At 45.6% G+C, this 64628-nt stretch overlaps 2 protein-coding genes across 25 annotated transcripts; both read right to left on the minus strand.

The window, feature by feature from the left end:
• Positions 1 to 5058: 5058 nt before the first annotated feature.
• On the minus strand, positions 5059 to 28573 carry LOC103711385 (Transducin/WD40 repeat-like superfamily protein). 24 transcript variants are annotated; one of them, XR_015971311.2, is made up of 19 exons: positions 28387 to 28573; positions 28175 to 28271; positions 27421 to 27474; positions 27250 to 27302; positions 24241 to 24274; positions 23157 to 23247; positions 21010 to 21101; positions 17821 to 17895; positions 17352 to 17446; positions 14370 to 14499; positions 13476 to 13565; positions 11947 to 12012; positions 9330 to 9421; positions 8902 to 8964; positions 8726 to 8789; positions 6346 to 6434; positions 5944 to 6067; positions 5387 to 5511; positions 5059 to 5249 (listed from the first exon to the last, which is right to left on the minus strand). XR_015971311.2 is itself a non-coding variant. In XM_088707204.2 (18 exons), the coding sequence occupies exons 1-18, from the start codon at positions 28440 to 28442 to the stop codon at positions 5461 to 5463; spliced, it is 1416 nt and encodes a 471-aa protein (XP_088563330.2). In that variant the 5' UTR covers positions 28443 to 28573; the 3' UTR covers positions 5059 to 5460. The 24 variants fall into 24 exon arrangements, 11 of the variants coding, with proteins under 11 accessions (XP_088563330.2, XP_038973420.3, XP_038977162.2 ...); XR_015971310.2 differs by having other exon boundaries at positions 28175 to 28277; XR_015971308.2 differs by having other exon boundaries at positions 21010 to 21122; positions 28175 to 28277.
• A 3579-nt stretch (positions 28574 to 32152) lies between these two features.
• On the minus strand, positions 32153 to 39759 carry LOC103711387 (2-oxoglutarate (2OG) and Fe(II)-dependent oxygenase superfamily protein). The gene is made up of 7 exons (XM_089926288.1): positions 39291 to 39759; positions 37403 to 37576; positions 37192 to 37284; positions 37014 to 37082; positions 33220 to 33426; positions 32624 to 32749; positions 32153 to 32485 (listed from the first exon to the last, which is right to left on the minus strand). Exons 1-7 carry the CDS (start codon positions 39555 to 39557, stop codon positions 32330 to 32332), a joined length of 1092 nt encoding a protein of 363 aa, XP_089782414.1. The 5' UTR covers positions 39558 to 39759; the 3' UTR covers positions 32153 to 32329.
• Between the last annotated feature and the right edge of the window lie 24869 nt (positions 39760 to 64628).

Raw genomic sequence — 64628 nt, forward strand, 5'->3', positions numbered from 1 at the left:
GAGTTGTATCTTTCGTGCAAAAGGAATGATCGATTTTTTTTACGATGTTAATCACTGGATTGCACCATGGCTACTTTAAGAATTATGCATACCTATGAAAAAAAAAATGGCCGCTGCATGATCCAACATCACGAAAGATGATGAATTGGGGGGGCTGGTCCAAGAGGTGTTTGGGGAGCAGCTGGCAGAGATGATCCTAACTCTTTCGGTGCCCACCAGGGGGAGTCTGACAGGCTGATCTGGATGCCATCGGGACAGTCGCAGGTGCGAGCTAGGGATCTCCTGACTCTTTTCAGTAGGGAGCCAGTCAGGCAAATTGAGGGAGGGTGGATTTGGAGGATGCAGATTCATCCGTGAGTGGCACTCTTCATCTAAAAGGTAGCCTGGGGCTGCCTACCTACCAGAAGTGTGCTAGTCAGGCGGGGTGTGCGGATCCCTTAGTATTGCGAGATGTGTTCAAGCATTGTGGAGACCATCGAGCATGTCCTGTTGCAGTGTCCCAGGGCTAGAAAGATATGGAGGAGATCACTTGCCCCTCTTTCTTATTCAGTGGAGTCGGCACAGGATTTGTTACATCTGCTAAGAGTATCTGGCTTAGCACATTTGGTTGGACCGGAATGCGCTATTGTTTGAGGGCAGGAGGTTCTCGACGAGGATGGTGGTGGATAGAGCTATGCTTCAGGCCGGGGAGGTTTCCTCCGATCTCGACTTGTGTTCTCTTGGGATGGCCAGAGACATCCGGGGTACTCGTCGTGCTGTTTCAGAGCCCAGGTTTGTCGTTGCTTTTTGGGTGCCCCCACTCCTTGGTCATCTCAAGGTGAGCTTTGATGGTAGCGTGGTGTTGGAGGGGAGGTTCGGAGGGGTTGGATTTGTCATCAGAGATCACCTTGGGCGCCTGGTTGCTGTGGGTGGCCGATGTACGCTAGGGCTCACAGTAGTGGGAGCTGAGCTGCAAGCAGCTTGGGAGGGCATATTCTATGCGAGACGGGTGCTCGGTGCTAGGTGGGTGCACCTTGAGGGGGATACATCTATAGTTATCGATTAGATTCGGAGTGCGAATAGGTATGGTGATGGTCATCCTCTTATTTGTGAGACCCACAGACTGACTTTGGAGATGGACGATTTTGAGGCAGTACATGTATTCTGAGAGGCGAACAGAGCAGCAGATTGGGGCGCCTCTTACGTTGCACGGTATTCAGAGGAGATCTATTGGACTTCCACTGTAAAGCTTCCGCCCCCACCGTATTTTTTGCTTTCTTCTGATCTGGCATGATGTACTCAAGTTAGAGTTATATGAAATTGCCGTTTTCACCCAAAAAAGAAAAGAAAAGAAAAAAAAAGATGATGAATCATTCTTTTTATTCTTTTTTGTGCAAAAGATACAACGAGAACCCTTTGTGGAAGCGCTTGTTTCTGCGAGTGGTCCAAGTTTAAATTGTTGGTATTGCTTGAATAGAGAAAATTTGATTAAGTGGACTTCAAGGTCAAGTACCTTCGTCCAGGACATCTTCTAAACAAACAGGCCTCGCATCCGGAAGGTCTGAAAACTAGAAACCTAGAGACGTGAACAGCATGAACCTACCAACCGCGTCCTCGTAAAAGTAGAAATGTTTACATGGGACTGAATGAGACCACGAAAGCGGCACTCCCTTGTCACCATCACCGACTGGAAGTTTGGACGGGTGCCACTGCCACCGATCCCTCCCTTCTGAACTGCCACGGAGAAATGGTGCCGACTCGACCATCACAGGTCCGAGCCACCAATCCAGCAGGAGCCAGGAGGTACCGGCATCAAGCGGCTTCCTTTGTCAGATCTAACCCACACACTAAATTTGCACCCCATTTATTACTTCATTTTTGTCTACTGATTTTGATGGGCAATATGGGTAAACGGACAAACAGCTCTCATGTAATGTCAATTTGCGATGTCATAAAATATGTCTCATAAACGAGGAAATTACATAGACGCACCTTTTAATTTGGGCAAGTTACACTTAAAACCCAAATGTTTTAAAAGTTCTAATTATCAAAATCTTAATATATATTGCAATGTGGCCCAATTGTCTATTTAGTTCTAACACTATTAATGAAGTAAAAAAAAAAAAAAGATAAAAATACTTTTTGATTCAGAGGGATCAAATCTTGGCTTTCGTGCAAAAAAAAAAAAGAATCATTTTTTTTTCGCAAAACCATCATTAGTACAGACCTCAAAGCACTCAGGACTCCATCATTTTTCCACCAACATAGATCTCAAAGTGAAGGGTGGCACTGCTTTCAAAGCAACTACTGGGCGATCTCTTTTGCTTGCTCCCGCTCACCGGTAACCCTTGTTTGTCGGTTATGAAGGTGGCGATGGAGGGGTGGCGCATGTTGTTGTTTGACAATGACACAATGGTAGTGTTCATGAACTCGCAGGATGCCTTCGTCTCCTACACCAAGGATAGTTCCCTCCTCATCGATTGCTACGACGTCGACCTCCTCCTCAATCGAATCTCTTCTTGCTATGCTCACAGGAGGCACCTCCATCACGAAGACCCTAGCAGCAATGTCTCCCTCTCTGACCTAGACCACAAGTGGTACCTCGATCTCACTCCTTGTCATCAGCTCTACCATCCTTCTTTGCTCTTGGATCCTCCTCCGCCATGACCTCTTCATCCTCGCCCGCCTCAACTTCAAGCACGACCTCACCTGGCCAGCACTCGCCCTCAACCTCCCCTACAGCCTTTGACAGAATTTCTTTCCCCACCACTTATGAATCATCCATTGCAAAAATCTCAAAGCACGCCATCCTCTATAATTCATTCGCTTGCATAGATCTCAAAGCAACCAATGGGCAATCCAACCCACCTTCACATATCTCAAAGCAACTAGTAGATGATCCAACTGTTGGGAATAAAACTGTCCCAGAAAATTTTAAATCTATAATACTCTACTTCAATAAATAATAGGCAGAAATAGGCTTAGAGAAAATAAATAGAGAAAGTGGAAAAATGGAACCCGATATGCTGAGGCGTGGTATGTTGGTCACTTTTCTTGAAGTAGATTTCGCCGCCTTACAGTGCACTAGGCTTAGATGGCGTTCTACTCCTGAGATACAACAGCCTCTCGCACTGTTCCTTCTGCCTCAATGATTTGCACGGATCAAAGAAGCCTTCGAACCCAGAATCAGTATGCAGCAAGCCCGTTGATTGAAAGAAAAACAGCAAAACCGGGAGAATAGAAGTTCTCTGATTTCAATTTTATATATATCCTGTCTAATCCGAAGAGGTCTATTTATAGACTTCTTCGGGACAGACGCGACCCAAAACCGATCCAACGGTCAAAACCGGTAAGAAAGTTTGAAAAAACACTGGGAGTATGGCCAGCGGATGCGAGGTTGGTTGCGAAGAGGTGCTAACGAGGAAGCGACGTGGCTCCTCGTGCTATGGGTGCGAGGCACGGCCCACGCACCTCTTGGCTCATCGTACCCGTTGTCCGACCTCGGCTCCTCTGGGCTCATTACACCTGTGGTCCGACCTCGGCCTCGGCTCTTCGCGCTTCAGTTGAGGTGGGTCAGACGAGCACAGGCACACAGAACCTCGGACGAGCAGGGGCAGGGCCCAGCGAGCACTAGCACATGCGCAAAGAACCTTCGCTCGGACAAGCACAAGCACAGCTCGGCTGCAGAGAACCTCGGCTCGGACAAGCACATGCCCAGCTCGGCTGCAGAGAACCTCGGCTCGGACAAGCACAGGCCCAACGGGCACAAGAGAACCGAGCTCGGCTCGGACAAGGAGGGAACATCCCAACGAGCACAAGAAAACCAAGCTTTACGTAATAGAAATAAAAAGGAGGGAATGGGAATCGAACCTGTTATCTCATCCCCACCCAAACAACACACCAACCACCAAGACAAACTCCCTTATTAACATATATATATATAATATATATATTTTAAGTATGAAAACTTTTAATCATTATTTAATAAAAATCTAACACCAACATGGCTGCATAGATCACAAAGTAACTAATAAGTATATGACTTTCCTTTCTACAAAGTTAATGGGAAGGGCATTTTGAAATTTTGTAATAAAAAAATAGACGGTTAGGCAACATTACAACAACTAAAACTGATTATAGCCTAGATTTGGGCACAAAAAATGTCAAATTTTACATAGATCAATTTTAATTGCAACGAGTTTCAAAACTTGAAGAAGTACCTCTATAATTTTTTCTCTTATAAACTGTTTATAAGTTACTGACGCAAACACTTCTACGTGACGCAAATGCTTGACGTGCCTGATGTTAAAGAAAGTCAACAACTTAAATTCTATCGAAACATACGCGCACACAGAGAACCATTAAAGGGACTAATTTATGAAAGTTTCTTATCAGCTTAACTTCTAAAGGTGCAGCAAACATAGAAAACTCCATCATGAGTAGCGAGTGCTAAACGAGACAAGCCTGTCAACGCTGGAAAAACTACAGACAGTTGGGCAACATTACAACAGCTTTACTAAAGCTGATTATAGCCTAGACTTGGGCCCAAAAAATGTCAAATTTTACATAGATCAATTTTAATTGCAACGAATTTCAAAACTTGAAGAAGTATCTCTATAGTTTTTTCTCTTATAAACTGTTTATAAGTTACCAACGCAAACACTTCTACGTGACACAAATGCTTGACGTGCCCGATGTTAAAGAAAGTCAACAACTAAAGTTCTATCGAAACATACGCGCACACAGAGAACCATTAAAGGGACTAATTTATGAAAGTTTCTTACCAGCTTAACTTCTAAAGGTGCAGCAAACATAGAAAACTCCACCATGAGTAGCGAGTGCTAAACGAGACAAGTCTGTCAACGCTGGAAATGCCAATAAAATGTTCGTCCTATGTGTTGACTTTTTTAATCTCGCTGCAATGACGAGTCTTTTTCTCCATGGAAAAAGTGAAGCCTTTCCCCCGTTCCTACTCTTTTCCAACGATTCCGTCAGCAAAAGCCCTGTTTGGTTGGAAGCCACCGACCATACGACATTCCAACCTCAAAAGCGGGACTTTAGGCATGCATCGTCACATTATTGCTAGAAAAAAACCATCTTAATTTATTGCTATTCCCACAGCGAAATGCAATTACATGTTTGGATCCTAAAAAAAAATTGATAAAAAACATCACCGTCCATCACCGTCCATTTGTTCCTTGCTGCCAACCAGACTCGACGATGTAGCAGCTCATCCAGTCAAGACAGACAGGTTGCATATTTATTGGTACCTGCAAGAGTTTGCGTGCTCATCATCCTTCCATGTAGCAATTTTCTTGGTGCCTACAAGGGGATACGTCTTCATAATCCCCCCATGTTCGTTTACATGGGTAGTCTTTTAAACGTGAATGTGCGTGCTCTCGCTTACCCAACATGACGCTGACGCAGTGTCTCAGTTCAACTACAATGAACAATGTTGACCAGCCTTCACATAGTACAGTCCTAGTCTTCCAGAGTGTGGGACTTTTGAGAGATCACCAGTAAAGAACATTGCTGAAATCAAGCATTAGATCCATATAAAAAGCTGATTTGACAAGAAACAATCATCAAAGAAATAGCACCCTACCATTCCCACCATCCCCACCCCCAAAAGGAGAGAGACACAAGAAACAAAAAAAAAGAAGAAAGTGATGTTCACGCCAAATCCAGACTAATATGGGCTTTATGGGAAAATACTATCATTAATCTTTTATTCACTTAGAAATCTTTTGTACCAGCTCATGATAACAGTAAAGATTATGAAGGAGCACGTAAATGAGAAATCCTTGAGTACATAAATAAGCATAGTTTTGAATAACACATGTTCAGCGATTTGGTGAATCAAAAAATTTCAGCAGCTAGAAAATTATGTGAATGTCATGAATTTCATTTATTTCAATGTCTTTCCACAAAAGGAAAAAAAATAATCATGTTGTCGAACCTAACCTTAGTTCCTGCTATGATGGTACCATTGCAGGGATGAGCAGCACAAGACAAAACATTTTGTGATAGAGGAACAAATTTGTTTTGGACGGTTCCTCTACTTTCTCCAGAAATGCATTGTACGTCCCTGACAAGTAGAAGGAATAAGTATCTGGAGTCTAGACACACACAAATGATGATGATGGTGATGAAAAAAGAAAAAAAACAACAATAGCAAATTCACTTTTCATATTAAAACACACACATGCACCTAAGCTAAATCTCTTGCTAGTATAAATAAATCATTTGCAGTGGCAAATCGATAACTACTTGCAGATGTTGAGCAATTGATAGGGACGTCCTCCAGCTCAATCTGCCTCTTCGAACAAAATTTCACAGAAGGGAGTAAGATTTAATTGTACTCACTCAAAATCTACATGGCATGCGGAGCTTGTGTCTGGATAGAAATCAAGCAGATAAATCCCATGACCAGAGGAAGATCCTACCGCATAGATCTGGACATAGAAGATATATTGAGCTTTTGAGGTAGCATATTCCTACAAAATACTGTGTGCATGCATGGTGACAGCTGAGCAGACATGAGACTGTAACACATCAGATATCAGTTTACCCTATGGATTTTCCATGTTGAGTTCTCCAAAATAGTATGATCTGCACAAATCATTAGCTGCGTTTCCCATAATAGTTGTCCTCTTCAAGATATAAATGCTCTCTTCAGTCACAAAGCGCTGATTGTTGTTACTTGTCACCTTTACTAGAAGTTGGAAAATTGTTGTATTAACTATTTAATTTTTTTGAAGTTGTTTAGTACTGTTGTTAAGCATGCTGCCCAAGCACAAAAAACAAACAGCATCAACTATAGAGCAAAACTCAGTTTTTGCATGAAAGAATTTAGCAGATTTTATGAGTAGTTGTCAAGCCAACATCAACCCTATAAATATCAGCACCAGATTCCTTTGCATTAGCAATTTAGTATTTAATACTCCAACTCTGGTTTGTTGGAACTTCAGATTATATGCTCCAAATAAAATTTTGGATCATTGGAACTACAGTGCATATAATCTAAAAGATCTCTCCATGCTAATGATGAATAATTACAAGCATATCCCAGATGCTGCATCTTAAAGTTGACACCAGCTACCCAGCCCATCCGATAATAGCATGGACCGATTAGTGATCCCACGACAAGCATCACAATTGGTTTACAAAGCATGATTCTAAGCCATATACATATACCCACAAAACACCAGAGCAGCGGCCTGTAGATTATCAATTTCTTGAGTGACAGCAAATTTAGAGATTTTCTTAGGGCTTGTTTTAAACTGAATATAGAGCTCTGATTGCCTTTTGTTATATGTAGATGGTTCCTGGTATATGACGACAATATATTGCACATAGCGTGAAAAAAGTTTTGCAAGACTTCCTTTTTCAGATTAAGAAAGGATTTTAATGTTAGTGTACTCTATACACTTTCTGGCTCTGTTATGTAGTTGAATTAAACAGATCACAAATTTTAGTTTATTCTGGCTGGAAGTGCATATTCATGCAGAAGTTCTGCAAGGCGACATGAATCAGCACAAGGCTTGATAGATTTTTTGAGAAATAGGAGCAAGAGCTAGGTGCTCTTTATTACACTGCCAAACCAAAAAGAGTTGTCTCGATTCTACAAGATTCCTAGGACACCTTTCTGAAGTTACTTTTACATTTTAACAATGCTCTGCAGTTCAGGATGTCTCCTGAAACATAACATGCCAATATCTAAGCATTCACTAGCCTTAAGAATGTCAAAACAGGTTGATTCAAACACCAAGGGAAGAAATATCTTGAAGATTGTAGAGATAATCTTGTTAGCTTCAGTCACTAAGACATCAAACCAAGATACGTCATCTCGGTACTGGGCCCATCTCCGTACCAAATGTTGGTACGCCCTCGTACCATGTACTAGTACTGAACCGGTACGGTACATCCCATACCACCCGGTTCAATATGGTATGGCATACCATACACCAAACTAGTATGCCGTGTTTTTTTAATAAAAGAAAAGAAAGCTTAAAAAGATGAAATACTACTAGATTTAGGGTATGTTTGCTTAGAAAGGAAGAAAACCAATTTTCCATTGAAAATCTAGCTTTCCTTTGTATAGTTCATTAAAAAGTTTACAAATTTGGAAAGCTTATAACTGATTTTCTGAAACATTTTCACTTCTCCATCTGTGGATTTCCTTGCAACCAAACATACCCTAAATAGAAGTCCAAGACTAACTTAATAATGACTTAAAGAAGCAAGCTTGATTGATATACTTATTTCGTTCTAATATAACATACAACAAGTTAAACACAGTTACAACACAAAGTAATCCACCTTTCGAGAATCATTCTAAGAATCACTAGCCACTTTTATTATGCCAATAATTTTTTCACTGGGGAATTGGCACTTTGACATTCATATTAACTAAGCTTCTAACATACCTTCTCAATGGGTGCTTCTATTGCATGATTCATCTCTAGTTTGAAAAGAAGAGGGAGCTGGGGAAAGCTTGCTCATTCATGAGCTAGTGTATTATACTACTTAAGCAGTTTCAAAGCATGAAGTGGTGGTGGGTGAAAGAGAGAGAGAGAGAGAGAGAGAGAGAGAGAGAGAGAGAGATTCTACAAGTGACTACAACATTACATCATGGAAGACTATTATAAAACACTAGATTTATACTAGCAAGACTAAGTTGAAATCTGTTTCAGCACAATTTGGAATGGTAGTTGAACCTATACATTATATTGGCAGATCTTACCGAACATGCTGGCAGCCAAGACGGTCTTCTCAAATTTGGACTGGTGGACATGCCCACGCCATCCCTAATTCCACAACAAAAGAAAACAAAAACATAGTAATTGATAACTTGTATTATATTCATATGACCTCCAAAATATCACTTGATATGAAAGAACAGATTCAAACTTCACTTACAACCAAGCAGGAGGACAATGCACATGTGTCACACTAAGGCTCCCAATATTCAAGACCCCGGACCTGCAAAAACCATGCAATGCTAAATAAAAAAGTTCAATCAAACATAATAGTGCAGGAACACCTTGTGTCATGTATTGGCAAAAGCAGAAGCTTGTAGACCTAACTAGGATCACCAAAGCAGTTTGCTGTTTGAGAACTATCAACATGACTCCACTGGTGGAGAGAACAAAAATATCAGTTGGCTTGACGAAATGAGATTGTCTTTTTTTCTTTGGAGAAAGAGGGAGAGGGGGGGGGGAAGGTGTGGGTGTTGAAACATTGTAGTGTATGTAATAAGTAACCCACAAAAATAAGTATCATCATAAAGACTAGAATAATTCCAAAGGAAAAAGTAAATTGAAGATGAAGAACCACCAAGAACCTACCAACCATCATCTAGATGGAATGCTAACTGATAGGAGCAAGATGGATTGAAGCTGATCGAGTGAATTTCCTTTGGCGTGATGTTTGATTGTGCCTGAAAAGTGATGAGGGTATAAAATGTACATTTTGTACAAACTATAACACATCTAAATAGAGAATGCAAAAAAAAAATCATTAATTATGGAAAAGGGAAAAAAGTGCATATATGCTTTGTTTTCCATCAAAATATATGCTGATAAAGAGTAAAATGTGCATGTCTAAAGCCCACACCATGCCATTTTACCGCATAGATGAGAACAAATTATAATTGGACCTGCTCAGAGCAACATTACACCATTAAAATCAGGATCCATCCATAACATGGTTCCAAACATAATTTCAAGTAGCCACAAAGTCCAACTCGGTGTGCCAGGTGGATCTAGTAACCTGCTTCAAGAATATCAAGGCATGTACCCAAGGAGTAAATGCTAGAATAGGTTGACAAGATGTAATATCATGACCTTGGGATGATAGGCTAGTAAACACAATTTTAATAGTTTAGTGAGGCCATTATCCAAGGAATGTTCATATAGCGACCCTGATGTATGTCATGTATTCTCAACTATTTTACAGTTTGTTAGCTCAAGAATAAATTTGCTATTTGTATTGAAATGTAACTTTTAAATAATGTTTGGGCCAGCAGTTGATATGCCAATTTTAGAGCTCTCTGCAACTGGTTTACTCCGATGCTTTGCAGGCAAAATGGTTACATAGCGAGGTGATGTCGTGATTCACTTTGACAAACTTCTAGTGGGTGCCAAGCACTCTGGGAGAACGCACCATAAAATGCTTGTGTCATATATTCTGCTAACAGGATGCACAGTACCACAAAATGTTTGCATCATATATTCTGCTAACGTGATGCAGGGTGCTACTTGGTGAATACATGGTACCCAGCACCTGCCCGGGCCAATTTTTGAGGTAAAGCTATATAATGACGAATTCACCAGTCCAAGATTCCCTCTTCCCATAATCGCCCAGATTGCATGCAAGCTAATTAACGATAGCTTTCATGTTTTTTTGCAGCAGGATTCACAGAAAATCTTTACCAAATGGCCCATATGCCGAAACAAGATTTTGCATTGCCAAGGCTTGTTAATTTGGTGCAAATTCTAAAACATGATGTTTCGCAGCTGCCACTAAAACACTTCAATTAAGATTTTTAAGTGAGTCAACCTCAATGATTAGCATCATCTTCCCCAGCTACCTTTGATGTTATTCCAAGTTTCTCCATATCCTTCCTCACAACCTCCATCCATGTTACCATCGATCTTCTCAACCCTCTTTTCTTACAACCTTCAATACAAACCAACATGCCTCTCCTTTTTGGAACCTCATTAGATCTTTGTTGTACATATCCATACAATCTCAATCGATTTTCCATCACAGTCTTTAATTTATGCAACTCCTAAAGCTCCTTTAATATAGTCATTTTTTATTTTATCCTTTCTAGTTTTATCACATATCCATCTTAACATTCTCAGTCATAATCAACTTGTTTTCATGTACTTTCTTTATTGCTAGCACCCTAAACCATACAATTGGCAGGCCTTATTGTCCTAAAAATTTTCACTCAAGTCTCCAAAGTATGCACCTATCACAAAATATTCTAAATGCACCTCGCCACTTCATCCCAGCAGCTCTAATATTATTACATATATCTTCAAGACTTCAACTATCTCCTCATTATTTTTGTATAATAGAGCCCAAATAATGAAATCGAACACTTTGTTCGATCTCTTGGTCACCAGTCTTCACATTTTCATTTCCATTCACCAAAATTACATTCCATGTATTCTTAATTAATAAAATAGAGGATACTTCTCCAAAATATGCATCAATGCTTTTTATCAGCACCAACAAAAGTACAATTACACCAACTAACAAATCCAAGCTTTAGTAGCATATTCTACTACTTGTTAATACCTCTCCGATCATTTGCCACTTTTTCACTAGAGTTACATTCCAATGTTTATCATGGGTTGTTCAAACCTTTTTAAAATATATTTTACACTTTAGTATCCTTCTATTTCCTAGACCAAATGAAAATTTTACCAACTACAAAACAAATTAACTAAGGACTCTTTTAAGAGCAAATAGCAATTTTAAAAAAAAACAGAGCTACAACCTTAACTAACAAACTGCTATTATAATGTCTGTTTAAGTGTGCACAAGTTGAATTTTGATTCTTACCTTCCATTTAAGAAAAGAAAAACCCAAATTCATGCAATAAAAAATTTACACCCTACAATTTCATAAATTCACATGGTAAAATTACATAAAATATATATTTGTGTGACTTATAATTTCGTTATTGAAATCTGGAATTAGTTGGTTGGTTTTATACGTATTGCAGCAAGCAGGTGGTGCAAATGTAGACATGCACACGCATGTTTTTAAATTCTAATGACAACATGAAAACATATATTATATGCTGAGTTACCAAAATTGACAATTTTTAAAGGTCTGGATGTGTGTTGGATAGATGAAACAAAGTAACAAACACTCAGCATAGAATCAAATTACTCAACAAGCTATGAGAGAGACATACAATTACAAGTTGATATTTCTTTCACATACCTTTAAAGATGTGATTTTCCCCAACAGTGACGGTAACTTCACAGATGTCAAAAGGGGATAATACACCTAGTGGAAAATTTTGATGAAAAATTTAGAATGTTTTAAAAATTACAAAACATATAATGCTGAAGACAATCTTTACTTATCAAAATAAAGTGAATAAGAAAAGGAAAAAGCTCAAAAGAGTCGTAGTAGAGAGCCGACTAATATAATCAACACTTGCCCATGTGTAATAACATTTTACCCTACATGACATTGTTCTATTTCTAAGATGGACTTTTTATGGGTGGTACAGCATTATTCATGGGAATATTTACACTTTTAGTAGTGAAGTCCACTACTCAAGGTTTTAAATTCTAGTGGTTGAATAGAATGTTAGCTATTTTAAGGTTTTGGGTTACAAAGCATCTTACCCTTTCAAAAGTATACCACTATTGCAGAAAAGAGTTATATAATTAATGTTCACCTAAAAAAATTATCAAGTAATATAAAATCATTATTGCTTTAGTATGCAAGCACCAAACAACATATCGTTGCAATTTGAAAGTTGCATGCAAAATCACTATGTTTCATGAATGAGGTAGCCCTCCATAGGAATGCTTGGGTAACTCACAGAGCCAACTAAAACAATTGGAACAAGCATTGATCACTATAGTTTAATAATTTATAGTATTCAGTACATGGAATGCCCATGGAGAAAAAACAGTGTTTGACAACGATCTCCATGCATGTGAAACCAATCCCAAATTCAGAAGTATGGACATTTACCATAGTTTTAATCTTGAAAAGATACTTTTTGCCTACTGGGGCTCTAAATATTAAACAAAACCCAACTCTACCACTTCTGTTCCTTTTCACCTCTGATTCCTAAAAATCCGCCAAGGCTTCACTACTTTCGAGTTGGCCACAGATGGCCGCCCGACTCCAAACCTTTGATTTAAATAATGCAGATGACAATCCATATCATCCTTTTTTGATTTTGCAACACGCCAATATAGTATTGGAATGATCGAATGTGGACTATGTGGGAAATTCAATTTTTGTGACATTACATTCTTACATTTCCAGTAAAATCAGCATTTCCCATATGCAGCTAACATTTGCATTAAATGCCGACAATACTAACTTATGGCTTGGACACCTACAAGCAAGGATTCAAGTCCCGACAGGATATCCCGTGGAACACTGAGACGTGGTACCATCCCATGTGTCGACACAAGACTACCCAGCCATCATCCCAGCACCCCAATCAGCACGTCTTGGGACATCTCCCATCCCAAGTGTCGAGACGGGGCGAGACGGCGGTGCATCACGTTCTATGGAAAAACCGAGATAGCCCCGTCCCACGGAATTTAAAACCTTGCCTACAAGTACATGCAAAGGCTCAAGACCCTTTATACAAGCAGGCTGTCAACTATCATGTGTTAAAGAATGAATACAAGGGTAATATAATGAAGACCATATTGAAACATTGAAGACCATATTGAAATACTAAAGACATCGATGTTATAGTTATATGAGCTGTGTACCTCATTATGACTTTGAAAAGCAAATGATGCTCTTCCTCCACGAAGATCCCAAGCATAAATGGTCCCATGTTTGCTTGCCCCAAATACAATCTACAGTTCTCAATGACAACATATAAGGATCTTCACAAACATTAAAAATACTTGTGTATGAAGGAATTCTACAAATCCTAGGCTTGACACACATAATACAAAAGCACATGGGTATTAATTCAAGTGTCTACAAGATCAAACCACTTCAGGTCTTCAAGACATTCCAAATATTTTTCTAGTATAATATAATACTCAAGTAGATATCAAGAGCATTGTACTCCTACAAATTTAAATGATGAGGAATTTAAGTGTCTATCCATTATGTCTATCACAATGTTAAGACTATGAAGATGTTCCACCATATACAAGAAGATATGATCATTCTCATTTAAGCAAACATTTTCGAGATTGATCATAGGCATATAATCATAAGTATGGTAACAGGATTCAACTATAAAGTTTCTCTATTAGTCCATAAATAGTCATGCCCATAAAAAGCCATTGGCTTGTGTAAGATCAAAATATGAACCTTCTGTTAATATGCTAAGTGATGAATAATACTAGGTGATGTATCTTAGAGAGCCTAATTGATAAGACCTTTTCAATGACAATTTTGAATTTTAGAAATATCTTAGCATATTCAGAATGAGTGTTTAAAAAAGTCGAGAACAATTTTGGATAATATCAAGCAAATTGAAGAAATTTCTAGCTAATAATTATAATCATACAAAGGAAGTTGTCAAACAAAATATGAAAAGAAAGGATATAAGTAACCCAACAAACTCCTCATCAAACCATTTTAAGGAAAATGCATATAGTAAATCTATGACAGAGAAAACAAAGGCTGCAATCAGCACTACTAACCCGGTCTTCCAAGTCCAAAACAATACTATTAATTTGGCTTTGTGAATTAGTTGTAAGCTCAAGACATGGAAGATTACTTAGCCGCCTATCCCATATGTAGATGGCACCATCTAAGCCAGATGCAAGCAACCTATGAAACAGATAAAAGAAAATCAAAGACAATCATATAGAAATTTATTCGCATAACATTAACCAGATTATAATGATTGCTCCCCTCTTTGTAAATCTTAATATGCTGTAAGCTGTTGGAAGCTATTGTTTTGTTTCTTTCCCTGGTCCTTTTTCTCTCCTATCCCTCTGCTTTTCTTTCGTTTTGCTAGGCACTCGTCTGGCTTTTTGTCCCTTTCATTCTCTTAAAGAAAGCTAGTTGGGTAAGAGGTCAAAATATTTGTCCCAAGGGTAAGAGGTCAAAATATTTCATGTCACGTTTCCTATAAGGTTTGATTTAACACCATTTAAAATAGATAAAATTCATCCCCATAAGATGGTGAGCCTCGGTGCAAGGAAAGGTTGCTCCATTATGACCTAAAGGTCATATGTTTGAAGCATTGGAACAACCTCTTTGCACATAGGTGTAAGGTTGTATACATCCGGCCCTCCCCAAAGCCTACAATGATGGGAGCCTCGTGCTCTGGGCCACCATTTTTTATCTAGTTTGCCCAAAGCAAAAATCCACTTATAGTTAAGGAATAGGAGAAGGAGGAGGAGAAGAAACGAGTAAGGAATAGGAGAAGGAGGAGGAGAAGAAGGAGAAGGAGAAGAAGAAGCAGAAGAAGAAGAAGAAGAAGAAGAAGGAAAAGAAGAAGGAGAAGAAGAAGAAGAAGAAGAAGAAGAAGAAGAAGAAGCAGTAGAAGGAGAAGAAGAGAAGGAGAAGAAGAAGCAGCAGTAAGTTTTGGCTAGAGAGTTGCTAGAGAGTTGCATTGATAAAATTTTGAGTCATTTTCATGTGTTGGAGGTTCTAGCTAGAGAGTTGCTAGAGAGTTGCATTGAAAAGATTTCTACTCGTTTTCAAGTGTTGGAGGCCAAACCCAAGCTATCACCAGATTTGTGTCTTAAGACTAAGAAGTAAGGTGTAAAAGGAGTGCATTATCAAAGTTCATTATGTTAATATTGTTGGTACTATTATTCAACAATAATAGACATCCTAGTGTATTTAGTACTTTTTTGACACTATCTTGGTCTACAAGGATCAAAATAAACTTGGCACCTACAACTTTATCTTTATTAGGGAAAGTTGCCCTGCTGATCGAAGAAACCTATGTGCATTTAAGCATATTTTCTTAAGAATGGTATGATCAATTGACATGGGATCCTAATGCTTAAACTTTGTCCAACATACATTGCAGAATAAGAAGAGGCAAGAAAGTAGGAGGAGGAGGAGAAGAAGAAGAAGAAGAAGAAGAAGAAAAAGCAAAAGAAGAAAACGGAGAAACAAGAAGAAGAAGATGGAGGACATGCAGAAGCAGGAGGAGGAGGAGGAGGAGAAAAAGAAACAAGTTGTGGTTCTCTCTAGAGAGTTGCATTGAAACGATTTCGACCCATTTTCACGTGTTGGAGGCCAAACTTAAGCTATCACTAGATTTGCGTCTGAAGACCAAGGAGTAAGGAGTAAAAGGAGGGCATTATCAAAGTTAATTATGTTAATATTGTTGGTACCATTGTTCAACAATAATAGACATCCTAGTGTATTTAGTACTTTTTTGACACTATCTTGGTCTACAAGGATCAAAATAATCTTGGCACCTACAACTTTATCTTTATTAGGGAAAGCTACTCTGCTGGTCAAAACCTATACGCATTTAATTATATTTTCTTAAGAATGGTATAATCAATTGACATGGGCTCCTAATGCTTAAGCTTTATCTAGTATACACTGCAGAACTACTTTTTTGAATGGACATGATAATTTTGTTTTGGCTTTGGAAAATCTAGTCTATTTGCTGGAACAGTAGGCAAAAGTCTCAAAATTGGTCTTGCATAACTACCATTATTGACCAAAAAAATATTAAATTGTCCATTGTTACAAAATGTGGTAAGCTACTTGTCAGTCTGGACTCTTCTGCATTGGTTTATTAAACCTATTAATCTTCATCCATTTTCATATATTTTTATGTGATACAATACAAAATTATGGAGTTGTTAAAGGGTCTCTTCAGAAATTTACCATGCCAGCAAAAGACCCAATACCAGTATGTTGCTGAAAAAGCAAATGCTGCAGATCTAAACCCACCAATGAAAGTAATAATGATATTAGGAAAGGAAACATTGGTGAATAGTGGGGAAATGAAAATAAAATATAACCGTGTTATCAAAATTTGTATCAAATAAGGAACTTTACAGATCTTTAAAGCAGAGAAGAATATAAGCCATATTGAATTACCTGTTAATGCATGACAATCTATAATGTGCTCATATATATTCACTGAAATAAAAACGACAGTTGATACATGACCATGGAAGCCATGACTGAATCAATATTAGCAAGGAAACTTGATTTTTCAGAGCAATAGGTTCCTTAGGAAATAATAAAGAGCATAGAGACTCTTGAACTTAAGGACAATGGTCATGATTATGTGTGGACATAGATATATAGAGAAGGGAAAAAAAATCAGTTTCAAACTAACCAAACTAAGAACATGCATAGAATATGTTCAAATATTGAGTTGAACATGCATAGAATGAACAAAAATATATCCCTTTTAAAATATGTTCAAATATTGAAGAATGAAGTTCAATCCCATTAGAGATATGTTCAAATATGAAAATATATCCTTCTAAAAAATTAAAAAAATAAGAACTCTCATGATTCGGAGATGCACATAGGAGTAAATTAATTAGCAAAAAAATGCAAAAAAGGAATGTGAGAACCAGCTGCTAGTCTCATAGTTCAGAGATGATCTTTGAATGAACTTCAAAATTAAGTAGAATCAGTTATAGTAAACCTCTATACAGAAGTTTAATATGATAGAAGATGTTACCAACCTTGACTTGTCAGCAGAGGCAAAAGCTATATCAGATAAACCATTGTACAGTTCACAGCTGTGTCGAGAAAACTTAGATTTCCCTTTCTCAAACACCTATATTGGTTGCCAATACAAAGAAAACATCACATTATAGCCATGCATCAAATGCATGATAACAAAACGGATAATTATGAACCCTTTGAGATACAATTATAGGGAGTAAAAAAAAGGTAGAAATACTGTGATGAGAAAAATGAATAAAATTTGAAGGTTTATAATGCTAAATTTCTTCCATTAATTTGGTAGCCTAAGGAGTTCGGCATCATTAACAGACAAGGGAAAATGGACAGGGTTGAATATCCAGAATAAGAAGACTGAAATTTAGAATGAGACGAGATAGAACAAATTAGAAGGTAAAGCATGAACTGAACACGTCGGCCAAAGATTTTTTTTTTTAGCAATAACCAAAGGTAATTAATATCACTTACTTCAACAGGTTCAGATGAAATATAACCGATATCAAAAAGCATAATTTTATCATCTTGTCTAGATGCACAAGCAACCTGCAGAAATGTGATAAGCAAATTAGTCTCCTGATCTTACAAAGCATGTAGTACACCATGCCAGTCCATGATTGCTTACATAAACTTGCAAATATGTTAGGGTTCAACCTTGTTGCAATTGTTAATTGAGAATAGATAAACCAAAACCAAAGACAATTAACTGACGGGCAGAAACACCAATATTGATGCGTACATAGAAGTACATGTGCAACCTTTCGATGGATAGACATGCCAACTGACATCCACACATACACTACATATACGGCTGAAGGTGTGCAAGTATGTTCCCATGAAGATGTCTTTATTCATTGCAAGTTCACAAAACACAGACAAGTATCCTTAAAAACAAATGGACAGAAGAACACAGGACTAACAAATGGATAGCTGCGAATATATGTACATTGACCACTAATGAACAAATTTGTCCATGGTATATATTACATATGAACATAAACATACCAATCCTATATTATGAGAATATCAATGCAAATGTAAATTCACCTTAATCAATTCACGAAAAAATTATCATGCTAGGTATGTCCATTTTTACTATAGAATATTGTTCTGCGCTTTTGACATAATATCTAATATGAATTTAACTAAAAATAAGAAATAGAATCTATAAGATGACCATTCACTCCTTGTAGAACAAGTTTGAAAACTATGCTAATACTCCACCCCCCAAACTGAACACCCAGCATTGGGCAAAGAAGCTAAGAGAGGAAACCGCAAAATGTTAGCTCAGTATGTGCCTACTCAAAATCCTACACATAACAGGACCTTGTTCCATAACTCTTTAAACCATGGTACGCTATACCGGCCCGAACCGAGCGGTATGGAGTTTACTATACCGTACCGATATCCACTACGGGTGGCATATCGATACTCAATACGCCAAAAAAACTCCACACCTTACCGTACCGATACTGTGCTAGTGTGGCACCAGTACCGAGACGGCGAATCTTGCTTTAAACCTTATTTATGATTTCTACTTGCAGCAAAATATCATTCCTCAGATTTTAAATCAAAGGAAAAAACTTAAGTTTCCAGAACAAATGCTGCATAGAGAAGCATTGATAGAATATAAAAAGCAAACTCTATGGAGGCAACCATCAGTTGCTCAATGGACTATCTCATGGACAGCTGGATGAAAAGGGAAGCCATGCAGTGCAAACGTAGAAAGTATAAGAATATGTACGCATTCTGGCAAAGAAATAGGGATTTCATCGGTCCCTTTCTCATTCAAGTACTAAATAACATCTAATCAAATGGACGAACCACAGCCATCCATTTCTCTCATAAATGATATCTGATTAAACAAAGAAATCAAAGCTGTCATTTCTCCTCTTACATGACCTCAACAGGGAAATCGAAGAAGGGGGGAGCGTGGAACTTGCACACCTCTAGATAATTGGAAAGGAGAAGAGGGGGCATAATTGGAAATTATTTGGGAATCTCAATCTAGCCACTTCTCTATCAACACCTGAAGTACTAGATGCATTTTTGGTTATGTTATATTTGCTCTCTTTTAGGAGAGAAAAATAGCATAGGTTTAATAACCAAAACTGGAGTCTTATTATCAAGTGTCATAAACAAGAGAAGAAGAGGGTGTTTTGGTGGGGGGGGGGGGGGGACTTCGATCATGGAAGCTCAAAGCCATCCATGCTTTTCCTTGAGCATCACACATGCATGAGACTATCATAGTAAACATTCATAAAAAATGTTTAGATAAGGAGATCACAACCATCCTTCCTTATTATCATGAGCACCATATGCACCCAAGGCCATCACAACATCCAAGATTCTACTCAAAAGTATCAAGCTATATAAAAAATCTCAGCCACTAATTGTTCCCAGGAAGCAACTATGAAAAAGGAGGGAAAGAATGAAATATTTATGTAAATGCCTCGGTTTTATAATAGTCATGTTCTAAAATATGATAAGCTATTATTGTTTTACTATAGACCATGATTAGAGAAAAGCTATAAAAGTAATATGTTATTAGCTCTGTTGTCAGAACATAATGGTTTCCTTCTCAAATGCTTGAATGACTGTCATTATTAAATAATGTTCATAATGGTGATTACCATTGTGATATAACAATTAAAAACTTATTGTTTGTTGTATATGCATTTAGCATCATAAAAAGTCCTAAAATTGTAGTAATGGTTATTATTTGGACCATATACGTATAACAAACTTACATGTAATTAAAAATATTTAGAACTTTATTAACAATCAACTAAACAAAAGATTGTTGGAGTTCATTAAAGATCTAAATTTATATGATGGTATATTTCTTCTAAATCATGTAAATCATAATTGATCTAAACTACTATACCATAATACTAAGCATTTAGTTAATCTAAACAAACAAAATCACAGAAGCTCATCTCTTAGTGCCATAATGATCAAAATCAGATATATGTGTTAGAGGAACTACAATAGCTAATCTTTAACAATACAGTTTTCACAAGCCAAGAAATATTTATTATTCTAAAAAGTATGCAATTCAGATTGAATTTTAACTTCCATATGGAATTTAAATTCTAATAAACAAGAAAATCAAGGAACAAATCCAATTGATCCACCATTGATTCTTTTGCCATTATAAAAAATCTTAAGGAATGCACAAATATGTGGAGGTTTAGAGAGGGAAAGGGGCCCACCTAAGTTTTAATAGATGTGTGGTAGGGGTGCCTAACTCAAGGGGACAGGGAGCTGCGCCAAGGTGAATACTAGGATTTTGGGGAACCTTAAGGATTGTGCCCCCATAAATGGGGAGCCCCATTGCTCTGTCCCTGATAGTTGCTCTCTCGTACATTGCATGTGCCCTACACTAGTAATCATGAAATAGGTCTTTCTATCAAGATTTGTGCGACTTGCAAATATGCATATAATACATCTAAACGATTTTCCACTAGCATTCAACTGACGAATATATAAGGTCAAAAAAAAATGAAAGGTCAATTTAACCATTTGATGTCACAAAAGTTTTTTTCTCTTTTTTTTTTTTTTGGATACCAATAGCAGGCACCAAACAGATTCTTAAGTTAGATAACTGAAAGATGCAATAACATGCATCAGGGATAAGATGAACCATCTCACTCAGACCTCGTCTTGATTTGCTGGGTTCCATCGAACAACATTTAATGGCAGACATGTAGAAATATGTAGCAAAGGCTTCACTTCATCCGCTAATAAACCTGTCAAGAACCAATAGAAACCTAGCCCATAATGTTCAACCTCAAATATGTCTAATGGTTACTGAATTAACATAAAATATGCATATTTCCAGCAAACTGTTGTACCATAAGTACAGGTAAAATTTTCACATAAAATCATATATGAGAAAACATACAGCTAATATTAATTGTTGAAAAACAATTATTACACAAAGTGAAGCTAGACTGATATCAGTCCTGGTGAGAGTTTTGACTTTCACAAACCACATCATAAGTACCATTATTGAGCTGTACTACTACATATATATATCTAAGGCATGGAATATGTAGCCTATCTTTTAGCAAATTCTTTGAAAATATGATTATAAGCAGCTATCTTGTTAAGGATCAAGTGTGAGATTTAGTCCAATATGAAATAATTAGTGGGAGGGAGAATGATTTATATAGATGATCGGGCCCAAAATGTAACAGCTTTAGCCTTTAAATTGAGTTGGATTCCAACATGTATATCAGGTTCTGTTGGTTTTAGGACTCTGCCAAATGTACAATATTTACTCTTTCTGAATGTATCCCAGTATAAAATTCAAAATCATAATAGGCCTAAATATCTGAATTTGCAAGAAGATGAAAAACTCAATGAACATATACCTCATTACCCCATATCAGGAGGCCTGATTCGAAGAAAAGTTGCATCCATTCAAATTTCTTGGGCTTCACTCTATAAGGATTTCTAGTTCTATGTTGTCTGACATATGATGATTCTGACTGGCACAAAATTCTTTCTTCAGTTTAGGTTTGTATGGCACAAAGGCAGTGTCACTGTGACCAAATTCATTTTATTCCAGCCATTTTAAAGTTTCAGACATGGAGTCACTTAGTTTTCTCAGGATGTTTCAATGCTATCCTGTGTTTTCACATTTCTGCAGCATAGCTTAATCCTTGACTAATTAAGCTAAATACCTTCTGTATATATTTTCTATCACAGAAGATGACACTTAAAAGTTTTGTTATGATGCAATCTACAGGTTTGACTAAATCAGATGAACATTTCTGTGCCTTCTATAATATCTTCTTACCATGTTACCTGATCCTTAAACATAAATCATGAGTCAATGAAGAGATATAATCGATAAAAAAAAAGGTCCAAAAGTTCAAAAAGGGCTTGGAGATTGGAAGCAAGAAGGGCATAGGCTGAAATGTATTTGAGCCTGAAATGAGATTGTAAAAGGATTAATTTCTGAAAGGCTTCAACAGATAGTGGAGAACTGAATAATATCCAGAACAAGATTTCTAGAATTCAATGATTTGAATTTAGAGACCTTTTTATTTTGATGATTATTAGATATACAGCATCAAGATAATGGAAGCATAATGTTAATACCACACAAGCATGTATCTGTATTTAGGTTTGAAGTTGTATTAATTGCATATTTCCTACATGACATAAGTTATTTCACACTACTATGACAATAGAATTCAAAAAAAAACAAGGAATTGGAGATTATAATACTAGCTAATTCAAAGTGCAATCTCTGCTAATATTTGTAATTGCTGGTTTTAAGCCTCATACATCATTGACCCTTTCCCTAACAGCTTAAGATTTTGGAATCAAATAGTCAATTAATATGGTATGGAAGCTATGATTACACGAAATTTTTGGTTCAAGTCCCCTCCAAGTCAATTAATTAATCCAGTTGTCCTTTCAACCTGTCTCGTGCCTCTACTCATTTCTATCTCCAAATGTGTAGTCCAGCCTGCACATGAGAAGGGGACCTAATGTACATTGTTGACCCACTCCCTAACAGCTTAAGCATTGGGGATCAAGCGGTTAATCAACAAGTATATAGTTACTTCTTGCAGTCTTAGATAATCAAAGTACTTTAGGCAAAAAAAAAATAAAGAAGAAACCAACTTGTCAATCTGAGATTTAGTCCTGAATATTACATGATTAAGAAATATTTGAAGATAACTTTCATAAAAATATAAGCATATCGAACATCATCTCGTCATAAAACTAAATAATTAAAAAGATTGCATCAAACAGCTGATTATGTCCATCATAATATGGAAACTTACTTGATGCTGGACCATATGCTAGACAATAGAGAGTTTCAAAGTCATGCACTGTTAAACATCCTGATCTTGTTACTGATGCAAGATAGATTCCCTACAGAGTTCAAACACAATTAATCAAAAACCTCAATCTTTCTGAATACAAGGTAAAATAAGTGTGAGATCATAAGAGATTTATAAAACATTATATGCACAAAAAAATGATCAAGGTAACAAAAGTTAATGCTCTTGACAATTCTGCAACCGTGCTGGAAAATTGAATGCACGGAACATTGAACTACATTTAGTTTTCCTGATGCATTCTGTACTTCTGTCTAAGCTTGTCACTATTAACTCAACAGCTACGGAATAGTTACATTTTGCATGAGCTATCAAGCCAATAATAATCCACACCCACTATAACTATTCTCAGGTTAGTCAGAGAGAAAGCATGAATTTTAATACTCATCCAGATGATTCAATATTTAGTAAGAAAAAGAATTGCAGGCTTAAGCATTAGAATAGAATAATGGTGGTAGTGATTTATGCCTTCACTGATAAACCGCAACATGGACATGATTATCCATAGTTAATATTAGCAACTTGAATGGGCTATAACTCTAAATAATCTTTCTCGAGAGTTGAAGAGGGCTCAAAAACTCTGACGCATGCTAACGAACCAATTTAGCAACTACTGCCAGTTAGCACCAACTCAATCTTGCAGTCTAGCTCTTCTATTAAATAGCATGAATTGGCATCCGGAACTTGAAATGTCAGTTATGGAATCCTGGATTTGTTATTAGATACAGTATATATTCAGCGCCAGACTTAGATGGACAATTATAACATTCATGAATCGATAATTCAATACCCAGAAATTTTACAAAACAGGCAAAAATAAGAATTTGAGACTTTGGCTTGGAGATTGTTTCACAGCCAACACCAAAAACCAGCCCCAATTTACCCATAAATAGTAACATGCTTGATCATGTTGAGCTATATAAGACTTGGAAGCAGAACTGGCAACAGCAAAACATATACATTAGAAAAGAAAAGGCCTTCCATTTTAATATATCCAACATAAAGTTCAAAAATACCAAAGGTCAACCTTCATGTCAAATTCCAGTCCTAAAACTCCTTCCCTGCAAAAAAGTTAATAGCAAAAGGTTAATAGTATCCTGTAGAACACAGGAAAAAGTCCTTGGCAAGTGAAAATACAGCTGAAGTGCCATCAGCATGCAAATAAAATCATTGGACAAGATATAAATAACATGGTACAGAAGACAATTGGAGACAGGAGATACAATGCTATGGCAGACTAATTTTTGGTTTTATTATTTTTTTTAAAAAAAGGAAAATATATCAGCTATAACTTGGCTGGATAACATAAATGTCAGCATCAGTGAGTGCAGCTTTAAAAGATCACTGAAGATGATTTGGAATACTACATAGTGTATACATATTGTTCCGGTTGACACTCAATATTAAAGAAAAAGATAATATTTTGAAATGAATGTATACTAATAATAATTTGAAATGAATGTAAAGTGTAGTTCAAATTATTTATTGCATAACTTGCTCTTGCATGGTGTTAAGACTTATAACATAAAGTAGAAGATCATGATAATTTTTAAATCTTTAAATATTAAGATTGAACTGAGATAATTTGGAATACAACTTCAAAAAGGAGAAACATATGTACAGAGATAAGTTAATATGCTCCGGAGCAAGGTCTGCCGTACCGACTATATCGACGTACCGGTGGGTACCAGTACCGTACCGAATCGAACCAGTACCGTACCGGTTTGGCTGGTTTGGGGCATCAGTTTTTTTTTTTGGGGGGGGGGAGTTCTCTCACTTTTGGACTTTTTTTGATGTTTCTATATTTAGGTTAAAGGTTTAAACTAGATAATGCAACTTATTACTTCCAAATAATTCAAATTATGAGATGAAGAACATAAAATTTCTTTAAATTAAGATACAATCAATTACATATATTTAAAGCACTCTCGAATATCTAAAATCGGATCGAGTGGCGATGCTTCTTGTCGATATCCAGATCATCAGCATAATAAAGAGGCAAACAATCCATCCCTCTAACCAAGCGGTGTTATAGTCTTGTATGCTCAATCTCCGAGGAATGTGCGTCGAGTCATAAGAACTTTTGGATCTCTCGCTGAAACTCTGGCTCTGAAAGGTATCCTGTTGATAAAATCGTTGTGGAGGACATTAATTTATTTTTTAATTTTAAATTATTTTTTTAATTTTTTAATTATTTTAAATTTACCAAAAAATTCTGCCTCTAAAATGACTTCTAAATTATGTACAACGTACTACTATTTTATAAAAAAATTATTTTTTATTAAAAAATTAATTTTTAATTATTTTTTATTAAAATATAAACTATATATATTCTGAAAAAAATAATGTCACCATGCACATCGTCCATAAATCTATGACATATAAAAAATTCAAAATGAAATGAAAACACTGGGCATCATTTTCTATTTTTTGGCAATTTTTGACATTTTTTTAAGCACATTAAAAGATATATTAAAAAAATATAGGAAAAAGATTTTAATTAGCCTTTGCTGGATTTTTTTGGAAGGAAAACGACGCTCTCTCACCTCCTCAATATTTTTCACGCGGCCTCTGCAGAATCCCTACTCGATCCACCTTTCCTTCCTCTGTTGGATGTCTTCCTTTCCCTTCCCTTCCTTCGTCTTTTTTTGGCTAATCCATACCCTTCCCTTCCTCAATATTTTTTGGGCTAATCCTTACCCTTTTCTTTCCTTCCTCAATATTTTTTGGCTAATTCCTTCCCTTTCCTTCCCTTGCCTCACCTCTGAAATGTGTTCCTCGTTCGGCTTTTATAGCCGAGCGGGAAGAGGCCAACCTCAATTTGAATGGACAACCACGCGTTGTCGGAAAAATGCATGGCGATGTGGTTGAAAGGAAGACAGGCCACGCGCTGTCGGTCGCGGAGAAAAAAGGTCGTGCGTTGTGGTCAAAGGCCACAGCGCGCAGCAAAGTCGGTTCCACCGACGTACCGGTGCGAACCGAGTACGAGTATGGAACCGATCGGTTCCAACCCAGATAGGATCGAAACCGATTTTATATGCTGTACTGGAACGGGCTGAACGGACCGATTCCAGTCGGTTCAGCATAACTTGCTCCAGAGTGTAGTGTGAAAGCTTGTTAGTTCAAGTTTTGTTGTTTTATGGACCTCCTCTTCTGAACACATGCAACAGGTATCCATGCACTTCTTGCTCTTTTTTCTTCTATTGCAAAGTTGGTTGAAGCTGTAGTATCCTTATCTAAGTGAGAAGTAGTTTTGTCCTGGCATTAGCAATAAGGACAAAGAAAAAGATGGAGACTTGTTATTCGAGATTTTGTATACTAATATGGTTAGTGCAGAAAAAATCCATCTTTCTTATTGCATTGGAAAGCTAAATGGCACTACTTTGTATCGTAAAAGATTCCATGAACTTTCATCTTCTTTCTGGAATTAAACAAATATAAGTGTAAGACCTTGCTTTGTGGCTTAGATACATTGTTCAACCAAAAAGTTTTTTGACATTTTGCTACTTAATGTCGTGGTTTCCTTTTAAGTTTCCTGGTATGTTCCCAGTGCAACCCTCAGAATTCAAGATAACATAGACAAATAATCTTCAAAATAGCCTCAAGAGATTTATCTTACCCTAATCCTAGGATGTCTGATTTTATTCAGAAGGAACAAAACAATTGCAACAATGAAGCGCCAAATTCCTATAAGGCCTAATTTGCGGAGCAAAATACTATATCAGAGGACAGCACAATTTATCATGATTATATCCATTAACATTCATGAAATATGCCCATTACCATTCATAAAATAACTAAAGATGTCGATCAACACACCCAAGCTAAAATACAAGAAACATACGAAAACAAATATGTGCTCATAGGTTATCCACAAACATCTACAAGAAGCAGATCTTCAATAAATCCTAAAAACTGCAAAGATGGACAAGACAAAAAAATTCGAGTTCAATTTCTAATGTCATTTTCCCTTAAAAAAAAATTTAAAAAAGGACATGAAACTTTATTAATTAAAAAAAGAGAGAGAGACACTGACCTCGCATAAGATATTGACGTTTCTTGGTTGAAAGCATTAGCCATTCGAGCCATCTGAAAGGCAAAATTTTGTGACTAACTTATAAATAAAATAATTGCAGAGAAATCCTCAACTAGAAGCAAAAAAATTCAAAGAGTACTGCTAGAAAATAAGACAAGGTAGGACCCTTACATGAGTCGGACAGCTATCAGACCCATTACTGTAATTATGATCAAAAGCCCTAATCTATGTCAACATAAAGAAAACCAGTCAAATTCAAGAAACAATGAACCAACTGAATGCAAGCAAAAATTATCCTAAAAGCAAATTACAAACAGGAAAAGAACAATATCAAGATTGGGTCAAGCACCAGAGTTCAGGATCTCCATAAAGTGAGAGCAGACAGAGTCAAGAACACAGAACCAATTCAATGCAAGAAAACATCAAACTAAAACGAATTAAAAACAGAAAGGAAGCAATTCAATGCAACAAAATCAAAATCCAGTCAAATCCTAGATTTCAGAATCTCGCATAAACTGAAACCAACCAGCTCTAGAAATAAAGAACCAATTCATGGCAAACAAACGTTGTATTAGAAAGAACTACAAACAGGAAGGAAACAATATCAAGATCCTGTCAAACGTCAAACCCTAGATTTCAGAATCTCGGATTAAAAGAGACCAGTCAAATTCAAGAAAGAAAGAATCAACATTTAAGCAAATACTGTACTGCAACAACTTACAAACTGAAAAAGAATTAGCTCGAGATCCAGCGGTCAGATTCAAGAAAAAAAGAACCAATTCGATGCAACCAAACATTACACCAAAACGAATTGCAAATGGGAAAAGAACAATATCAAGATCCAGTAGAAACCCTAGATTCCAAACCTAAAGAAAATGAACGGATCAATATGGAACTCGAAGCTGAGCTGGAAATTGAAACCCACCTCGGCGTACGAATCAAGAAGAAGCTGAGAAGCTTCGTGGCGGTACCTGGAAGAGATCCTTCCATCCAGTTCTGGAGCACTTCGCTTCCATCCAGGCCTTCCACCGCAAGAAAACCAAATCGATTCGAACGAGTACGTTTCCATCAAGATTTCAGAGAGATTTCTTCACGAGAAAGCAAGGAATTGGGAAAAGAAAGAGGTGAGGGAAGTGCCTGGGAAGAGGTCTAGAGTTTTCCCGAGGGGGGACCGGGACGACGTAATTGTCCATGGACCGGGCTCTCGTCTCTCTGGACACCGGCGGAAAAGAGCCCTCCGAAAGCTTTTACTCGCCGGAGAAGGTGGTTCTCGCCCCAAACTCGGCGCCTGTTGGGGTGGGAGCGAGTCAACTCCGCTCCGAATCCAAGTTGAACGCCGAGTCGAGTGGAGCCTTGGGCCGGGCCCAAAGGAGCGCCGGGCTCGAGCTAGTGGGCCGCGTATTGTGGACGTTGACATGGCTAAGACGGGCTCCGGAGCGGGCCTTCTCAAGCGGGCCAGAAGCCCACCCTTGGACCGAGATAAGGCGATCCGGGAGGAGCCCAACCCGACTCGGGGTAGGGCCATGCTTCCTCCCCGGAGCCCGCGTCTTCTTCCTCTTGCCTCAAGTGCGATGGTCACCACCGCGCTCCGCTGGCGCTAGCAGCCACTCCCTTGCCGAAAATGCAAGGCGCCACTGTGGCGGGTGGCGAAGTGGACCCTACGATCGAGCCGGCTAGGAGGACCGGTGACTTGGAGCACAAGGGACGGCGGCGGTTGGGTACTGATGCAATGGCTGCTGGGGCGGCGACTGGTTCTGGATGTTGACGGCAACTGGTGAAGCAGTGGGGATGGAGCCGACAGGACCTGAATTGCCTGACAGGTGGAGTGGGCCATCGGACATGACTGTGTTGACCGGCAGCGCGAGGAGTTTGTGGAGGACGGGATGCAGAATCCCCGGCATTGGGGGCACTGTTGTGGCTGGGCCGTACTCGAAGATCCAGGAAGAGGCGGTTGGTGGTCATGCCCGAGCTGTCCAGTGGCTCTCAAGGCAGCCTTGGCGATCAAGGCAGAGAACCCAGGCTGTGGTGAGGGGGTAGTGGGAGAGGTGAGCAAGACGGGGGCCGGTGAGGGGACCGTGGACAACAGTCAGCTCGAGCCTCGAGGATTCCTCCTCATCAGCATGAAGCTGCTGCTCTGGAACTGCAGAGGGGCGGGAAGCCTTCCTTCCTATCCAGATTTAGTAGGTTAGTATACTTGTATGATCCAGGTGTGTGTACCCTCTTGGAGACAAGATTATTAGGTATTAGCTCGAGGATCCTTCCTCATCAGCATAAAGCTGCTGCTTTGCAATTGCAGAGGGGTCGGAAGCCTTCCTTCCTAGCCACCTTTAGAAGGTTAGTATACTTATACGTGACAATTTTGGAGATTGTCAGGTCAAAGCCTCCAGCGAGCCAGACGGCGCTTTCCTCCATTCTAAGGCTTCTATGCAATTGAGTCATTGGGCTTATCTGGGGGTGTAGTGGTGGTGTGGAAACTAGGCTTTGCCAATTTTGACATCTTTCATAGATGTAATCAACAAGCCATTATGGTGACTTCAACTGTATTGACGGCCTGCAAATGAAATGGAGGGTTAGGGCATTCTCTAGCAAGGCTGAGGTTATGGAGTTTCAAGATTTCATTGTTGCTAATGGCTTGGTGGACGTTGGTTTCATTAGGCTAAGGTTTACTTGGTGCAACAACAGCCACGATAGAACAAGGTTCTAGGAGAGGAATGATAGGGCCTCTGCCACGGCATGATGGATTTAGCAGTTTCTAGATTACCACATGTATCATCTGCCTCATATTCCGGTCCTTATCTACACGCAGTCCACCATTCCATATCGGTTTGAGAAAATCTAGCTTTCGTACCCGAGATCTTGGGACATTGTTAGGAAGGTGTACAGTATGGCGATGCGATGTGTGTGATGTACCATACGACCTGCAAGCTCCAATTACTCAAATGCCAGCTTTGGAGGTGGAACAAAGAGAAAGTGGGTAACATTTTCAGGAGACCAGAAGAGGTCGAAGACTCGGTTGTCTCTCTCCTGTGAAAGGAGGAATGGGACAGGGGTTTGTCTTCGGAGGATTTGGCTGAGTTGAGATCTAAATTGTCTATGCATCATTGTCTCCTGCATCAACATGGGACCTTCTAGCGGCAAAATCTAGAGTCTAGTGGATCATGGAGGGCGACCGAAACACTAGATTCTTTCATTGATCGATAGTGATTAGAAGATAAAGGAACAAGATCCAGAACCTTAGAGACAGAAATGGAGTGATGACGAAGGATGTGGAGGTCATTAGTTGGAAGCTCTTGTAGTTTTTTAATCAAAGGTGGTCCTAAGCATGGATGTCGGCCCTGTTCTTAAGGCGAGAGTTTCGGAGGCTGAGAAGAGGGCTCTCTCTATGCCAGTCACAGCTTTGGAGGTCCAGGCAGCATTGTGGTCATTGGCAAAGGACAAAGCTTCAGGCCCCAATCATTTTTCCCCCTTCTTCTACAGAAGGTACTGGACTATTATTCATCATGAGGAGGTAGCTTCTATCCAGCATTTCTTTGACACGGCATCGATATCGAGGGAATAGAAGGAGATTTTCATTACTATGTTTCCCAAGTGGTAGGGTGCCACTAAGCCTGGCCATTATAGGCCTATTAGTATTTGCTCTACTCTTTATAGGGCTACTGTGAAAATCTTGGTTGCAAGACTCAGAGGATCCTTTCTAGACTCATTAGCTCTGAGCAGGTGCCTTTATTGGTGGTCGTAGCATCTCTAACAACATTCTCATTGCCCAAAAATTCATACATGACCTACGGAGAGCCCCTTGTAGACCGAGCCTCATGGTCGTTAAGCTGAATATGGAGGGAGCCTACGACCAAATGAGCCGGCGCTTTCCCTCCTATTCCTTGGAGAGTTTCGAGATTGGTGAGGACTTGATCTAGTGGGTTATGGGATGTGTTCAGTTTCCATCCTTCGCCATTCTAGGGAATGACATGCCTGCTCCTTTCTTCGACCCCACCATTGGCCTTCGGCGAGGTTGTCCTCTTTCTCCCTACTTGTTCATCATTTGTGTCGATGCTTTGTCTAAAACCCTTCGGGTTGCTTCTTTGACGCGAGTCATCAAGTCCTATAGGCCTACTCCGAAGGCCAAACCGATCTCCCGCCTCCTTTTTGTGGACGACTGCATGCTCCTAGGTTGAGCCACGAGATAGGGTGTCATGAGAATTAAAGGCATATTGGAAGACTATTGTGCTGCATCAGGCCAACGAGTCAACTTTGCAAAGTCAACAGTCCACTTTAGCCCGAAGACTAAGCCATCACTCAAAGGCTGCATCAGGGAGATCTTGGGGGTTGGAGAGCAAGTTGGCTGCTACATGTATCTGGTGATACCCATCAATGGGAGACTTCTATGGAGGGCTAATTGTGGCGAGGTTGAGAGAGCATCAGTAAGAGGCTGAAGAAGTGGCAGGTGAGTGCCCTCTCTATGATAGGCAGAGTAACACTGGTGAGATCAGTCCTTAGTTCTGTTCTGATGTATCTCTTGTCCAACACCCTTTTGCCCAAGATGTTGTTGCTGAGATTGGAGCAGATGTTTAGAAACTTTCTTTGGAGAATGCAAGATAGAAGAAGAGGTGTTCATCTACTAGTAGATTTCTTCAGATTCCATAATGCTGTTTCAGTGCTTTTTTGAGGATTTAAACACACTTCACTTTTGTATGCACAATTCTGCTTCCATGGGTTCACAATGGTACGAGATAAGGCACCACTAGTAAGCCTATATAGGGGAAGTGCTTAAATTAAGATTGACTATGATCACTCTTCCAGCATAGATGTGGTGGAATTTAGTTTGTACCGAACACTGATAAAGACAGAAGAGAAAGCATAAGCTTAGCCTGCAACATCTGAAGCGCAGCCATTCAAATACACGACATATAATAAGAAGTATTTCCATGCACAGATATGCCAAAGAGTATCACAACTTCTGTAAGTGATTATTGGATAAATAACCGGTTAGGATACACAAACCAAGACCAGCCTCCTACCTGGATTACCCTTAAACAAAGCTTATAAGAAACATGAATCAAACTTTATTTCCTCCAGGCTTGGCCTACGAGTATCCTTTCTTTCCTTTGAGATTGATCACTGCAAGCTCTTGTTCGACAAAATCTCCAGCACAGATGGGAGGGTACTTGCCTGCATGGGGTGCCTCAGCAAAATGGCCTAGTGGCTGTAGTGTTGCATCAGAAGCAATATGTGCGAAGAGCTAAGCAAGGACCAATACGAGAGAACAAGGTGATTAATCAAGCAACTCAGGAGCAACAGAAGGGAAGTGGGGAAGCGAGTGAAAGTTGAATTCTCATATAAAATTAAGTCAGCTTAACAGGCAGTTTGTAGTACTTACTGTTGATGAGACCCTCCACAGGCTGCGGTTTTGCTGGCGAGCCAGTTCAATAGCTTCGAGAGTCCTCTTAGTCACAACAACCTCATGCATTCCAGCTAAACACTCACCCCCAGTCAGCCACTCTAGCTGTATACAAGCACAACCATCAACTGAGCTATTACCATGATATTGTTCTATTTATGTTCTTTTGACAGGAAATTTTTATGCTATCAAGGACAATTAGCCAGCCTCATTGACTATAGTGAGTATTATGCTGTCATGCAGCAAGCAGATCCAGCATTACTGTTGTCATAGTCCAGCCATATACTAGCATATTTTGAAACTTAAAGAATGACAAAATGAAAAGGATAAATAATAAAGTAATCAGAGATGAAATAATCAGAGATCACAAAATACTGATAGAATACTGTCACTTTGTTGGCTCATGCTGGCATATATGGTTGTCTCTGTTTGTACATCTCATGGTATTACAGATATTTCAGTGTATTACTAATATGAAATTTGCTTCCTAACAATCAGTTGAAATTTGAACTCGAGATACTATAGTTGCGATGCTTTTGAATGTGGCATTATCAAAGAGCAAAACCATAGTTTACCTGTTTTCCTGTTTGAATGAGAAGGCACCCGACAGGGACCTTCACTTCCACTTTCTGTCCACTTCGCAACCAGATATTAAGGCCAGGAAACCTGCTCCTGCCATGTATAGTCAAGAAATTGAGGTCATAATGATATCCTGCAAATACTGTGCCCTTGGTTCCATGATGCTGAAGGTCGCTTCCTGTTGGAGCAAGGAGGTGAGGTCCCTAGTTTCAAAGAAAAGGTAGAACTTTGTAAGAGACGGAACATAGATATGATAGTGAGAGGAATACTTTTGGTAAAAAAAATGATATGGTTGGTAAGATGCAATCGAAAACTTTAAGAACAATTATCAGCAATTAAGTGCAATACTTTACTAATAATGCATGAAAAGATTCAGTCTAAATACTCCATCAAAAGTGTTCGCTTTATTTAAACCACTTCCATATGGAACAAATATTCATAACTAAACACACTGATTAAACTCATTACCATCAACTTTCAGCTTTTTTGACAGTTAAAAGTCAAAAACTGTAGTTTTTCTTGAAATAAGAAATGGTGATGTCATCATAAAAAGTTTGATTGTACCACTAAACACTCAATAAAGCAAAGAGTTGGCTTCTTCAATCTTGAACAAGATTTACGCATGAAACATAAACAAAAATGGTGAGTGTTAAAAGGCTGCCAGAAAAGATAGTATGAGCAAAGCTGTAATTTCAGATTATCATATTCCACCTCAAAATGATAATCAAGCTGGAAAAGTAAATAAATCCCAATCCTGAATATTTTAAAAACAAGCAGAGTGGAATATGCAATCATAACATATTCTCATAACCATTAGATTAACTGAATTTAGTAAAATATCACCAAGAAGCACATGATGTTACCAAGATCATATTGGTAAACACCTTGATTCCACAAGATAATGCCTATGAAAATTTTAACATAAATACATAAGAAATCCATGGTCTTCAGTCTGTGAAGTTTGTCTTACAAGCTGAGAGGAAAAACCAATCTGTCCCTCTTCCCTTTCAACTACCAACCAGCAACCACCAACTTCAGAAAGACACAAGAAAGGGAGCGCCCTTTATTTCTCTTTCTTTGCCATATGTACTTCATGACTCTATTTTGTGATGCAACACAAACTACTGCAAATAAAGTTGAAGTGGGAATAAAAGATATACCAAAGTAGGCAACAATGAAGTGAAAAAATGTTAGATTATCAAGATTCAGTGGAGAAATGTTTATAAAACATGAAGTTAGAAATGCCATATGGGCTGGTATCTTAGCCAATAAAGAGAGTAAGCTTAAAAAAGGTGAGACCGTCTTTTTTTCAAAAAAAATGAGGTAAGTGGTGAATTTGCATGAAGGATGGATACTTCAGAGAAAAAAGAACAAAAACCATTAGACAGACCAAAAAAAAAAAAGAATTAAGAATTCCTTGGAGCGAGTTTATTTCATTATAATGTGACTATAACATAACCGAACAGGGGACAGACGCAGATTTTATATGTAGGTGGTAACATATTGGCTAAGACATACACTAAAGCAGCTTTTTACATTTTTACGTAGATAAATGGAGAGAGAGATGAAGGATCTCCAAGATATAATAAGCTATTGACACAAAATTATGAAAGGCACATCTGAAGCTGATATGATAGACCTAAAGGAGTCAAAGGAAATTTTGCCCAAAAGAAAGGAGAACAAAAGATGTAGCCAAGAATATTGTGTGGATTAGTTCGTTAAAATGAAAGAAAATACACATAAGAAGAGTATGAAATAGATCAATACATTGAGATGGGTTATGGAGGAATTAAGACCTTAGGAAAGATTCGAACCATGCGAAAACAAAGAAGTCAAGCGAATAGGTTAATAAGCACCATGAATTCCTAATTCCTATGCGTCATGACTCAATCAATGAATTAAATTTGTACACATTGTCTTGGATGTTCTGCACTTTGTATCACTATGGGATGCATCAGCATGTAATAACAGGTTCATTGATGCTTCGCATACGCTTATCAAATTCCAAGTTCTCAAGGCCTAAGAATTAATATGTTCTACATTCACTTGGACATCCAGAATTATGAAAGTCAAGATTTTCTATATTTGCTACTTGTAATATACCAGATTGCAAGACTACTTTAAAGCATATTGTAATAGATAATTTGTGTTAAAAATAAAAAGTCGAGGATTTTCTGCGTAACATCATTACATAGCTAAGTACTATTGTTGCCTCTTAAAATTCACAAGGAGAAGAAATGAGCATAAACATGGGAAGTTGAACAATTTCATCTTCATTTTTATACCACAAAAGGTGGAGAAAATCTTTTTTGCTGAGGAATTACAAAGGCTCCTGGCATAATCCCTAGGCTAGATCAGATCTGGAGCTAGGATGTTTAAGGTCTTATAGGACAGTGGGTTGATGAAAATGTTGATGTCTTAGAATTCTTCTCGTGTCTCAAAAACAGTATTTAGGAGCACAAGTGGAATATCAACTTGATATGAAGAAGCATGGAGAGGGTTAAGGGAGGAGGCACTAAATTGGAGAAGGTAGGACTTGTTTTTAAAAGATCTACAAGAGATTGGATGTTTAATGCTTGATTAGTGTCAAATTCCTGTATATATTTGAACTGCCGGGGCGAGACTTGGCACAACACTAAGGTTGTTCCATTATAACCTAGAGGTCATGAGTTTGAAACAAGGAAGCAGCCTCTCCGCATGCGTGGGTAAGCTACATATATCTAACCCTCCCCAGACCTCACAATTGGATGAGCCTCATGCACTTTTTTTCCTGTATATATGAATTGCGAAGTTCCATGATACAAGGACTTTGGATTCTCTAGAGACTTCGACCCATTTCACAAAGAACTAATGGAACCAAAGTTAAGGCACTAACTAAGCATTCTACAAAGGTGGCAATGTTTAAAATCATGATGCATGTTTAACCTATCTGAGTTCTCTTCAATAGCTGCTGTATTTAGTCTAACAATTAATACTTAAAGTCCTAAATGGTGCACTGGTTTCCATTAATACGAAGTAGGAACATTGTCACATGATTAATTGCTATTTTGATCAATTCTAACATTTAGCTTCCAAGAACTATCTAGGCCTGTAGCATGTCACCATGCCATGTCAGTTTGAATGCCATCAAAGTAAATGATTGCCTGAGATCTTGTCTTGGGGATACAGAAAATCTGTCAAAATCAAGGCTCCACCACCATGTGCCCATATGGGGCTAAAAACAAATTCTCTACACATTGATAAGGTAAGTAGTCAACCAAGAAAAGAGTAAAAATCAGCAAATTGAGCTGAGAAGATTCTCTTGCTCTATAGCAAAATATACTGAGCTCAACTAGCCCCATCCTGCCTACAATGAATATTATAATTCTCACACATTCATACATATCAAGTGCTACACATCCTTAAGTTGATTTTCCTGCTATTATATCTACCATTTAAATACTTATAGGCCCTTAATCCATTCAACACATTTCTTTGTTCCTCTCCTTACTAGTTCCTCCCATGATATTTGGATGTGGCTGTACCATGCAGATTCGTCAAGCCACCTAAGCAATGAAGCTCTAGACAGCCTATACTGCCTAGCAAGTGCAACTGAAGTTGAAAATCTGAACAACTTATCAGGATATTCAACAAATGTAAGACTACTTGGCACTACATATAGTATTATTAATTAGTTTGCACTAGTAAACTAAATAAGCTTGTAACATGATGAGAAATTTGCATTGCAAGCTCGGTTTTGGTTGATTAGAAAGCATAAGTGACAATATCTGCAACAATATGTCACCGGTACCTGTTTCATCAAAGAAGTGAATGCATCCTGCGACAAGCCAAAACCAATTGCAGCCATCTCAGCAACAGCCTGCACCAGAATATGCATCATATAAATTTATAATCTGGAGTTTATAACCTGTCACCTCAGAGGGCAACAAAAAAAATTGCCTTCGTAGAAAAGGACACTAGTGTTGTACCTCAATTGCGGCTATCATCTTGAATCCCCATAGGTCCATGGTTTCTTTCCACTCAGGAAACCCTTCTGGTATGACAGGTTCAGAATTCAGTTCCTGCATGAAAGAAAACAATAGTTCCACAGTGCCCTAACCATGTAGAGAAGAATATTTTGTTTTAAAATAAATGTACACAGAAAGATCTTGCTAGAAAGAAATTCACAATGCTTGATACCTGAAAGCAGGTATTTGCTGGTCGAGGACCTATCCTCCACATGTATCGCCATTTAGGATCTGGTCCTGTAGGAGTGAATGGCCGAAACTCCTCTGGCATCATTTTTATTTTTTCTTGCATGTCCTTATCCACTAGACTGCGTGGTATCTCCACCCCTTCAGGTGTTACACCAACCTGTTTCCACTCAACAAAAACTTTCCAGGTAAATATGCTAATGAACAGTGAAGAATAAGAATGGTCCTTATCTCTAACAACAGTTCAGAGCTAATATTTTTCTTTATTTTTTCTGGCTGAAAATGAGTCATAATAAAACTAAAACGATACACCAAAATATCATGGTCTGTACATATATACTATGATTATGGATTAAATTGCTCATTTCTTAGGCTATATCAGTTTTTCCATTTGAGATAGTCTTGCAGATCTCCATACGCTTGTAGTGACCACAAGAAAGTTGTCATAAATTATTTCATTCTGAGGGCTCATTTTCGCAATGATGATCAACAAAAGGCAAGGACAAAGAGAAATTGCAAAAATATTGTGAGATGGGAGTAAAAACTTTTAGCTTTGACAAAGAAGGTGATCGTGGTAGGAATGGATGGTGGAGAAGATTCACAAGGCCAAGCCTAAACATTAGGGATAAGGAGATGAGATATGATAAGAAATCTAAGCTTCAGACAGAGACTGAACAAAATGAGGCGGAGAAGGAACCTAACTCAATAATATTGTGATGACTATAGTCTCAGAATTCTGAAGAGTTTTTCCTTGTACCACAAATATATTAAAGGAGCATTCCTACATCAGCAACACTAATCCTAGTATCTGCTTCATAGATAAGAGGGTCAGAAGTTTGCTCGTGATGCGTAACAAGAAATGTCACAACCTCAGTTTGTACCGGGAGTAAACATGAATTAATTGTTTTAATATAATTTGTGTTTGCACTAAGATGGCACTTATCTGATCTTTGTTTTTCTGCAAATCACTAATCTTTTTTGATGTAAAGGGGAGGCAAAAAAAGCCACCCAGTCTGCAAATCATTAATCATTAGCATGTCCCTTGTATGTTCTGTATTCAGAACATATGAAAATTCTCAGAGTGCTTTAGCAGTCACCTTATAATTTCTTTTACTACCAAAAACCAAACTTGGTAGTTACTTACCCAGGATCATTTAATTTATAAAGAAAAGTCAATACCTTAAATCATGTAACTAGGTGGGGAAAGTGCGAGGGATATAACCCAATCTCAACCAACCATTAAATAGAAAGCCTAATGCTATCCATATCAAGTCTATATCACTAATCAAAGTTTGGGAAAGCTCTTCATGGCCAATTTTCAATCTGACTTCAACCCTCAAATTAGTCTCCAGAGATCAGAGTACGGCCTCGGCAACTTCAGGACAGAGAATGACATGCTATAAGATCTAGAGGGCTAGTCGGCGCGTAGGAAGATGACATGTTTTTGCTTACGCAATGTAACAAGTACCCTCCGGAACTTCCTGAGACTTGAAGAGCTTCAAAATTTAATTTAGAAAATTACATTCGACTCCGAGGCCCAAGTTACAGGCTAACGAGCCAGAAATAACACATGATGCACAGGATGGCACGACCACTAGATCAAGTTTATATACATACTGGAGAAAATGATCCTTTTTTCAACAATTGCACATAAAATCTTTCCAATGCCCCCCTCCCCAAAGAAAAAAAAAATAAACCCAACCCCATCAAATTTCAACCAATCCTAAACTTCGATTCCATCTTTAAATTACAATGTCAAACATCAAAATAAATAAATAAATAAAACTCAAAAACAATGAATCGGCGACTTTTCCCTTAAGATGCTACCAAAAATTTCTTTTAGAAAAGGGGGAAAAGAAGAAGAAAAATGGGACCTGGTAATGGAGGTGGGGGCGCTCTTGGAGCCGCTTGAATTCCTCGGATCGCTCGAAGTACCTCTCCATCATATCCAGGAACCGATCGTTGTCCTCGGCGGAACACCGGGGGTCCTTCACCAAGAGCGCCCCAGTGTCCCTCAGGCTTCTACTCACCACCGCGCATAGCTCCCTCAGCTCCTCATCCGCCGCCGCCGCCGCCGCCGCCGGATAGGGGGATCCGGCGATTGCCAGGTACGGGGCAAGGTCCACGACGGGCAGGTCCATCGCCCTAGGTTGCGGGTCCTCGGAGGCGGCGATCACTGCGCTGCTGAATTGGCGATGTCCTCGAGTGGCGGGAGAATAAATTTACGAAGAAGGAAAGCGTGGGGAGTCCAACTGGAATGACGAGGGTGAGACGTATCCGACTCATGATGTGAAACCAGGGGCGCACAAAATCCGGGATCGGGTGGGGAAGTTGGAGTAGGGCACTGCAACACCTGCACGTTTCCAGGGCTGGAAGTAGCTCATGGGCCATGGCCAGCCCGACGTTCGACGGGCAGGGTCGGCCTGCGGTTGGGCCCTGGGTTCGGTCTACGATAATTTGTCACGAGCTTGAACGTACATATAAAATCCGATGCTAGGCCCAGTCCGGGCCTCACCTGAAGCCCAAGCCAGGACCAGGCCTGAAAACCCAGCCTGGAATCAAGTCCCAATCTAGCGCTGAACTAGGCCCAGAAATCTACTCCCCAATTCTCCAAAACCGTAGGCTTATCAGAGAAACCGAAATGGGTCCGGGGCGCCGGGGCTCATCTTTTTTTTTTTTTTTTTTTTTTTTTTTTTTTTTTTTTTTTTTTTTTTTTTTTTTTTTTTTTTTTTTTTTTTTTTTTTTTTGTCAAAACGGCAAATTATATAGCTCTAAAGTGAGTACATCCTGCCAGATCACGATAAAGTAAAGAGTACAAATCTGAAGAAATCTCTCCTACAGATGTCCAAAGGAACTCCCCAGAGTGTCGTGCGACGAAGGAGGCGACCCAGTCTGCTGCCCTGTTCGCCTCCCGATATACGTGGGCTACCTGGAAGCCACCGAACTCCTGAGCCAGTCTCCGAATCTCTCTAATGAGGGGATGACCATCCCCATATCTATCCACACCTCGGATCCAATCAACCACCACAGAGGAATCCCCCTCCAGTAGCACCCACTCGGCACCAAGGACTCTCTTCGCAAAAGACAAACCCTCCCATGCAGCTCGAAGCTCAGCCCCAACAACTGAGAGACCCATCGTGCGCTGACCCCCTGCTGCCACCATCCTACCCCAGGAGTCCCTGATCACAAATCCAACCCCTCCAAATACACCATCCATCATCATGCTCCCATCGAAATTCACTTTGAGATGACCAAGGGGTGGGGGCACCCAAGAGACGAGGGCGAACCTGGGCGCTGTAAAAGCGGGTGAAGTGCCCCAGATGTCCCTAGCCATCTCACTAGTGAATACCGCTGAGGCTGCCGTGACCTCCCCAACCTGTAATAGAGCTCTATCAACCACCATCCTCGATGAAATCCTCCGACCCTCAAAAATGCCAGCATTCCTGTCCAACCAGATATGGTAAGCCAGATATGCTCTAAGAATACCCTCCTCCCACAAGCTGGGGCTCCGCATAGATCCTCTCAATAAAGAAATCAAGGCCTGAGCCGACTCCACCGACTGGGGCAGGGGAACCGGCGATCTACTCCAGATCTCTCTTGCCCTCGGGCACTGCACAAGAACATGATCAATAGTCTCCTCCGCCTCCGTACACACCATGCACCACTGCGAGATCCGTACTCCTCTTCGAACAAGTACGCTTCTGGAAGGTAGGCAACCCCACGCCACCTTCCAGATGAACAAAGCCACACGCGGGTGAACCCGCAACCTCCAAATCCAACCTCCCTCTATCTGCCGACCGGACTCCCTCCTGAATAGGGGAAGAAGATCTCTAGCTCGGACCCGCGTCCGTCCCGACGGCCTCCACACTAGCCTATCTGACTCCTCCCGCAAAAGAGCCGGTAAAGCCAGAATCGCCTCTGCCAGCTGCTCTCCAAAAGTCTCCCGAACCAGCCCCTCCCTCCACTGACCCCCAGCCTGGTCATATAAGTCACAAACTCTGCATCCAACCAATCTCGCCGAGTCCACCAGAGTCGGCAGAAGACTAATCGGCTGCTCAGTCACCCATCTGTCCGCCAGAACATCTATCGACCGACCATCCCCAATAGACCATGTAATCTCCGGAAGCACCTGCACAGCTCTGGCACACATCTCCCTCCAGACCGGCGAATGGTGTCGTCCTGCCCGAATCCCCGGAACTAGGGCCCCATATTTGGCCCTCATCAATGAAGACCACAAACTGTCAGGCTCTAGGGCTCATCTTCTTCGTCCCCGCGCCCCTTCCTTTGTCACTCCCAAAGAGCCGGGGGAGTTGGAGGTCTCGAATCCACTAACGAGGAAGAAGGCTACGAAGAAAAAGATCAGGGTGAAGGAAAAAAAAAAAAGAAGCTTTGATGACAATGACGTTGTTGTACATGCCACACTCTGAGGGCATAACAAATGCCACATATCTACATAGTGGATCATATAAGTATTTAAAACTACAGATCATATCAAAGTAATAATAATTTTTTAAAATATATTTAATCAAAAATTTATTCAAATAATTTTTATAATAATTCCAACGAGTCAATATATGTTAACTATTTATTTAAATTAAATTAAATATTCTAACTAGTTTAAATAGTCTCACTAGAATTCTAATAAGTGAAAGTATCTTCAGAAGATGCAGCGCACTCCTCCAAATCTTGAGCAATCATGCATTTAGATCTGAAAAATAGAAAAAGTATAATAATAAATTATACTAGCCCAATAAGCAACATAATACCCCAAAGTGGATCTAAGCATGTCAAATAAATAAGTAATTAAAGAGGATGATACTAACCGAGAATAAATCAATTTTCAAATAATACATATATCTCTTTTGAAATTTATTATTATTTTTATAAGCTGATACTAGAAACCCAACATTAGACTATGGCCATGTAACTCAGCGGCATGAGTCAGAATGCACAAAGTGCCAAACACCACTATTATTAATCACCGGTGGTACAGTATCCAAATATCATTATTTTAATTACTAGTGGTGCAGTGTCGAAAGTAATTTCTCATATTACAAGTCGACAAGTTCAACAAATAATCTCTATTGGCGGAGCCAGATCATAATCGTGTTGAGAATACATATATATATATATATATGTTGCTGGTGGTCCAAACCGAGAACGATTGGCACAGCGGTGTGAACGGGGTTCCGTTTGGGTTGCCTTGGTTGGTGTTGATTGCGCTCCACTTTCCACCGGGAAACCTGCAAGCAAGCCTCGCACCACCACTGGGGTAGTGGGGGCCCTCCGACGATCAAGTCAGAGGAGATTGGAGGAGAAGGAAAGATAATAGTAGCAAGTAGGAGAATGCTCTGGAAGTTCTTGCTTACCCTCCCCCTTCTCCCCCCAGCCGCATATATACCAGGCTGGGGGGTCCTTTTGGGGGGTTGGTCATCGTGTAGCACGATGGAGCTGCCACTGACATGGCCGTTACAGGGCGTCGTGGGGCAGCGCTGGGTACGGCCATGACAGGGCGTAGTGGAGCTCCGCTTTGTACGGCTGTTACAGGGGATCGTGGAGCAGCGCCGGATACGACCGTTGCTGGGTGTAGTGGAGCAGAGGGCCGCGGCGTGCCTCTGGGGAATAGCCTGTCGTTGTCGAGAGATGTCCGACTCGGGGTCGGGCTGCGGAGACGAAGATGTCCGACTCGGGGTCGGATTGCTGGATCAAGGGGCTGCCGTAGTCTTCCTGGGCGCGCGTGCCGGTCACGTGGGGCATGGTGGCTAAGTTCCCCCGTAACAGTAGCCCCCCACTTCCGAGCCTGGAACCAGAAGGAGAACGGGTGAAGGGAGTGATGCTTCGAGATTGCCGCCATCCCTCGGAGAGGCGCGCGCGCTTCGAGCTCCCCGCCTTCTTTATGGCGTATGGCGGTTGTTGCTGACCTGGCAGTCTGAGGATTTCGGCGGACATCCTTCCTTAATGGCGTCGATTCGCCTTTGGGGCGCGAGCGACCCTTCGGCAGCCAGGCGTCCTCTGGCGTCACCGAGGCGTCACCCACCTTTCCGCCTATTTAACCGGGGGCCCTCCTCCGTCCGCCTTTCTCTTTACAGACATCTTCGTGTTTCTCCTTTGCGCTGCCGTCATTGCCGTCGGACCGTTCGCTTGCTCCTCCTTTGACGCTCTCGGAGCCGTTCTTCCTTCTCTTCCGGTGAGTTGCCCCATTCTTCAATTTAAGGCTCTCCATACTTTCTCCTTTTGTATTAGGGTACTCCAGTCGTTCCGGTCCTTTCTCCCTTCCTGACCCCGTCCTGACCGTAGATTCACTGGCCATTAGGGATGGGCGAAGTGAGAGCAGACCGCATTAAGTCGGAGCTGGTCGCTGAAGACCTAGATAGGTTCGTGGCTCGATACCACCTTCCCGAGGCCTGCAATGTTACGCTCCCGGGGCCTGAGGAGAGGATGTCCCATCCTCCTCCAGGGAAGGTTGCCATCAATGAGGGCATTCTTCAGGCTGGGTTTCGCTTTCCCCCCTCGGACTTAGTTGTGCAGGTGCTTCGGGGTTTAAGAGTGGCGCCGACGCAGCTGGTGCCGAACTCATGGCGCGCCCTGACGGCCTTCCAGGTTCTCTGCCGCATGCACGAGGTTCCCGCCACTCTGAATGTCTTTTGGGAATGCTACGGCCTGAGCGGCCACCCCCAGGACAAAGGGTGGTGGTGCTTTGCGGCGCGGCGAGGGTGCGGCCTCGTCAAGGAGGCTCCTTCCTCCATTCACGGCTGGAAGGAGCGTTTCTTTTTCGTTGACGCAGATCCCTCTTGGGGAATCAGGGCTACCTGGGAGACGCCGATGAAGTCCCCGATTGGCCTATCGAGGTTGTCGAGGGAGGAATCCGATGGCGTCGCCGTCTTGAAGGGGTTGGTTGCCGAGGGCCGGCTCCCCCCGGTGGCTTGCCTTATTTCCGAGGATACCTTGGTGAACGTTGGTCTGAGCTCGGTCCCCACTGACCGTGAGCCCGCCACCATTTCTTTTTTAGCTCTTTTCTCCTCTTTCGTCTCGTTCTTTCCTTCAGTTTCTCAACCTCCGACCACCTCATCCTTTTTGCAGAGATCGACGACGTCATGCAGTCGGACAAGGCAACGGCTGTTGGTAGGACGTCCCTACTGGAAGCAGTCCGGAGGAAGAAACGAGCTCCTCCGAGCGGGGCCCCACCGGCGAAGAAGTCCCGCCGGCAGGCGACTCCGACTCCGACAGACGGGTCCGGACCCACCGATCAGGGGGACGCCACGGGCGCGGACCGGGAGTTGACGCTGTATCAGCCCTCCGATGCCGAGACTACCGTTTCTCCGGAGGCATCACCCGGGCGTGCCCGAGATGGACGGGTCGGACGTAATCGGTCCCCAGCCCAGCCTTCGACTCGGTCGGCTCCGGATGATACGAGGAGGGACGCGCCGAGGCCCCGTCCGAGCGGGACCCTGTCAATTCCAGGGGCGGTCCCCGCCCCGAGCATGGTCAGCATGACTCTTCCCCAAGCGATGGGTAAGGGTAAGGCTGCAGAACCACCGTCCGACTCCGGGGAGAAGTCGGGGTCGGCCTTCACTTTCGCCGGCGCCCGAAACCTCATCGAGACGGTACTGCTGGAGAAGGACCGCAGGCAGGTCCGGGAGATGAGGGTCCCTGACGTTGGGGCTGCCAGCTGCGTCTGTCTCATGTCGGTGAGTGTTCTTTTGGTCGCTTTCATCATTTATAGGCTCTGTTGATCCCCGCCTGACGCCCTCGTTTTTCCTATCTCTTAGCTCGCCCAGTACATGATCCGCCTGGAGGAGTGCTACGAGGAACAGGCGAGGCTTCTGGCGAGGGCCGAGAGCCAACTGAAGGCAGTAGAGGAGGGAGGTCAGGCTGCGGCGGGGAGGACGACCAGGGACCTCGAGATGAGGCTCCGGGTGGCCGAAGAGCGGGCACTCGGCTTCGTCACCCTCGAGAAGCAACTGTTGGAGGCTCAGGAGCAACTCAAGGTTGCCTCGGGTCTCGAGGGCGAGATCAAGAAGGCGGAGGAGCGGGCCGAGAAGCAGTCCCGGAAGGCTGCCGACTACCGGGAGAGGTGGGAGAAGGCCTAGCGGTCAGCCGACAACGCCCGCAACCGAACCCGGTCTCTTGAAGCCAAGCTGGGCGAATTGGAGTCGGCCTTGGAGAAGTCCCGCGCGAGCGACCGGGAGCTTCATTCGCGCCTGGAGGAGGCTGAGGCTGCTCGCATTGCTGCCGAGGCGAAGCACAAGGAGGCTCAGGCTGATCTGCTGAGGGTCTCCTCCGAGGCGGACGACCGGATTGTGGCGAAGGTCTTGGAGGCGAAGGCTCAGATTATGGAGCGGGCAGAGGCGGCGCTGGCCGAGAAGAGTGCGGAGATCGGGCGTCAGGCGGTACAGGCTTATCGTCAGTCCGCCGAGTTCACCCGTGATATGTCGGAGGCGGTACAGGCCTATCGTCAGTCTGACGAGTTCGTCCGTGACATGTCGGACGCGGGGTCCGACTCCTTTGTCTTAGGCTTCGAGGAAGGCCTGGCAAGGGTGTCGGCTAAGTACCCCGAAATTGACCTGAGTGGGATCTCCCTTCTCGACTCCCCTCCGGCGCCATTGCCTGCTGCTTCTCCAACCGTCTCCCTACCCCCTGCGGACGTGGCCGGCGTTCCCGACCCGGGGGTTCCTCCAAGCTGACCTTCTGTATTTTCATTCTTTTCTTTGTGTGTTGGCGTTTTGCCAAGTTGTATGGGTCTCGGCCCTGAAACAATGAAAGTTAATGCAAATAGAGTTTCTTCATTTCACTTTCGTCCTTCTTCTTTTTAACTCTTGGTAGCGTCTCGCTGACTCCCGACTCTTGAAATTCTTCTGGCGCTAGGCCAGGTATCTGAGGGTTAGGCCTCAGGGAATTCTTCCGGCGCTAAGCCAGGCATCCGAGGGTTAGGCCTCAGGAACTTCTTCCGGCGCTAAGCCAGGCATCCGAGGGTTTGGCCTCAGGAACTTCTTCCGGCGCTAAGCCAGGCGTCCGAGGGTTAGGCCTCAGGAACTTCTTCTGGCGCTAAGCCAGGCGTCCGAGGGTTAGGCCTCAGGAACTTCTTCCGGCGCTAAGCCAGGCTTCCGAGGGTTAGGCCTCAGGAACTTCTTCCGGCGCTAAGCCAGGCATCCGAGGGTTAGGCCTCAGGAACTTCTTCCGGCGCTAAGCCAGGCGTCCGAGGGTTAGGCCTCAGGAACTTCTTCCGGCGCTAAGCCAGGCATCCGAGGGTTTGGCCTCAGGAACTTCTTCCGGCGCTAAGCCAGGCATCCGAGGGTTAGGCCTCAGGAACTTCTTCCGGCGCTAAGCCAGGCATCCGAGGGTCAGGCCTCAGGAACTTCTTCCGGCGCTAAGCCAGGCATCCGAGGGTCAGGCCTCAGGAACTTCTAACTTCTTCCGGCGCTAAGCCAGGCATCCGAGGGTTAGGCCTCAGGAACTTCTTCCGGCGCTAAGCCAGGCATCCGAGGGTTAGGCCTCAGGAACTTCTTCCGGCGCTAAGCCAGGCATCCGAGGGTTAGGCCTCAGGAAATTCTTCCGGCGCTAAGCCAGGCATCCGAGGGTTAGGCCTCAGGAACTTCTTCCGGCGCTAAGCCAGGCATCCGAGGGTTAGGCCTCAGAAAATTCCGCTCGTTGGTCGGCCAAGGCTGGCGCAAGCCGAGGCGACCGGTCGGGGCTTCAGGCTAGTCTGCTCCCGGGATGATCATCGGGTTAGCCTGGCATCCGAGGGCCGAGCCTCGGAAGATTCCGCTCGTTGGTCGGCCAAGGCTGGCGCAAGCCGAGGCGACCGGTCGGGGCTTCAGGCTAGTCTGCTCCCGGGATGACCATCGGATTAGCCTGGCATCCGAGGGCCGAGCCTCGGGAAATTCCGCTCGTTGGTCGGCCAAGGCTGGCGCAAGCCGAGGCGACCGGTCGGGGCTTCAGGCTAGTCTGCTCCCGGGATGATCATCGGGTTAGCCTGGCATCTGAGGGTTGTCAGGCCTCAGGAAATTCCGCTCGTTGGTCGGCCAAGGCTGGCGCAAGCCGAGGCGACCGGTCGGGGCTTCAGGCTAGTCTGCTCCCGGGATGATCATCGGGTTAGCCTGGCATCCGAGGGCCGAGCCTCGGAAAATTCCGCTCGTTGGTCGGCCAAGGCTGGCGCAAGCCGAGGCGACCGGTCGGGGCTTCAGGCTAGTCTGCTCCCGGGATGATCATCGGGTTAGCCTGGCATCTGAGGGTTGTCAGGCCTCAGGAAATTCCGCTCGTTGGTCGGCCAAGGCTGGCGCAAGCCGAGGCGACCGGTCGGGGCTTCAGGCTAGTCTGCTCCCGGGATGATCATCGGGTTAGCCTGGCATCCGAGGGCCGAGCCTCGGAAAATTCCGCTCGTTGGTCGGCCAAGGCTGGCGCAAGCCGAGGCGACCGGTCGGGGCTTCAGGCTAGTCTGCTCCCGGGATGATCATCGGGTTAGCCTGGCATCCGAGGGCCGAGCCTCGGAAAATTCCGTTCGCTGGTCGTGCGCCTGTCGCTTGCCGCCCGACGGGATTTCTCCGTGGCCAGCTGCGATCGTATTTCTCCTCCTCTCCAAGCGTCGCCTGGGGAACACCAGATGGGCATTAAATGCTAATTGAGGGGTTACCTGGGAAATCGGATCGCCAGTTGCTGCTTGCGAGGAGTGTCAGTTAAGCGGCCGCGATACGCGCGTTCTTCGAGGCGGATGCGGCCTGGGCGCGAGCGGAGATATGTGGACCTAGGGGTACAGGCCACCCGGAGTGTCCTGCACAAAGAATGCGATTAAGGAGAATAACGCTTAGGAAATCGCGGGAAGATACGCCTCGAGAGCCGGATCGGCTCCGGATTCAATGCGCCCGCATTTATTGGAGCCACCCGCAGCGGAACGACCGGGGGGCCGCAGTTTGGCTATAAATATAGGTGCAGGTGCGATGGAGCCTGCCAAGCCGGAGCTGTTCAGGTTGCCATGGATCGTGGGCCTCCTCTCCGGCGCATGGTTGAGAGACCCCTATCGAAGGAACGGGAGGCGCGCCCTTCGCGACTTCCGCCAACTAGCCGTTTCATCTGGGATCAACAAGAAGGTTCTCCCCGGCGGAACTCCGCTCTAGGCGTTTCATCCGGGATCACGTCTCCCCTCCTTGAAGTTCGGCCTCCCGATTGAGCTCCGCACCAGGCGCTTGATCCGGGACCGCGCCTCCATATGCTCTTCTCCCTTGTATTCCTTCTCTCCCCTAACACTGGGGAGGACCGGAATATCCCTTGGAGGTGGCGTTCCCCTAGAGGCAGCGGGAGCTTCGTCTGCGGCGGCTCCTCGTCTTTTTCGTGAGGCGTGGATGGCGCCTCTGGGTAGGAGCAGTGTGGACTTCTCCTTCGTCCAGTTCTTCTTCATCCGCGCCGGCTCTTCGTCTTCTTCGTGAGACGCCGATGGCGCCTCCGGTTGGAAGCACCCACTCCCGGCGGGATTGCAGCCGCTTCGGATGGAGGTTTCGGGATCCCAGATCTTCAGCTCCTCGGAGTCTCCACCTCTTCTTTACTTTCTTTACACCCTAATTCCCCTCTGGGAATTCCTTGTAATCACACGAGCACGCCATTGTAACCAGAAATTATTGAAATGAAAAGTGTTATACATTTTTGAACTGTCTTTCTGGCATTGTCGTTCTACTGGTAATACATCCGCAGGTTAGTGGAATTCCAGCTCCTTGGAATTTCTCGACCATCTAGGGCCTCCAACTGGTAGGAGCCAGGTCGGTTTACCCAGCGAACCCTATACGGGCCTTCCCAATTTGGCGCTAGCTTCCCACCTTCCGCAGGTTGAGATGCTTTAGCTCGCCTTAGCACCAGATCTCCGATTCTGAAAAGCTTCGGTCGGACCTTGGAGTTGTAATATCGGGCCACCCTCCGCTGATACATCGCCATCCGAACCTGCGCCATTTCCCTTGCTTCTTCCAAGAGATCCAGGTTCCCTCGGAGTTGCTCCGAATTGGCCTCGGGTCGGTGCGCGGCCACCCGAGGTGAGGGGAGTCCGAGCTCCACGGGGACAACGGCTTCCGTGCCATAGGTTAGGCTGAAAGGCGTCTCCCCGGTAGGGGTCCGATGCGTGGTCCGATACGCCCAAAGGACATTCTCGAGTTCTTCGACCCAAGCTTGCCCCGTCTGACCGATTCGCGCTTTGATTCCTTGGAGGATTGTCCGATTTGTGACCTCGGCCTCGCCGTTGGTTTGGGGATGCGACACAGATGTGAACCGATGCTCGATCCCGAACTCCTCGCAGAAGTCACGGAAATGCTTGTTGTCGAACTGTCGGCCATTATCCGAGATGAGGACCCGAGGTACCCCAAATCGGACAATGATGTTCTTCTTCACGAACTTCCGGACTTGCGCCTCCGTGATAGCGGCCAGCGGCTCTGCCTCCACCCACTTGGTGAAGTAGTCGATTGCAACAATCAAAAATTTCCGCTGAGCTGAAGCGACGGGGAATGGTCCGAGGATATCCATTCCCCACTGGGCGAAGGGCCAGGGTGCAGTGATTGGTGCCAAGGGGACAGAAGGGACTCTCTGGACGTTGGCGTGGCGCTGGCAGGCGTCGCATTTCCGTACATGATCCTTTGAGTCCTCCAACAAGGTAGGCCAATAATAGCCTTGCCTCATGATCTTGTGCGCCAAGGACCTAGCCCCCAAGTGTGATCCGCAAACGCCTTCGTGGACTTCGCCGAGGACGTAGGTCGCTTCCGAGGGGCGGAGGCACTTTAAGAGGGGGGCGGTGAACGAGGTCCGATACAGCCTCCCTTCATAGAGTACGTAGTGGGCGGACTTCATAACAAGTCGCCGAGCTTGATCTTCGTCTTCAGGGAGGATCCCTTCGGCGAGGTAGGCGACAAGCGGGTCCATCCAAGATGGCTCCGGATCAATCGCCATCACCGCTCCAGCCTCGCCGATGCTCGGGGCATCCAGGGTCTCCAGGTAGATCGCCCTCGACAAGTTGTGCGCGTCTGCGCCCACTAAGCGGGACAACCTGTCGGCCCTGGCATTTTCACTTCTTGGGACCTGCTGGATGTCGACACTGCCGAGGTCGGGAATGAGTGCTTGCACCTTCCGGACGTAATTCTGCATGGTCGGGTTCCGGGCCTCGAACTCCCCACGGACCTGCCCGACCACCAGCTGGGAGTCGGTAAAGACCTTCAGGCGCCGGATGCCGAGCTCCTTGGTGAGTTTGAGTCCCGTGACTAGGGCCTCGTACTCCGCCTCGTTGTTGGTCACTGGAAATCCGAACCTCAAGGCATACTCGGCTATCACTCCATCTGGACTGGTAAGGACCAGCCCGGCCCCTCCACCTTCGGGGTTCGACGACCCATCGATGTGAAGCGTCCAAATCGGGAGGTCGAGGCTGGGTGTTTCCGGCGACCTAGGTTCCGCCTCCTGCACCGTGCACTCAGCGAGGAAATCCGCGAGCGCCTGGGCCTTGATGGCGGGTCGGGGCTGGTAGCGGATGTCGAACTCACCAAGTTCTATTGCCCACTTCACCAGCCGTCCCGCATTCTCTGGATTGCTGAGGATCTGCCGCAGCGGTTGATCGGTCAAGAGGGTGACAGAATGGGCCTGGAAATAGGGGCGAAGCCTCCTGGTCGCGGTCAGCAGCGCGAAGGCGATCTTTTCAGCCTTCGTATACCGCGTCTCGGCATCCCGTAGGACCCGGCTGATGTAGTACACAGGCTTCTGGAGCTTTGCCTCTTTCCGAACCAGTACCGCACTGACTGCGGTTGGGGAGACCGCCAGATAGAGGTAGAGCATCTCCCCTTCTTGCGGCTTGGACAGCAGGGGAGGAGACGCCAAGTATTCCTTGAGCTGGTCGAATGCTGCTTGACATTCGGCCGTCCAGAGGAAGTCTTTCGGGCATTTCAACACCTTGAAGAAAGGTTGGCAGCGTTCGGCCGATTTTGCCACAAATCGTCCGAGCGCGGCGACCCTCCCAGCGAGCTCCTGAACCTCCTTCACTTTGGTCGGAGGGGACATATCTTGGATGGCCTTGATTTTGTCCGGGTTGGCTTCGATCCCCCGCTGGTTGACAATGAAACCGAGGAACCTCCCGGCCGAAGCGCCAAAGGCGCACTTCGCTGGGTTCAGCTTCATGTGAAACTTCCGCAAGGTGGCGAAAGTCTCCTCCAGATCCGCGATGTGCTGGTCTGCATGGCGGCTCTTCACCAGCATATCGTTCACGTACACCTCCATGTTCCGGCCGATTTGCTCTTTGAAGACTTTGTTGACGAGGCGCTGGTAAGTGGCGCCAGCATTCTTCAGACCGAAGGGCATTACCTTGTAACAGTACAGCCCCCGGTCTGTTATAAAGGCAGTTTTCTCCTCGTCCTGTGGAGCCATCATTATCTGGTTGTAGCCGGAGAAGGCGTCCATGAAAGACAGCAGCTGATATCCGGAAGTTGCGTCGACCAGTTGGTCTATCCGCGGAAGCGGAAAGCTATCCTTGGGGCATGCCTTGTTCAGGTCGGTGTAGTCGACGCACATCCTCCACTTTCCGCTCGCCTTCCGGACAAGTACGACATTTGCCAGCCATTCGGGGTAGCTGACCTCCCTTATGAATCCTGCCTCCAAGAGTTTGTCTACCTCCTGGTCGACCACTTGGATCCGATCCGGGGCACAGTGTCTCTTCTTCTGTTTTACCGGTCGGTGGGTCGGGTCGACGTTGAGGGCGTGAGAAATGACCTCCGGGTCGATCCCAGGTACATCGGCCGCCGACCAGGCAAACACATCGACATTGGCTCGGAGGAATTCCACCAACCGGGCCCGAGCTCCCAGGTCGAGATTGACGCCGACCCGGATCGTCCTGTCCGGGCGACCTTCCTCGAGGGGAACTTCGATCACACCCTCGGCCGGCTCCCCGTGCCGCAAGGCCACCTCGTCTCTGGCGTCGAGGGGCTCGACGCTTAAGGCTTCTACGGGCTTCTTCCCTTTGAGAGTTGCTAGGAAACATTGCCTTGCGGTCGGTTGGTCACCTCGGACCTCTCCAATCCCGGCCGCCGTGGGGAACCGCATGAGCAAGTGGTACGTAGAGACCACCGCGCGAAGGGCGTTCAGTCCGGGTCGTCCGAGGATAGCGTTGTAGGCCGAGGGAACACGGACGACCAAGAACCCGAGCCGCACCGTGGCTTCTGCGGGTGCAACGCCCGCAGTCACAGGCAGCTCAACGACACCTTCGGCCGAGATAGCGTCACCAGTGAATCCTATGAGGGGGGTGGATGTTTTGTGCAACAATTGTCTGGACAAGCTCATCTTTTGGAAGGCCTCGTAAAACAAAATATCAGCTGAGCTTCCACTATCCACAAGAACACGCCTTACATCATAGTTTGCCATAGTGAGGGAGATCACCATGGCGTCATCGTGGGGGGTCTGAACCCCCTTTACATCTTCATCACAAAAAGTGATTACATTACCGACCCTCTGCCTCTTTGCGACGGCTGCCCCTGACGCTTCAGTCGAGCCCCCTGCGTTCCTCTCGGGCCGGGGGCAGCCCCCAGTGATAGTGTGGATCACGCCCGCGACGGGTCGATTCTGCTCCCGAGGCTCCTGAGGGGCCGGATCGGCCGGACGCGGGTCTGCGGGGGGACGTCGGTCGTTCACATATCGACCGAGACGCCCTCGGCGGATGAGAGCCTCGATCTCGTCCCGAAGCTGGAAGCAGTCTTCGGTGTCGTGGCCGTGGTCCCGGTGGTACTCACAGTACGCCCGAGAGGGCCTCCTCCCAGGAATCTTCTTCATCTGTCTCGGGACCGGGAGGTCCTCCTGCCCCTTGATTTCCATGAGGATCTGGGCCCGGGGAGTCAGGAGAGGAGTGTACCGGTTGAAACGTCGGGGCGGAGAACGAGGGCGTAGGGCGCCGTGGTTCCTCGCCGGCGACAGGCTCCTGCGCCGACGTTGAGGCGTCGGGCTCCTCCTCTGGCGTGCCTCTTTTCGCCTTTTCTTCCCGAGCTTTGGAGGGATCTCGGCGGCCTCCTTGCTCCGGTGGGCGGCCGCCTCCTCGGCGTCCGCATACTGGTTCGCCCGGGACAACAGCTCCGGGAAGCTCCGCGGCAGGCGTTTGTCCAGGGAGAAGGTGAGTCTGCCCTTTCGGAAGCCACGCTTCAAGGCTGAAAGAGCCACTTCCTGGCTCAGGTTCCGGACTTCCAGCGTAGCCTTGTTAAAGCGGGTAAGATAATCCCGCAAGCTTTCTCCCTCGTTTTGCCGGACATCAAAGAGGGAGTCGGAGACCAGTCGCCGCCGGCTACTGACGGCGAAATGGGTGATGAAGAGGCGAGTAAACTGGTCGAAGGACTGGATTGAGTTAGTCTCCAAGCCGGCGAACCACGCCCTTGCCGGGCCATGGAGGGTCGCCGGGAAGGCCTTGCAGAGGAGAGGATCTGATGCTCCGTGGAGGAGCATAAGGGTCCTGAAACTCTCGACGTGATCCCGCGGGTCCGCCGCCCCGTCATAGGGCTCGATCGCCGGCATTTTAAACCCCGGCGGATTCGGGGTCCGCAGGATCCTCGAGGCAAGCGCCGGCTGGGAGGAGATCTCCAAGTCGGCGAAGGGATCTTTGGAGTGGCCCTTCAGGACCTGGAGTTGTCGGTGGAGATCGTCCACCCGCCGGTCCAGGGAGCGCGACCGATGGGTGGGAGACAAGGTGCACCGAGAGGGGGACCGACTGGAGCGCGGGTTCCTTGAGGACTGGGGGGTCTGGGAACGCGCCCGGGCCCGCCTCTCGTACCCCGCGCAGCTCCGATGGGAAGGTCCCGGCAGAATGGACCGTGCTCGAGAATCTTCCTCGCGCCGGCGCTCCTCCCCATGGGAGAGGAAGGAGCACGGGTTGAGGTGGACAGGTGAGCGCTCAGGGAGCAGCGGCTCCTGGGCCCGCTGCGGCGCTCGAGACATCACACCCTGCAGGTTCTGCACTGCCTCCGCGAGGGTGCGAACCTGCTGGGCTAACTGGTCGAACTGAGCGGCTTCGACCATCTGAATAGGGGGTGGAACGGTGGAGTGTTGCTGAGAATGTGTTGGAGACGCAGCGGCCTCCCGGCCGGAGGCGCGAGAGGCCCCGCGACCGGAGGCATTGGAAGCTCCACGACCACCTCGCCGTGCCATTACGATCGCTCTGAGATTCGGGCCCTCCCTCTAGCGCCAACTGTTGCTGGTGGTCCAAACCGAGAACGATTGGCACAGCGGTGTGAATGGGGTTCCGTTTGGGTTGCCTTGGTTGGTGTTGATTGCGCTCCACTTTCCACCGGGAAACCTGTAAGCAAGCCTCGCACCACCACTGGGGTAGTGGGGGCCCTCCGACGATCAAGTCAGAGGAGATTGGAGGAGAAGGAAAGATAATAGTAGCAAGTAGGAGAATGCTCTGGAAGTTCTTGCTTACCCTCCCCCTTCTCCCCCCAGCCGCATATATACCAGGCTGGGGGGTCCTTTTGGGGGGTTGGTCATCGTGTAGCACGATGGAGCTGCCACTGACATGGCCGTTACAGGGCGTCGTGGGGCAGCGCTGGGTACGGCCATGACAGGGCGTAGTGGAGCTCCGCTTTGTACGGCTGTTACAGGGGATCGTGGAGCAGCGCCGGATACGACCGTTGCTGGGTGTAGTGGAGCAGAGGGCCGCGGCGTGCCTCTGGGGAATAGCCTGTCGTTGTCGAGAGATGTCCGACTCGGGGTCGGGCTGCGGAGACGAAGATGTCCGACTCGGGGTCGGATTGCTGGATCAAGGGGCAGCCGACTCGGGGTCGGGCTGCGGAGACGAAGATGTCCGACTCGGGGTCGGATTGCTGGATCAAGGGGCTGCCGTAGTCTTCCTGGGCGCGCGTGCCGGTCACGTGGGGCATGGTGGCTAAGTTCCCCGTAACAATATATATAACAGATTTTTCATAATTTGCTTGGCCATATTTTTCAAATTTCATAACATAGCACGTAATATATTTTAAAATAATTACTATCATAGCATTAATATGCCCGATCCATTTAACTAAGTGTAAAACATATATTATAATTAAATTTAATTAACTATTTATTATTTTATTAAAAAAATGAAAAATACACTTTGAAGCATTAGGTTACGTACCTCTTATCACTTCAAAATCCCACTCCAGTTAGACGGGTTAGATTCGCCTGCTTTAATATTATTAAAATATAATTAACTTTTATTAATATCTTAAAAGCAAAGCAAAGTCAAAATTAAAATACTATTGCGGATACAGCCTCATGCCCAAATCAGATTGGTCATGTGGCAGTGCATAACTACTTGGGTCGATCTGAATAAGATGAACTGAACTGGTCAAGCGAAGATTAATAGTAGCCAAATTTTAAAAGATCTGGCTAGGATTGAAGTAATGGGTTGGTCTTCCGTCCGAGTATCGGGGCGGTTCAAGATCCCCACACTGGATCAACTTAGATTTGAGTAATAAAGAAAGCAAGGCTTACAATAGGATCCCTGAGCCTGTCTAGAGATAGAAAGTGAGAGAAAGGAGAGAGAATCTCGACTTGTGTTCAACCAGGGGTCTAGGTTTGGTCCGTCGATGGCACCACCATCCTGGATCACCAATGTATGTGGTCCACAAGTCAAGTAGAGAGAGAAAAAGAAGTGGATTTTTTTTAAATTAATTACAATTAGGGGAAAAATGGAAAGAAAAATATAAGAAATAAGAAGAAGAAGAACGGAGGGAGGAAGAGAGGGAAGAGAAGGCTCGGGGTGGGTTTCGGGGATCCGGTGCCAGGTATGGTGGAGCCGGTGGCGGCGGCGGCCTCGGCAATCTCGGTGATGGCCAAGGACCACACTCGCAGCCATAGATGGTGGTGATCTCTGAACAGGTCGAATCAAGGCCCCATTATGGATTTAAAACTAAAGAAGTAGGCTCGACTTGAAGGAAGAAGAGGAAAGGAGGAAGGGAGCTCACCGGCAATGGCGATGGTGGATCTCTACCGACTATGATGGTGGATTCCAATGGATCCCGTCGAGATAGGTCTCGAAAAAGAGCAACAAAGTAACAGAGAAAAATAGAGAGGGGAGGAGGGAGCTTCGGGCACTGGTGCTTGGCCAAAGTGGCACGCCGACCACCGGAGAAGAGAAAGGAAAAGGGAGGAAGCAGGGAGGGTCTCGGTGGTGATCTGTCGCAAGGGATGAAGGGATTTAAAAGCTTTCGGATTAACATGGCTTAACAGTGGATGAGGCCGGCCATTCGCCAGTCACACCAGCCCCAAACGGTCGTCGGTCATTCGAACCAGCCCCAGGAAGCTCGCGGCAACGACCTTATCCCCCAGCGGTGGATGCTCAGGCGAGGGATTGCGATCCTCTGATTCCCCAATATGGGCTAATTTGGGCTAGTTATAACAATACATGGCGATGTCCGGGGCGGTAGCGATGCGGATCCCATGGACGGAGGCAGAGGCGTCAGAAATGCTAAAGGCGATGGAGGTCCTTATCGCCGAGAAGCAATCAAAGATGAAGGTCACATGGTCATTTGATTAGAACATCAAGATGCTGAGAGAGATCATCGATCTCCTCCACGACGACATGTGCATGTCATTTAACTAGTCGAAAACAGCCCATGAGCGCCTCGACCTCGTTCGCCCGCTCCCCATTTCCTAGCCAGCCTTCAAGTCCCTTAGTAACACCTTTGAGGAAGAGGGCGACAAAAGAGCAAGAGGTAGGGAGATGGAGAGGGCAATTCAGTCGAGGTGGGAAGCGGGGGAGAGATAGCGGCGCGGCATATCTCAATGATGCAAATACTGTCGGAATCAGGTAACTATAGTGGCGACACTGCCGATGGGATCCATCAGCGACGGCAGCGAGGGGCCTCTCTCTCATTCTTCTCTCCTCTAATCTCGTCCCCTAAATAGCAAGCAGAAGAAAGTCAACAATGGGAGTTATGGTTTCAACCCAATTAGCTTTCGCGCCGAGCTTGGGACCAAGGTCGGCTCAGGCCGACATTTTGAAAAAATAAATCTTCGGGCCTTCATGCCTGATCCCAGCCCGAAGCCCCAAAAATTTCGACTTGGGTTGAGGCTAGGGAGTAGATTGACCCGATCTGATCCAACCTGTATCCCGCAAGCTAAGTGGACCAAACTTTATTATTATTATTTTTTAGTTTACACAACCAAACCAATTTGACCTCAGCCGAGCATGATCTGCATCCAACGTGTCCAACTTATTTGGTTCAGACAATTTGTTGGGGGGAATAAAGTTTCCCCCCAAATGACATAAATGCCCCTAAGAAGCCGTACAACCTCCGACCCCGGACAGCCGAAGTCAGCGTCCGACCTCGGAACGCTCGGCCACAAGACGACCGACCCCGAAACCTCCGACCTAAGAGAAACCCCGATGTCCGAGGACCGTACTCTAACACCCCTCCGGCATTTATTGCGCATGGCCGCTGTAATCTTCCGGCACACTCAACAATAAATGCGGATCTCCGGCTTACTCCACCATTAATGCGGATCTCCGGCTTACTCCACCATTAATGCGGATCTCCGACTTACTCCACAATAAATGCGCATGGCTCCTGACATCTACGGATCCCCAGCTCTCCACGGCAAATCGACCCAGCAGGGTCTAGTCGACTATGATAAGTCTCTGATCTCGGCCATACCGCCGACATCAGTGCAATGATTCGCCTGACCGAGCGCCGACCTGAACAACATGCCAAGCCGTACTACGGCCTCGCCCTGTTACATCACAGGTAAACCGACCCCCGCATATAAAAGGGAGCCTTGGCCTCTCAAGAGGGAATTGGAACATTCATACACCCAAAAATCACTGTTTATCTCCTTCTCCCCACTATTTGCCCCCTCCCTGACTTGAGCGTCGGAGGGCCGGCGCCGGAGAACCCGGCCACCGGTTCGTGTGCAGGCACCCGGACGGAGGACGCCGCCAGCCAACGGATCGCCGCCCCGCTGCGAGGACCTGCTGTTCCTTCTCTCCGACCGCCCCGGACGGAGGACGCCGCCCGCCGACAGACCGCCGCCCCGCCGTGAGGACTAACAGTCGCTCCCTCTCCTCGACCGAAGATTGCCCCCGGGTCCAATTTCCAGCAACAGTTGGCGCTAGAGGAAGGGCCCGAGTAGCAGTCATGAAGTTGAGAAGTAAGGGAGCCTCTAACGTCTCCCGGCGTCCCCCGCAAAGTCCTGGACACTCCGTCCAGAATTCTCCAACTCCGGCTGACCCAGCTCCTCAGGTCCAGCCGGAACAGTTCAATGCCCTGGTACAGCAAGTCCAGGCCCTGGCCGCCGCCGTTCAGGGCCTGCGGCGCGTGGAGGCTTTACCGGCACTTTCCCCGCAGGCCCCGCCGGAGTGTCTCCCCAACGGCCCGGTTCTCCCCAGCCAAAATTTGCATGGCTCCTCCAGAGCCAACAATAGAGAACGAGCTTCTCCCCGGAGAGAGTTACCGGGAGAAGGTTTCGACCGGAGACCCCAACTTTCTGAGGCGGAGTCAGCCCCGGATCACCGTGAGCTGGCGCAAACCACAGCGACAATCCCACGGGTGGGGGAGCTCGACCGAAAAGTCGAGCATCTGGAGCGCCAGATTGCGGCACTCCACAGCAAGAAGGCAAGACAGGAAGGGGACTTTGAGTTCACTACCAAGTCCCCCTTCTCCCGCCAGATCGAGGACGAGCCAGTTCCCGCGAGGTTCAAAATGCCTCAGGTGGAGCCCTACAGCGGAATCACCGACCCCCTCGACCACTTGGAGAGTTATCGGGCCCTCATGGCCCTACAAGGGTCCTCGGAGGCCATACTCTGCAAGGCCTTCCCAGCAACCCTCCGAGGGACCGCTCGGCTTTGGTTCTCTGGTCTGAAGCCGAACACGGTGTCCTCTTTTGAGCAGCTCGGCAGGCAGTTCGCCACCAACTTTGCTGCCAGCCGGCGCCAGCGACGGACATCAGACTCCCTCCTAGACATCAAGCAGAAGGAGGGGGAGTCCCTCAAAGAGTACCTGGACCGCTTTACCGCCGCCACATGGGAGGTTCGCGAGCTAGACCAGTCGATAGCCATGTCGGCTCTGAAGACTGGGGTCCGCTCCTACCGATTCCTCTTCTCCATCGAGAAGAGCTTTCCGGCCGACTTCACCGAAATGCTGGCCCGAGCCCGGAAGTACGCCAAGGCCGAGGAGGCAGTCGCCTCCAGGCGGGGGGCAATCGAGCCCACCTCGAAGAAGCGGAAGAAGCGCCGCGAGGAGCGCGGTCGACAAAGGAGCCGGTCTCCCCGCCGAGAGAAGAATCTCCCCAGACTGAGGAGCCCGCCCCGTCAGCAGGGGCGACCTCAGCAGAGGACACCTCCTCGTCCGAGGTCTCCACCACGGCCCCGGACGTACCAGGCGAGGTACGAGAACTATACACCCGTCAATGCTCCTCGGGCCGAGATCCTGATGGAAATTGAGGGTCGGGACTTCTTCCGACCCCCGCCTCCTATGCGAGACACGGGATTTCCCCGAAATTCCAGGAAGTACTGCCGCTTCCACCGAGATCGCGGGCACGACACGGAGGACTGCTTCCAACTCCGGGACGAGATAGAAGCGCTCATCAGACGGGGAGTACTCAACCGGTTCGTGAGGAACTGACATGAGGAAAGGAGGCCGGCGGAGAATATCGCACCAACCGAAAATCCTGGCGGCAACAGGCCTATCGCCGGCACCATCAACATGATTGGGCGGACCTCGGCAGGAACAGCCGCCCAGGGAGCACCCCCGAAGCGCCCACGCACTGATGAAGTCATCTCGTTCTCGGACGAGGACTTAGAAGGGGTCGAGACCCCTCACGATGACGCTGTGGTCATCTCAATGATTGTAAATAGGTTTGATGTAAAGCGTGTCCTAGTTGACAATGGAAGCTCAGCCAACATTTTGTACTACCATGCCTACCAAAAAATGGGGTTGACAGAAGGACACCTCCGGAGAATCAATGCCCCGCTGGTCGGGTTTACCGAAATGCGGTCCCGGTTGAAGGTGAGGCTAGCTTCCTTGTCACAGTTGGCCTCGCCCCCCGGGAGAGCACTGTGAGGATGGACTTCCTGGTGGTCCGTCTGCCCTCGGTCTACAACGCCATCCTTGGGCGCCCAGGGTTAAACGCCCTTCGAGCCGTGGTTTCAACTCGCCATTTGCTCATGCGGTTCCCCACCGGCCAAGGAGTGGGCGAGGTCCGCGGAGACCAACTGGTCGCCAAGCAATGCTACATGGCGGCCCACACAGTAAAGCAACCAGCCGAGGCACCAGACCGCCCGATGGGCCCTTCACTGCCCATAGAAACCCTCGATGCGAGGGACACTCTCTGGAAGAAGCAAGTAGAGCCCGGTGAGCTCCTTATTCAAATCCCACTACAAGAAAATTTTCCCGAGCTAACCGTGCAGGTTGGCTCCGGCCTCGGCGCCCATGAGAGGAATCGCCTCGTCAGCTTCCTGCGGGACAACGCTGACGTCTTCGCCTGGTCGCCCGCGGACGTGCCAGGAATTGACCCCGAGGTCATGGTCCACCGACTCCAGGTGAGGCCAACCAGCAGGCCTGTAAAGCAGAAGAAAAGAGGCTCCACCCCTGAGCGACAACGAGCTGCGGCCGAGGAGGTGGACAAACTCCTCGGAGCCGGCTTCATCCGGGAGGTCTCCTACCCGGATTGGCTCGCCAACGTAGTCCTCGTAAAGAAGGCCAACGGAAAATGGCGTATGTGCGTGGACTACACCGACCTGAACAAGGCCTGCCCAAAAGACAGCTTCCCTCTCCCGAGCATCGACCAGCTCGTCGACTCCACTTCAGGACACCAACTGCTAACTTTTATGGACGCCTTTTCAGGATACAACCAAATCCGAATGGCGCCAGAAGACGAGGAGAAGACGGCCTTCATCACCGACAAGGGCACCTACTGCTACAAGGTGATGCCCTTTGGCCTGAAAAACGCTGGGGCCACCTATCAGAGACTGGTCAGCCAAATCTTTAAAGACCAGATCGGCCGGAACATGGAAGTCTATGTGGACGACATGCTGGTAAAGAGCCAAGCGGCGGAACACCACATAGCCGATCTCAACGAGACATTCGCCAAGCTCAGAAAATACCAAATGAAACTCAATCCGGCGAAGTGCGCGTTCGGGGTCACCTCGGGCAAGTTCCTGGGTTTCATAGTGACCCAACGCGGAATTGAAGCCAACCCGGAGAAAATCCGGGCACTGCAAGAGATGTCGCCTCCAAAGATAGTTAAGGAGGTGCAGCGGCTCGCGGGGCGGGTAGCCGCCCTGGGAAGGTTTGTTTCTCGATCAGCCGAGCGTTGCCTCCCCTTCTTCAAGAGCCTCAAACGGCCGAAAGACTTCCGGTGGACAGAAGAATGCCAGCAAGCCTTTGAAGAGCTTCGGAGCCTTCTGGCCTCTCCCCCGCTGCTCACCAAGCCCCAGAAGGGCGAAATTCTTTACTTATATCTGGCCGTCTCCCCAGCTGCAGTAAGCTCGGTCCTCGTCCGGGAAGAAGACAAGCTCCAAAAGCCGGTCTATTACACCAGCCGGGTTCTCAGGGATGCTGAGACCCGATATTCTAAACTTGAGAAGACCATCTTCGCTCTCATCATCTCGGCTCGGAGACTCAGGCCTTACTTCCAAGCCCACACGATAGCTATATTAACCGACCAGCCTATGAAGCAGATATTGCAGAGGTTGGATCGTGCGGGGAGGATCGCCAAATGGGCGGTCGAGCTCGGGGAATTCGACCTAGAATATCGGCCCAGGCCGGCTATCAAAGCTCAGATACTCGCCGACTTCATCGTGGAGTGCACCCTTCCGGACGACCCCGAGCCGCCATCTGAGTCCGTGGAGGAGACCCCGAAGTAGCCATGGGTCCTGCACTCGGATGGGTCTTCGACCCCGGGGGGCAGCGGGGCCGAACTTATCCTCACCAGTCCAGATGGAGTGGTGGCCGAGCAAGCTCTGCGCCTCGAGTTCCCGGCCTCGAACAATGAGGCCGAGTATGAGGCTCTCATCGCCGGGCTCAAGCTGGCGAAAGAACTAAAAGTGGGAGACCTGACGGCCTTCAGCGACTCCCAGCTGGTGGTGAACCAGGTCCAAGGAGATTTTGAAGCTAAAGAGCCATCCATGCAAAAGTATCTCCAAAAGGTGCGGGAACTCACATCTGCCCTGAATTCTTTCAATATTCAGTATATTCCCAGAGCGGAAAACCTCAGGGCAGACCAGCTATCCAAACTGGCCACCTCCCGCATGAGCGAGCTTCCCAAGGGAAAAGCGCTCGAGTATCTTCGGGTCCCCAGCACGGAGGAACCCGAGCCCACTATGTGCGTCGACTCCGAGCCAAGCTGGATCGACGGGCTCGTCTGCTATCTTCAGGACGGAACTCTACCTCATGACGAGACGGAGGCTCGCCGAATCAAGCGCCAGGCTCCCCGGTATGTCTTGTACGAGAATAAACTCTATCGACGATCATTTACTTCTCCCCTTCTCAGATGCCTCCGCCCCTCCGAGGCGGACTACGCCCTCCGAGAGGTCCATGAAGGGATCTGCGGAAATCACCTGGGGGGTCGAGCCTTGGCCCATAAGATCCTGCGGCAGGGATACTACTGGCCCACACTCCAGAAGGACGCAACAGATTTCGTCCGCAAGTGCGATCGGTGCCAACGAAACGCCAATATCCAGCGCCGACCTTCAGCTCTGCTGACCTCCATCATCGCCCCCTGGCCGTTTGCCCAATGGGGGATCGACATCCTGGGGCCCTTTTTCCTGGCCACCGGACAGAGAAAGTTCCTGGTCGTCTCCATCGACTACTTCACCAAATGGGTCGAGGCCGAACCTATTGCCCGGATCACCGAGCAAAAGATGCGGGACTTCGTGTGGAAGTCTATAATCTGCCGATTCGGACTACTCCGTATCCTTATATCTGACAATTTGACAATGTTCATTTCAGGGAGTTTTGCTCTGAGCTCGGCATTGATCATCGCTTCACCTCGGTTGCCCATCCCCAGACAAACGGGAAAACTGAGGTAACTAACCGAACTATTTTGCAGGGACTCAAAGCTAGGCTTGATCGGTCCAAAGGACAGTGGGTCGAGGACTTGTACAATGTCCTTTGGGCGTACCGGACCACGTTCCGACTGCCCACGGGAGAGACCCCCTTCAACCTAGCATACGGCACTGAGGCCGTCATCCCATTGGAGATCGGCTTGCCTTCTCCGAGGGTGGAGCATTACGACCCCGATACCAATTCCTCCCAGCTCAGGAGCAATTTGAACCTCGTCGAAGAGACAAGAGAGGTCGCCCGGGTGCGTATGGCGAGATATCAACAGCGAACGGCCCAATACTACAACTCCAGAGTTAAGCCCAAGCTCTTCAAAGTAGGGGACCTCGTCCTCAGGAAAGCCGAGGCTTCTCAACCAACCGAGCAAGGAAAGCTCGCCCCAAACTGGGAAGGACCGTATCAAATCGCCCGGGTACAACGGCCAGGGGCGTACAAATTGAAGTCCCTGGAAGGGACTCTGATCCCACGAAGCTGGAACTCCGAGAATTTACGAATGTACTACCAGTGAAACCCCAAGGGGTTCAAGATAATCAGGATAATGGACTCAGCTCCTTTTTCTGCAAATATTTCTCTCATTTTGATGACTGTAATCCTCTTCTAATATTGGGGCTTCTGTGATCCTCAGATTCCCCGGCCAAAATCGGGATGCCTCGAGGCTCGACCGTAGAGTCCCAAACTCCCTCGACCTCGGGAAGAATCGCAGGACGGTGAAACGTCGACTGGTGCAAGATTCCTCGACTAAGGTCGAGATGCCCCAAGTGTCGACAGTGCGTGCCCAGACCCCTCGACACTTCGGAAAGACGGGGTAGTACCTTCGCAGTCTCCCGTGGCGCTCAACACCAACAACGGGGTAGTACCTTCGCGGCCCCCCGTAGCGCCTCCTCGACTAAGGTCGGGATGCCCCGAGGGTCGACCGTAGAGAACCAGACTCCCTCGACCTCGGGAAGGCGCCGTGAGGGGTGGAAAGGGTGGCTCCACCCGGGGCGCCACAAAGTGGACCCCCGGGAGCGGTCGACGATCCCCGATCCCCGAAGCGAGCGATCCCTCGACTAAGGTCGGGATGCCCCGAGGGTCGACCGTAGAGAACCAGACTCCCTCGACCTCGGGAAGCGTCGCCGGTCGGTAGAGCGTGCCCAGACCAGCCGACCTGACGAACGATCCCTCGACTAAGGTCGGGATGCCCCGAGG

The sequence above is a fragment of the Phoenix dactylifera genome, chromosome 11 (genome assembly GCF_051530095.1).
Source record: "Phoenix dactylifera cultivar Ajwa chromosome 11, Ajwa_hap1_PhDact_Kaust_v1.1, whole genome shotgun sequence".
Taxonomy (NCBI): Eukaryota; Viridiplantae; Streptophyta; class Magnoliopsida; order Arecales; family Arecaceae; genus Phoenix; species Phoenix dactylifera.

Coding starts and splice junctions, on each gene's coding strand:
- LOC103711385 (XM_088707203.2), bottom strand. CDS start 28,442: ATGGACAATTACGTCGTCCCGGTCCCCCCTCGGGAAAACTCTAGACCT. Junction 9,422..11,946: donor GGAAAATCACATCTTTAAAG/GTATGTGAAAGA, acceptor ATCACTTTTCAG/GCACAATCAAACATCACGCC. Junction 6,068..6,345: donor GCATGCCATGTAGATTTTGA/GTGAGTACAATT, acceptor TCTACTTGTCAG/GGACGTACAATGCATTTCTG.
- LOC103711387 (XM_089926288.1), bottom strand. CDS start 39,557: ATGGACCTGCCCGTCGTGGACCTTGCCCCGTACCTGGCAATCGCCGGA. Junction 37,285..37,402: donor CAGCAAATACCTGCTTTCAG/GTATCAAGCATT, acceptor TCTTTCATGCAG/GAACTGAATTCTGAACCTGT. Junction 32,486..32,623: donor TGTGGAGGGTCTCATCAACA/GTAAGTACTACA, acceptor GTCCTTGCTTAG/CTCTTCGCACATATTGCTTC.